The 72,089-nt window shown below is 43.3% G+C and overlaps 3 protein-coding genes across 4 annotated transcripts in view; 1 reads left to right on the top strand and 2 right to left on the bottom strand.

The window, feature by feature from the left end:
* Nucleotides 1–1,824: 1,824 nt before the first annotated feature.
* Nucleotides 1,825–55,785, top strand: LOC124272728 (glutaredoxin domain-containing cysteine-rich protein CG31559-like). Of its 2 annotated transcripts, XM_046707933.1 has the most exons (5): nucleotides 1,825–2,518; nucleotides 45,890–45,904; nucleotides 51,958–52,194; nucleotides 54,778–54,843; nucleotides 55,316–55,785. In XM_046707933.1, exons 1-5 carry the CDS (start codon nucleotides 2,291–2,293, stop codon nucleotides 55,502–55,504), a joined length of 735 nt encoding a protein of 244 aa, XP_046563889.1. In that variant the 5' UTR covers nucleotides 1,825–2,290; the 3' UTR covers nucleotides 55,505–55,785. The 2 variants fall into 2 exon arrangements, with proteins under 2 accessions (XP_046563889.1, XP_046563890.1); XM_046707934.1 differs by lacking the exon at nucleotides 45,890–45,904 and having other exon boundaries at nucleotides 1,831–2,518.
* A 7,323-nt stretch (nucleotides 55,786–63,108) lies between these two features.
* Nucleotides 63,109–72,089, bottom strand: part of LOC124272730 (mediator of DNA damage checkpoint protein 1-like) — a 12,472-nt gene continuing 3,491 nt past the window's right edge. The window contains exons 5-6 of the mRNA XM_046707935.1: nucleotides 68,516–70,661; nucleotides 63,109–68,039 (exon numbers count right to left, since the gene is read on the bottom strand). Of these exons, the coding sequence (XP_046563891.1) occupies nucleotides 69,225–70,661 (1,437 nt within the window). The 3' untranslated portion in view covers nucleotides 63,109–68,039; nucleotides 68,516–69,224. The remainder of the gene's footprint in view (nucleotides 68,040–68,515; nucleotides 70,662–72,089) is intronic.
* On the bottom strand, nucleotides 67,926–69,178 carry LOC124272700 (uncharacterized serine-rich protein C215.13-like). Its single transcript, XM_046707885.1, has 2 exons — nucleotides 68,516–69,178; nucleotides 67,926–68,039 (listed from the first exon to the last, which is right to left on the bottom strand). Exons 1-2 carry the CDS (start codon nucleotides 69,176–69,178, stop codon nucleotides 67,926–67,928), a joined length of 777 nt encoding a protein of 258 aa, XP_046563841.1.

Here is a 72,089-nt window from a genome sequence, read left to right on the forward strand (position 1 = left end):
AGTCTGTCCTTGTCATTGAAGGCAATCACCACGTGACAAGGATCTGAGGTACACGGAGAAAACAATCTACCACAACGTCATGGTTCCACGCTTCCATCTTACTAATATATTCCCCCTTGACTCATTTGACGAGTATGCCTTTACACGCTATATAATCTTTTGTGAGAACATCAACACAGATACACCTATAATCCGCAAAACAGTTGTCCCCAAAACAAGTTGAGGGGAGGGGGGTCATATTCTACATGTCCGCTCCCCAGTCCTGGGGGGGGGGGAGAGAATAGGTGGAGCCCTTGTGAAAAATGTTGTTCCAACATCAAGACATTGTTGCCGTAAGATGTTCGTTTTGCCCCGGGGGAAGGGATTAGTAGCGGATATCCCCTGGGGTAGAGAGGATAATAATAGCCATAGTTACCGACCCATTGTTTTGATACATTCAGATCTGGTCACAGTCAGGGAAATAACTTCCTATAATAGCCGAGTCTGTACAGGTATTTTTGTATATGGAATATTGAATTTACCTGAACTGTCTTCAGACACGCTGTATATATCTAGCAGGTGTTTTGGCATGTTGCTGGTCTCAAGTTTGCTGACGAAGTTTCATTGCATCGTTCTTAGCTGCCGTTTTTCGTGTTAAACATCACGTCACACTGTGAAAAGGTTTCAACAAGGCGACGGAATACAACCACACCCACACGTCATCTTTGACAATACAGGGGCGGAGGCAGGATTTTGGAGTAGGGGTGCACGTAAATGATGAAAAAAAACCAAACCCTTCCTCTCCCCCTTCCCCCCACACCACCCCACACACCCTTCCTGGATCCGCCCCTGAATAATGTGCTGAGCAGTAGTGAGTGTATATTGTTTTAGGCCGCTTCCAGCGTGTATTTACTTCCGACATTGTAAGAACAGGAATTGAAAAGGAACACGGGTTTGTCTTCAAGCTTGACAATAATGTAATGATGAGAAATGACATTGTTGTTAAAACATTGTTGTCTGTTTTTAAGCGCATTTTTGCACAGCAGTCGGGGGCATTTGTTACTTGGTGTGGTCAGTAGAAGTATAGGCTGTATCACAGTTGCTGCAGCATCCTCGTGTCTGGGTTTAGAATACAGACAATCACGGAACATCAAGAGGCATAAAATTTGAATATATGAATCGGATATTAAGTTTAACCGCCTGAAGCGGTCGTAACCGTCTCTTTCATTGACGTTTACCTGGCGTTTACCTGACATTACCTGTCCACTATATTGCATGGGTTTCTTTCATCTATCGCCGCCAGGTATAACAGTTTCAGCGATGCGGGATTCTGTCACAGTGAGGACTCGGCGGTGATAAAACATTCACAGACAGCAGTCGCCGACTTTTATATCATGTATTGTACGGGGGTGATGGTTAGGCCTTCAACATGGCTGAGGTCTGGCGCTCGGCCCCTCGCGACGGAAGGTAGTACGAATGCTACTATCACTGTTTTCGTTACTGAAAACACTACCTTTGAAGTATGAGACAATTTAAAAAAACCTTCCTACAACACGAACAACAAAAGAAATCCGAATTAATCCGTTTGCAGAGGGGATGGGAGTTGATTTAGAGGATGTAACGGTTTAAAGTTGGCAATGTCTGAAGCGCGGGCTTGTAGCAAGATAGCCATATCTTGAAAAATACGGTGGAATTTACTGAGGTCGCACATTCTGTCCCCCGGTATGCTGCAGAGAAAACGCAAATAATGAAAAAGTGCGATTGTTGCTCCGGGTTATTTGAGCAGTGTCGACGGTAAAATCGATAGGTGAGCGTTTGTTTCGCACCTGGGGATAGATACACCGTACTCGGCGATACACTGCTTGTTTTCATGACGTCAGTCACGTGACCCAGGTAGACTCGTGGCTCGTGAGTTGAATGTGTGTTGTGAGTGAAAGCTGCGGAGAGTCTGACAGTCGGGCAGACCACGCCCCTCCCAACAGCTGGGTGTCTTACCGTGACACCGGTGTGTGGTGTGTGACAGGGACAAGCACGTCGTCGTCGACACAGCGCTGCTGAGACAAGGGGACCGATTGTGTTGGATGTACCGGCAGTTTGGTGAGGTGTAATGAATCATTGATAATTCTCTTGGAATAAGATAATCCCTGTTTTACTGTGTGCGTTAATGGGCGATGTCCCGAGTGCTTAACCAACAGTCCGAGCAAGCCATGCGAGGGCCGCTGGAGATGTGTAACGGGGTGGAACCCCACCCCCTAGTTTAGGGCCCCGGGGGTTAGAGCAGCATCGACCACCACAGTTCCACTCGGAGATTATGGGCAAGGCAGCGTCCGCCATAGAAAGGAGACTGAATGATGGACAGTTTAGGTTGACAAATGGGAGAAAATTAGACTCGGATCCGATTTTCGCCGGGAGGAGGGATGTGAGGGACCCTTCCACCCTCCAGGAGCGCCAGATCGTCAGCCCCAGGGGCACCGTCAGAGGATACCGTAACCGGGTGAGGGCCGGGATTGCCACCTTCCTCGAACCCATCTGTGATAAGGTGAGCTAAAACTTGCTACTTTACGAGGAAGCCTTATTGTGGTGTCGGTCTACTACTAAAAGTACGTTCTCTTTTTCAGAGAATATTTGATTTCAGATTTTAACGTTTTGGATTGTTTTGCAGATACTCACAGTTTTCTTTTTGCCTTTATCATATTTGTTTTATGCGATGACTTATTCGTACATATCTTTTGAGTTACAGGTTGTTTCTAAACTTTAATTGACGTCAAACTGATTCGTTTAGTTCATCGATGTTTTTGCATAGGTAAGCGTCGTTAAAACAAAGTCGTATTATTGTCGAATTAAGTACTATTGTCGAATTTAAAACAGATGTTTAATTCTTTCACGTCAAAACAGATTCGGGTAGTTCAGCAACGTTAAGGATGTTTCGTATAGACCTTAGGTGTTATATTTGTGTCGTATGATCAATTGACGTTAAAATTGATTCCTATAACTTATTGATTTAAACTATCTTTTGTATAATTCACCGACGATTGTATAATTATGCGAAGTAATAATTTGAGTCGCGTAGATCATTTACAAACTGTATATATAGATTATCGAAGTTTGAAATGTTTAACATATATCACGGACGTTAAACATGTTGTAACAGTTCTATCACGACTGTTTGGTGAAGCTGATCCACGTTTGACTTCTGTTGTTGAGTTCCGGGGTCTGTATGTCTGACGGCAGTGTCGCCCCGAGGCCGACTGTGTTGGTTCTGTGTCTAGACCTCTTGGAAGGCATCCGTTTCACGTACAGGGTAAAACATTGCAGCATACCTCTAGGTGGCAAGAACTGATTTACAGGGCTGGAGTAACTCCACACAGTGTTCTCACTAAAACCTTAGAAAACAATATACATACCGACTATAGTAGATGGGTAGCTCATGCATCAGTGGCGTGGCGTGGTGGGTGTCGGGGTAGGAGGGTAACGGGTGGGATAGGGTGGGTGGTATTGTTATAGGAGACGTAAGGGTGGCCATTAACAAGCGATGTAAGGTCAGCGTTATTGCTGTGATGACAGTGATATTAACGCCAAGGTGGTGCCCGGGGGATGTGCTAGGGGCACCTGTGGACATTGATTAACACCGCAAGGCGTGGTGACCACGTGGTAATGTCCACCTACTGTTTCTACATCAGCTGGACTGGACTTGTATTTGCTGGCAGTTCAGGAGTTCCGTGGAATGTGATGTTTCTTTAGAGTGTGTTCCTATGGTTTAAACATAATCAACTCATCGCGTCTTGTCACATATGCCTGAATACTTACAGGGTGTCGTCCTATGTGTATGCCTGTACACCATAATATGTGAATACCTAGAAACTACCCCTGTATGTATACCTTCACCCCACCCCACCCTTGTCAATACCTACACACTACCCCCCTTGTCAATACCTACACACTACCCCAATACCTTCAGCCCAGTCCCCACCCTTGTCAATACCTACCCTCACCCCTGAATACCTGTCCTGACACCCCCACCCCTCACCCTTGTCAATACCTACACACTACCCCTGTATGTATACCTTCAGCCCAGTCCCCCACCCTTGTCAATACCTACACTCTACCCTCTGTGTGAATACCTTCACCCTGACACACCCCCCCCCACCCCACACCCTTGTCAATACCTACACACTACACCCTGTATGTATACCTCAGCCCAGCCCACCCTTGTCCCCACACTCTACCCTCTGTGTCAATACCTTCACACTGGACACCCTCTGTATGTATACCCTTGTCACACACCCTGTATGTATACCCCCACCCCACCCTTGTCAATACCTACACTCTACCCTCTGTGTGAATACCTTCACCCTGACACACCCCCACCCCACACCCTTGTCAATACCTACACACTACCCCTGTATGTATACCTTCACACACACACCCCACCCTTGTCAATACCTACACACTACCCCTGTATGTATACCTTCACCCCTCACCCTTGTCAATACCTACAGACTACCCCTGTATGTATACCGTCAGCCCAGTCCCCCACCCTTGTCAATACCTACCCTCTACCCTCTGTGTGAATACCTTCACCCTGACACCCCCACCCCCACCCCACACCCTTGTCAATACCTACACTCTACCCTCTGTGTGAATACCTTCACCCTGACACACACACACACCCCCACCCCACACCCTTGTCAATACCTACACACTACCCCTGTATGTATACCTTCACACACACCCCACCCTTGTCAATACCTACACTCTACCCTCTGTGTGAATACCTTCACCCTGACACACCCCCACCCCACACCCTTGTCAATACCTACACACTACCCCTGTATGTATACCTTCACACACACACCCCACCCTTGTCAATACCTACACTCTACCCTCTGTGTGAAGACCTCCCACCCTGACACCCCACCCCACCCCACACCCTTGTCAATACCTACACACTACCCCTGTATGTATACCTTCACACACACACCCCACCCTTGTCAATACCTACACTCTACCCTCTGTGTGAATACCTTCACCCTGACACCCCACCCCTATCAATACCTACGCTCTACCCTCTATGTGAAGACATCCACACTGCTCTCGGTTGAGTATACTCATCATATTTAGCTTGCAACACACTGAGTTCGCTGATTCTTCACCCTTGGGCAGATCAACACGAATATCACTTCTATTGATCACTAATCCATATGTCGCTGATTTATTGATTTATTGAACAGCGAGACCCGAAAGGTCGGCATTAAAATGAGACGCTCGTTTATGGGCACACCGTATGGTACTGACTCCAGGTGACACACATGCCATCTGACCACTGACCAAACAGTGTTTCTCTGTGTATATGGATTAAAGATGGTATATGCGCTTATAGAGTGTTACAAGGCATATGTCCGCGTCCACCAATGGACTCACATTGTTTGTGGCGATATACCAGTGTCTGACCGATGCTTTGTGAGTCGTGTATGAGGTGAGGTGAAATTGGGTTTAACGTCGTGCTTGAGAATATTTCGCTCATATGACGACGTGCATGCGTGTGTATGTGTATGTGTGGCTGCTTGTACTAGCCCAGACTGAAGCTGGTTTTATAGTGCTAGCCCACTGAGATACCATGCCGCAGCGAAGCATGAATACCCCACTCAGACACATTATACTGACCCCGAGCCGACCAGTCCTTGTTGTACCCATTAATGCCGACCAACAAGTACCATATTTTAACGTCTTTGGTATGACGCGGTCGGGGATCGAACCCGCGACCTTCCGCTCTTCGGGCGGACGCTCTAACCACTACACCACGGAGGCGGTCCCGTCCCTGGTGTACGTGTATGGTACCGTGCTTGGAAGTCACTGGCCAGCACCTATACTTCAGTCTCCACACAGAGGGACAACATCGTTGTACTTGTGGTTCTCTACAGAGGGACAACATCGTTGTATTTGTGGTTCACTACAGAGGGACAACATCGTTGTATTTGTGGTTCACTACAGAGGGACAACATCGTTGTACTTGTAGTTCACTACAGAGGGACAACATCGTTGTATTTGTGGTTCACTACAGAGGGACAACATCGTTGTACTTGTGGTTCACTACAGAAGGACAACATCGTTGTACTTGTGGTTGACTACAGAAATAAATAAATAAGGGAACAGCTGTGTGTGTGTGTGTGTGACGTACCCATATGTACCCCGAACATACCCGGGTGTATTTACGGCACGAAAGGACTCTACTGTTGTATCTTTGGTTCCTGTTCCACATGGCGACCTTAGTACAGGGGTCAAGGAGAAGTTGGACTTAGACCATCTTAGGACTGAGAGTGCTTAGTGAAGCTTGTCCCACAGTGCGATCTGAGAGTCACAACTATCCAGATATATGTTACAGCTGAGCTCGGGTCCAGGAAGCTATCCGTTCGACTAAGCGATCTTATTGTTACTACTATTGTAAGTGTAGCCAAGTCTACAATACGGAAGGAACTACTTCCTGGTCCCATTCACAGCCTACTGCACAATGGACAATGGACACGTCTCGGACAACTGCAGGGTCTCAGGGTAATAACATTAACGTGGCTTTGAAGATCACAGAAGCCAGCCTGTGCTGATCAATCTGCTCCATGTACGTGGTAATAACAGTAACGTGGCTTAGAAGATCACAGAAGCCAGCCTGTGCTGATCAATCTGCTCCATGTACGTGGTAATAACAGTAACGTGGCTTAGAAGATCACGGAACCCAGCCTGTGCTGATCAATCTGCTCCGTGTACGTGGTAATAACAGTAACGTGGCTTAGAAGATCACGGAACCCAGCCTGTGCTGATCAATCTGCTCCATGTACGTGGTAATAACAGTAACGTGGCTTAGAAGATCACAGAACCCAGCCTGTGCTGATCAATCTGCTCCATGTACGTGGTAATAACAGTAACGTGGCTTAGAAGATCACAGAACCCAGCCTGTGCTGATCAATCTGCTCCATGTACGTGGTAATAACAGTAACGTGGCTTAGAAGATCACAGAACCCAGCCTGTGCTGATCAATCTGCTCCATGTACGTGGCGATAGCATCATGTCAACCTTTGAGATTATCTGGGTTAATCTTAATCCCAAGGTCGGAACGTTGAAACGTGGTGCTCGAGTTGTACATTGCGATGTTTCATATTGTCGAAATATATATGGGGCGCTGTTCGTGTCTACCCCCAACAATGGCGCTGAGATTGGAGACTTGTTACTTCTGTCGGTGGGGCGATGTGCAATGTGGAACTTAGTTCACTCACTAACTCAGCCACTCAGTATCATACTGGACAGCGTATAAACACCGCACCTGTAACTCACTCACCCAACATCAACCCAACACACACTCGAAGGCAAGAATTGTATGGATGTCAACTTCTTTATTGTGAAGGGTCATGACGTTTCGAAGTATAATCTTCATCAGGTCTTCACTGCTGCACCTGATGAAGAAGTAAGAACATACTTCGAAACGTCGTGACCCTTCACAATAAAGAAGTTGACATCCATACAATTCTTGCCTTCATGCGTATCACTTCTAAATGCCCTTCAAAGACTCCAAAACACACTCACTAAACCACTCACTCACTAACTCACTCATAACACACTAACTCACCAACAAACCTAAATCACACTCACTCCCCAAAACACACTCACCAACTCACTCACTCACTCATATTGGTCTCATATGACGTGAAGAAGGCAAGATTCAACTGAAACGTTTGTTGAAAAGTCATTGTCATTCACCAGTCACACAATATATAATTGCAAAAATCGATTTCGTTTCAGTAATTTCAACATCAGAATGTCGCTTTGTAAAGAAACACAAATACTGTTTGAAAGAAACTGTTTTTATAATTATACCGTTGTCAGGACGGGATTATTTCCCCTGTGTATATGTTTTGGCCATTGTATATGTTGCAATATACGTCGCCGTTTAGTACAGAGCCAGTGGGCAGGAATCTGCTTATCGCTTTCACTGACGTCTCGCTGTATCATTGAGATCGCTAGCTGAGCGGGGAAAATCAATGGAATTTGTAGTGTTCATGTTGTTTGTATGGACAACTCTCTTAGGATTAGATAATATATGTAATTACCCGTAATGACACGTCGAATGTACACCCTAGTGTTTGTCCGGGGTATAGTCACCGCGCTGATACAAATCACATTCCCCAAGAGCGGAATACCTGCAGCCGTGTGGCAACTGCTGGCGACGTGGGTCGACACAACTAGACTTACCAATCATAGCGATTTCTCAGGATTTTAGATCCAGTCGTATTTCCGGAAGTTTAGAAACCAACGAAATCTACTTCATGAACTACTTCGGCTTTAACTACATGACATTGGCAACATCTACTTCAGTTGACCGTCTCCGTGGTGTGGCGGATAGCGTTTTCAAGAGAGTTCCTCGGACTTCAGTCCTGCCCCACAACGAAGCACATGTGATACATGTGGTCTCACCTTAGGCAAGTGAGTTTATTCAACAGTGCCTCTGTTCACCCAGCAGAAAATGGGTACCCGGTGGGATATAAGTCATGTGACTATATCACATGTAGCATGGGTTATCCGGGGTAATAATGAACTGTCTGCGTCATGAGCATGCTGTCTGTGTGGATTTAGCGCAATATAAATTATGATATTATTATTAAGAGATCGAAGGGTCGGTGGTTCGATCCCTGATCATACCAATTGACGTTAAAATATGTCATTTGTTGTTACCTGCATGTTACTGAGCATTTAGGGAATAAAACGCGGACAGGCCGGCTTGGAATCAGTATACACATGTACTGTGTTGAGTGGGGGTGTGCATGGTAAACTGAGGCATAGCATCCCAATGGACCGTCGCTGTGGAACCGACATCAGTCAGGGCTGGTCAAGGCAGTCACAGTCAGGGCTAGTCAAGGCAGTCACAGTCAGGGCTAGTCAAGGCAGTCAGATCAGGGCAGTCAGTCACAGTCAGGGCTAGTCAAGGCAGTCACACGCATGTATATGTGTCACCATAGAAATCGTGTTGTCATCATCGCGACGGTCGCCTCATTCCACATCACCGTCTCAACAGCGACAGCGGTAACTAAATTAATCACCTTTTGTAAAGAGGACGACCACTAAAAGAGCTGTGTTCGAATTACCATGATCAATAATCAATATATCGACACTGTAAGGCTTGTTACACACATAACTACATAACCAGACGTTGTTATCGGTTCATTGATTGGAGCTGGTTACAGACTCTGGAGAGTGGAGGGGAATCAGCGTTCTGGGGTATTTCATCTCGCCACACTTCCTCTGCATGCAAATTAATGACGTGTGTCGTGACGAGCGACGTAGTCACATTATGACGTGTCTTGTGACGGGTCGTGGCGTCACATTATGACGTGTGGTATAGTGAGTGACGTCAGATTATGACGTGTGGTATAGTGAGTGACGTCATATTATGGCGTGTGGTATAGCGAGTGACGTCATATTATGGCGTGTGATATAGCGAGTGACGTCATATTATGGCGTGTGGTATAGCGAGTGACGTCATATTATGGCGTGTGGTTATAGCGAGTGACGTCACTGACATTGGTATGTCCTGGTATGTCGTTGGTATACATGAGGTGAAGCCCAAAGGGACACTTATCGTCGACATTTGACAATTCGTCTAAACCCTCAACACCATACATAGTATAGCAAGGATCGAACCCAGGACTAGTTAATGCTTCCACAACGACCTTGACAACATGCCTCCTCAAACCCTGCTCTGAACGCAGTGTTTGGATGTATGATTACTTTGTACTTCACAATGGCGCTCACTGTTTCATTGAGATGCGGCCATGTTGACATGTACATCAGTCTGTCTCCACATCACTTTGTATAGTCCCAACACCTCGCCACGTTGTACCATTGTGGGATGTATTGACTGGAGATCTTTACGGCCAGAACATGGTACACGACACGGGACAATCTTTGTAACAATCGATATCCCATACTCGCAATAGATTTTACACTTACCATAACTATAGCTCAAGGATTTATGAAGGTGGGTTGGGAAGTCGTGGTGGGTATGTGATATATTTGTATCTCTCTACTTTCCTTGCGATAGGAAACGAAGGAGAATGGGTTGTGTTTAACAGCTTTGAAGTGTATTCCAGTTGTATAACGGCGGATCTGCTTAATGTGGGAGGAAAGACCGAAGTAATGCAGGTCGGCAACATCATTGGTGAAACACAGAGTCCCGGACACGGTGCTGATAGATCTAGAAATGTCGGGTCGAACCGGGATTCATACCTACAATCTGGCTCGGGTTCTGGTACGCCTAAGGGAGACGACTCTGCCTCCGACAAATGAGGCCCCCGTGCCCCCGATATGAAGCAATATATATTTTCACCTGAAATGACGTGTCTTTGATGTTTACGATGTTGATCAGAGCAGCTAGGGTAAGGGGGTAGGTTGTGAGTGTAGCCGGCGCTGACAAAGTGCTGCTGTACCGTCCATGACGTCTCCAACAGCACCTTGACCTCCTCCCGGATAATGACCCCGTATGTTTACCTGTAATCACACTGCGCCAGATTTAGACACTACCGCTCACTTGGTCAATGTAGAATATACTGTCTACCTGCTTAATATTGGCTGAAGTGATCACCTGGTCAATGTGGACTATACTGACCATCTATTGTGGACTATGTCCTATACTAACCAGCTGATCAATATGGACAATATTTTCCTCCCTCCGTCCAAGCAGCAGCGGTCAATACTGACGGACACTCAACCAACAGGGCCGCCATCACTGCCCATACGACCGAACACCCGAACAATTAGCAAAGAATTTACACATATTTGGTCCCCGTTCAATGATATTAGTGTTTGGCGGGAGCCAAGGAAATGGACTTGTCGTGTCAGATTGCCGTATATTACATGGCGGGTATGGGCCCAATCAGATTATGGCCGTCATTAACGGCTGAGATGGTCATAAATATACACTTTGAAATCACCCGGTAGATGGTCCTATTCACAGTATAAAAAGTCATGGACGGTATATGGTGGAAAAGCTAGTATCCAAATGACCTAAAATAGTTCAAGAGAAATTTGTTTTCTTTTACCATAGATCTGTTTGAAGTCTAAAGGATATACAGCATACTAGGTCAATAGCTAAACAATCAGTAGATATTTTGTTTATCGTCCCTACACATCGGCTGTGAACACCTAATGCACTGTAGACACGCACTGAAGCGAACCTGTCTGTTTATGCAGGAGTTCGGTTCAAAGACGTTCAAATTGTCAAAATGCCTGCACTTTTTCCTAAACCCAATACACCAGTATTCCATAGCCAAGTCATTGCATTCAACATATCGACAGTCGATAATATCTATATCTCGATTATCCTGCGTATATATTCATTACACTTGACTGGACCTATATAACTGCAGTTAAGCTAGTCTGGATAATCGAGGCTGGAAATACATAGAGCTATGGTATATCAAGAGTTGTAAAGGCTCCCTAAATATTTATGTGACACACTCGTCGTTAAGCTTTGCATGAAACTCGAGTTAAATCACATTTTAACATGTGCATGACGTCATTGGAGTGTTGCTGTTGTGTGGAAATTACCGTCAATAACTGAAGTACGTATCTGCCTGTCGGATTACGATCCCGTGCTTGTGTAAAAACACTGCCTCTGACGTCGAATTAAACCGCGAGACGTGAGTCAAAGTGCAGCATTTCCCAGAAAGGCGGAAACATCAAACCTCAAGAAACATCTTTCACAGGACATGACAAACATATGCAAAACAACAGGATTACGTGTGTATACACCGAGATGCCAGCGACTTTGGCCATTTATATCTCTCTTACACGGAAAGACGCCTCGGGGGAAACACGCCACCATTTTATACCTGTACATTCTGTCTCCTTTACGAAAATTGACGACTTTTTACGAGACGCCCCCGGAGATTCTCACGGCTATTTCCGACTGTTTACGCAGTTTTGTTTATATTAGTACATACTTTAAAGTGGCGAAACTTTAAAACCTGCAATGCTCGGTCAACAAACAGACTGTTGGCCAGTCACAGGCCTGAAAATCCCGCCATTCCTTCTCCCAAGCTGTTGTATGTTAAGGCTCAGCCATTGTTTCACAGCAATAAATAAGTAATAACCACGACCTTGGTCAAACTCTCGTCTGCACGGCTACACAACTAGGACTGTGTTGATGTATACTGGCCGACAGGGCGTAGTTAGTCGATTCTGTACGGGAGTTATGACAGTGTTGTATACAGATATACAGATGTTCTACACCAGTAATGATAGTGTTGTATATGCAGATGTTCTACACCAGTAATGATAGTGTTGTATACAGATGTTCTACACCAGTAATGATAGTGTTGTATACAGATGTTCTACACCAGTAATGATAGTGTTGTATACAGATGTTCTACACCAGTAATGATAGTGTTGTATACAGATGTTCTACACCAGTAATGATAGTGTTGTATACAGATGTTCTACACCAGTAATGATAGTGTTGTATACAGATGTTATACACCAGTAATGATAGTGTTGTATACAGATGTTCTACACCAGTAATGATAGTGTTGTATACAGATGTTCTACACCAGTAATGATAGTGTTGTATACAGATGTTATACACCAGTAATGATAGTGTTGTATACAGATGTTATACACCAGTAATGATAGTGTTGTATACAGATGTTATACACCAGTAATGATAGTGTTGTATACAGATGTTAATACACCAGTAATGATAGTGTTGTATACAGATGTTCTACACCATAAATGATAGTGTTGTATACAGATGTTCTACACCAGTAATGATAGTGTTGTATACAGATGTTCTACACCAGTAATGATAGTGTTGAATACAGATGTAATACACCAGTAATGATAGTGTTGTATACAGATGTTATACACCAGTAATGATAGTGTTGTAAACAGATGTTATACACCAGTAATGATAGTGTTGTAAACAGATGTTATACACCAGTAATGATAGTGTTGTATACAGATGTAATACACCAGTAATGATAGTGTTGTAAACAGATGTTATACACCAGTAATGATAGTGTTGTAAACAGATGTTCTACACCAGTAATGATAGTGTTGTATACAGATGTTCTACACCAGTAATGATAGTGTTGTATACAGATGTAATACACCAGTAATGATAGTGTTGTATACAGATGTTATACACCAGTAATGATAGTGTTGTATACAGATGTTCTACACCAGTAATGATAGTGTTGTATACAGATGTTCTACACCAGTAATGATAGTGTTGTAAACAGATGTTATACACCAGTAATGATAGTGTTGTATACAGATGTTCTACACCAGTAATGATAGTGTTGTATACAGATGTTCTACACCAGTAATGATAGTGTTGTATACAGATGTTCTACACCAGTAATGATAGTGTTGTAAACAGATGTTATACACCAGTAATGATAGTGTTGTATACAGATGTTCTACACCAGTTAAGATAGTGTTGTAAACAATTGTTATACACCAGTAATGATAGTGTTGTAAACATATGTAATACACCAGTAATGACAGTGTTGTATACAGATGTTCTACACCAGTAATGATAGTGTTGTATACAGATGTAATACACCAGTAATGATAGTGTTGTATACAGATGTTCTACACCAGTAATGATAGTGTTGTATACAGATGTTCTACACCAGTAATGATAGTGTTGTAAACAGATGTTATACACCAGTAATGATAGTGTTGTATACAGATGTTCTACACCAGTGATAAGACATTGTTGTAAACAATTGTTATACACCAGTAATGATAGTGTTGTATACAGATGTTCTACACCAGTAACGACAGTGTTGTATACAGATGTTATACACCAGTAATGATAATGTTGTATACAGATGTTCTACACCAGTAATGATAGTGTTGTATACAGATGTTCTACACCATAAATGACAGTGTTGTATACAGATGTTCTCCACCAGTAATGATAATGTTGAATACAGATGTTCAACACCAGTAATGATAGTGTTGTATACAGATGTTCTACACCAATGACAGTGTTGTATACAGATGTTATACACCAGTTATGACAGTGTTGTATACAGATGTTATACACCAGTAATGATAGTGTTGTATACAGATGTTCTACACCAGTAAAGATAGTGTTGTAAACAATTGTTATACACCAGTAATGATAGTGTTGCATACAGATGTTCTACACCAGTAATGATAGTGTTGTATACAGATGTTCTACACCAGTAATGATAGTGTTGTATACAGATGTTCTACACTAGTAATGATAGTGTTGTATACAGATGTTCTACATCAGTTATGATAGTGTTGTATACAGATGTAATACACCAGTAATGATAGTGTTGTATACAGATGTTATACACCAATAATGATAGTGTTGTATACAGATTTTCTACATCAGTTATGATAGTGTTGTATACAGATGTTCTACACCAGTAATGATAGTGTTGTATACAGATGTTCTACACCAGTAATGATACTGTTGTATACAGATGTTATTCACTAATTTGAACAGTTTTGTATACAGAAGTTACATACCATTTGGGATACTTTTATTTACAGATGTTAAATGCAATGTCGTAAGCGTATTTGATCATCGCCTGAAAGGACTTCCTCCAACTCTGACCTGAAAGGCCGTTAAATGATTAAATAATGTCAAGAGGTGCACGAACCCCAACTCACTCATTCACTCACTGCACGGTAGCAAAACCTCACAAATTACTACATATTTCCTACAGTGTATAATTCGCGACGTAATGCTGAACGTGCAGTATGTACCAGGGCGTGTCCCTAGACTGATATATCTGTATGTCATGGCGAGGACCGACTGGTGTGTACGTAATGGTCTATAGGGGCTGCATGTAACCCACAGAATCACATTGGGGTACTTGTGACACCGTAGGCAAAACGGTATCGTGTCAGTTTGATATACAACACATAAAACAGGTTATCATGACGCATTCTTTAAGATATTAAAATTGCAGTTGCGTTCACTGCACGTAGTTTAAATATATGTACATCTGAATTGCATGGTTCGAGTCAGTTTTCGTGTTTATAGGTGTTCCATTTAGAGTAGTAGCGTATGGCGGGATACAGGTGTTACGAGCGGCGTTGGATATCTCCAGATCCATTATAATGGGTATGCATCTTTTTCGAAATTTAGGATTTGGTATTTCTTCAGCTTACTTCTCTAATAAGTTCACTCTTTCACTCTATCAACTACCCAAACACCCACCCACTGACATCTCAAGTACCTGTAATTATCACCGGTGTTATTTATTCATTCCCTGCGTCACATCAGGTGAATGTTGCCGTTATTGCCGTTCCGGGTGGTGTCTGCCGTTACTGTACATACGTGTAACATCCATGGCATGTAGTAGTTTAGGCGTGTTGACAACTCGATGTCTCACAGGGGCTGACTCGGTCAATGATGTCTCACAGGGGCCGACTCGGTCAATGATGTCTCACAGTGGCCGACTCGGTCAATGATGTCTCACAGTGGCCGACTCGGTCAATGATGTCTCACAGGGAGAAGTAACTCGGTCAATGATGTCTCACAGTGGCCGACTCGGTCAATGATGTCTCACAGTGGCCGACTCGGTCAATGATGTCTCACAGTGGCCGACTCGGTCAATGATGTCTCACAGTGGCCGACTCGGTCAATGATGTCTCACAGTGGCCGACTCGGTCAATGATGTCTCACAGGGGCCGACTCGGTCAATGATGTCTCACAGTGGCCGACTCGGTCAATGATGTCTCACAGTGGCCGACTCGGTCAATGATGTCTCACAGGGGCTGACTCGGTCAATGATGTCTCACAGGGGCTGACTCGGTCAGTGATTTCGAACGAAAGATATATATGATTATTCAGGATCGTCGACCAAATGTCACATAGCCGAAACAGTTGGAATCTCTGGCATCGAGTCTGAACCAGACAATCCAGTGATTGACATCATGAGCATCGATCTACGCAGTTGGGATAAGTTGACCTGGGTCAATCGAGTCAGCGAGCCTGACCATCCGATTCCGTTAGTCGCCTTACAAGCATGGTTTGCTGGAGATCAGGTCTGTCTGGATCTTCACTGGTAGCTTAGCTTTGAAGACCCACATCAGTGTGTTGATCTGTAACCATAGGTCGACCGCTATCAGACAGAGTATAACAACGATAACGTCGCCTCCAGAGAAGGCAAAATGTGCTCTTTAATGTTGACCAATCCCAGAATGGCAGAACAATAATGGCCAATATTCTGCTGAAGCAGCTTTTGAGAATATAAAGACTAAACTTCGTGGAAACATCCTAAAAGTGTGCTGTTTCACACGGAATGTACCTGTGCAGGCCTGTTGTCGCCATGGCTGCCGTGCGTGACTCCTGGACTGAATATATGGGGCGGTGGGGTAGCCTTGTGGTTAAAGCGTTCGCTCGTCACGCCGAAGACCGGGTTCGATTCCCCACATGGGCACAATGTGTGAAGCCTATTTCTGGTGTCTCCGCCGTGATGTTGCTGGAATATTGCTTAAAGCGGCGTAAGGGTACTAAACCCATACTCACCCACTGACCCGTTAAGTCAGATTTGGCACCCTCTGATTTTGAAGGAAGAAATGTCTGGCAACCAATGCATGACAACATCATTGCAGCATCGTTGGCCAAAGTACGTGGACATTGTTGGAGGTACTGGGACATAATAATCAACTCCACCAACAACAACGTTCACCTCGATCCTTCGTATCAAACATCAGTTTGCCCGATTAGATGGCGAGTCACTGTGTTAAACGGTTCTTGAACCTCATAATATAGAGCGACGGTATCAGCTGACGGTAACGTGATCAAGGCGGGACTACAATTAGGAGTCTGTTCGTCGATTTAGTTAACCTATATCCGATGCCAAGCCAAATAAGATAAGCAAATATTTCCCCGTATTTCCAATGCGTATATTTGTTTTCAGTGGCTATTGGGGACATATTCTGTTTATTTGTAGGGAATAGTTGATTGGTGTAGGGATCACATTTTCTCAAACAGCTGAGACGTTCAGTAGCGATAATCTTAAGTATGGACAGATGCAAAAGTCTTGACTGCAACCACTTCCGTGTTTGATATAATCCATAGAGGGGTACTACGGTAGCCGTCTATCACGGGAATGAACTGCGCATTAGAAATGATTCTGTAGGCGGTCGGATTCCATGACTTTGGACTCGTAATACAGACTGTTCAGTGGCAACGCTGGCATTCATGGCTTCTGGAGTCCTGATACAGATAGAAGTGACGAGTCACGGTGACCAACAGGGCTCCATTGCCCCGAGGCCCTTGAAATTACAGACTGGAGAATTCTCTTACGTTAATTCGAGTTTTCATTTCCTTATAACATTCCTCTGGTTAGAGCAACTGCGTCAGCGATGGAGAAAGATTGTCTAGTCTGTCTCACAGCCCTGGACCGCATTATTTTCCTTCTGCCCAGCCCTTTCTGACCTAAAGCCCCAAATGAAGCAAGTCTAGATTTCCTCAGGTTCAGGTGCTGAATCTCCCATCTCACTGGGGCCCCTTTGCCATTTATATAGAATTATTTGTTTCTGTCAAAATTATTCAGAGAATCAGTCTAAAGGTCGTGTAGCGCATTGATCTGACCCGCTGTCGATGAAAAGGTATTTCACAAGCATTGCGCCATAATGTTATGACGTAATAACAGTAGAAAGTATTCAAGAAAAATATTTTAATGGCGTCGACGAAGGGGGCGTGTTAGGTGTCTACCCGTCATGTGTTTAGAGTATATTGTAGACAACCCACAATCTCTTTAAACATAACCACCAATGTGAATGATTGTTGAGTGTGCTTTCAATCCAAACAGCATCCATATCTTGTAAAGATAACAGACGATCGATTACAAACCTATCTGCCTCCACACACCCTTTAAATGTCATGGTATGTGTCTATATACATCGCTTACATACAGCGGGACAATCTCAAGACGGTTATCTGAAGGGCGTGGTCTGGGACGTCTTACTTCCTCATTCAGGAGCGTTGAGGTAATCAAGGTGGGTTGGGGTCGTGAGTGGGGTCCCAGTAGATATAGGGCTTATTGTTCAATGATGGCACGTGTTTAGACAGGTAGAACGTGATTGTGTGACATACAGCGACACAGGTATGTTACTGTCATCCTGTCGGTGTGTTATACGTCGTGCATTCAAGTGTTTAGCTCTACCTACAGCTGATCCCACGCATACTAATGAGGGTTGTTCGCGTGCGTGCGTGTGTGTGTGTTCGCGTGGGGTTGTTTATGTGAGGTTGTTCGCGTGGGGTTATTTATGTGAGGTTGTCGATGTCACTCTCAGGTCATAATACGTTACAGGTCGACCTGTAGCCACATGTCCTGTTGTATGGAGATTTACTGACCGTCAGAAGCCGTGTATCTGTGCTGGTTGTGTTAAACTAGGGTCATATTGGGTCAATCAGAGCGTCTCACCTTCGTGGGGAATTCCACAGACATGTTAATAATTTAAACACTCAAGAAACATCAGGTTCATGCAACCAACATGCAACATTTCGCGCTTACTCTCCAACAGCGGGCTTACGACGTCATACATGTTTAAGTGCGGCTGCACCAAGAATGCTACGTGCATGAGTGTTAAACCAGGCTACAGGAGCGATAGGACGGTTAAACATTTGTAGATCTGAATTGTATGGTTCAGTTCCCATTGTGGCGCTTTTATCTGTGTCCCATTTAGAGTGGTACTGTCTGTGTTAAACCTATGATATTGACATTCTCTCTAACGACGTCATTAACCCGGCAACGTTGTGTGATGGCGGCATTAAGCATCAGACAGCTGGGGCAGTACCTTCACTACTTCCCTTGGGGTAAACAACACAGTTCATGCAGGAATTGATTGTAGATGACTGCTAACCAGACAGCAAGAAGACACTATGAAAAGAACACGCCCTACAACGCCCTACCACGCCCTTTCCAATATGACACCATTACCCAATATTTCACTACGTAGTTTAATCTATGGTACTAAAGTCCGAGTCCTGAATGTATGTCAGTTGTTCGTGGTGGACGTCACGGGGGGAGGGGGGTGGGGGTGGAGAGAGAGAGAGAGAGAGGACGATACGGGTGTTGCCGAGATGGTCAAGATGGTGGGGTTACACGCGGGGTGAGGGCAGTGGTAGGTGGGGGTAGTGGATCTCGGAGGTCGGGGCACACCGTATGGTACTGACTCCAGGTGACACACATGCCATCTGACCACTGACCAAACAGTGTTTCTCTGTGTATATGGATTAAAGATGGTATATGCGCTTATAGAGTGTTACAAGGCATATGTCCGCGTCCACCAATGGACTCACATTGTTTGTGGCGATATACCAGTGTCTGACCGATGCTTTGTGAGTCGTGTATGAGGTGAGGTGAAATTGGGTTTAACGTCGTGCTTGAGAATATTTCGCTCATATGACGACGTGCATGCGTGTGTATGTGTATGTGTGGCTGCTTGTACTAGCCCAGACTGAAGCTGGTTTTATAGTGCTAGCCCACTGAGATACCATGCCGCAGCGAAGCATGAATACCCCACTCAGACACATTATACTGACCCCGAGCCGACCAGTCCTTGTTGTACCCATTACTGCCGACCAACAAGTACCATATTTTAACGTCTTTTGGTATGACGCGGTCGGGGATCGAACCCGCGACCTTCCGCTCTTCGGGCGGACGCTCTAACCACTACACCACGGAGGCGGTCCCGTCCCTGGTGTACGTGTATGGTACCGTGCTTGGAAGTCACTGGCCAGCACCTATACTTCAGTCTCCACACAGAGGGACAACATCGTTGTACTTGTGGTTCTCTACAGAGGGACAACATCGTTGTATTTGTGGTTCACTACAGAGGGACAACATCGTTGTATTTGTGGTTCACTACAGAGGGACAACATCGTTGTACTTGTAGTTCACTACAGAGGGACAACATCGTTGTATTTGTGGTTCACTACAGAGGGACAACATCGTTGTACTTGTGGTTCACTACAGAAGGACAACATCGTTGTACTTGTGGTTGACTACAGAAATAAATAAATAAGGGAACAGCTGTGTGTGTGTGTGTGTGTGACGTACCCATATGTACCCCGAACATACCCGGGTGTATTTACGGCACGAAAGGACTCTACTGTTGTATCTTTGGTTCCTGTTCCACATGGCGACCTTAGTACAGGGGTCAAGGAGAAGTTGGACTTAGACCATCTTAGGACTGAGAGTGCTTAGTGAAGCTTGTCCCACAGTGCGATCTGAGAGTCACAACTATCCAGATATATGTTACAGCTGAGCTCGGGTCCAGGAAGCTATCCGTTCGACTAAGCGATCTTATTGTTACTACTATTGTAAGTGTAGCCAAGTCTACAATACGGAAGGAACTACTTCCTGGTCCCATTCACAGCCTACTGCACAATGGACAATGGACACGTCTCTCGGACAACTGCAGGGTCTCAGGGTAATAACATTAACGTGGCTTTGAAGATCACAGAAGCCAGCCTGTGCTGATCAATCTGCTCCATGTACGTGGTAATAACAGTAACGTGGCTTAGAAGATCACAGAAGCCAGCCTGTGCTGATCAATCTGCTCCATGTACGTGGTAATAACAGTAACGTGGCTTAGAAGATCACGGAACCCAGCCTGTGCTGATCAATCTGCTCCGTGTACGTGGTAATAACAGTAACGTGGCTTAGAAGATCACGGAACCCAGCCTGTGCTGATCAATCTGCTCCGTGTACGTGGTAATAACAGTAACGTGGCTTAGAAGATCACAGAACCCAGCCTGTGCTGATCAATCTGCTCCATGTACGTGGTAATAACAGTAACGTGGCTTAGAAGATCACAGAACCCAGCCTGTGCTGATCAATCTGCTCCATGTACGTGGTAATAACAGTAACGTGGCTTAGAAGATCACAGAACCCAGCCTGTGCTGATCAATCTGCTCCATGTACGTGGCGATAGCATCATGTCAACCTTTGAGATTATCTGGGTTAATCTTAATCCCAAGGTCGGAACGTTGAAACGTGGTGCTCGAGTTGTACATTGCGATGTTTCATATTGTCGAAATATATATGGGGCGCTGTTCGTGTCTACCCCAACAATGGCGCTGAGATTGGAGACTTGTTACTTCTGTCGGTGGGGCGATGTGCAATGTGGAACTTAGTTCACTCACTAACTCAGCCACTCAGTATCATACTGGACAGCGTATAAACACCGCACCTGTAACTCACTCACCCAACATCAACCCAACACACACTCGAAGGCAAGAATTGTATGGATGTCAACTTCTTTATTGTGAAGTCACGACGTCATGACGTTTCGAAGTATAATCTTCATCAGGTCTTCACTGCTGCACCTGATGAAGAAGTAAGAACATACTTCGAAACGTCGTGACCCTTCACAATAAAGAAGTTGACATCCATACAATTCTTGCCTTCATGCGTATCACTTCTAAATGCCCTTCAAAGACTCCAAAACACACTCACTAAACCACTCACTCACTAACTCACTCATAACACACTAACTCTCACCAACAAACCTAAATCACACTCACTCCCCAAAACACACTCACCAACTCACTCACTCCTCATATTGGTCTCATATGACGTGAAGAAGGCAAGATTCAACTGAAACGTTTGTTGAAAAGTCATTGTCATTCACCAGTCACACAATATATAATTGCAAAAATCGATTTCGTTTCAGTAATTTCAACATCAGAATGTCGCTTTGTAAAGAAACACAAATACTGTTTGAAAGAAACTGTTTTATAATTATACCGTTGTCAGGACGGGATTATTTCACCTGTGTATATGTTTTGGCCATTGTATATGTTGCAATATACGTCGCCGTTTAGTACAGAGCCAGTGGGCTGGAATCTGCTTATCGCTTTCACTGACGTCTCGCTGTATCATTGAGATCGCTAGCTGAGCGGGGAAAATCAATGGAATTTGTAGTGTTCATGTTGTTTGTATGGACAACTCTCTTAGGATTAGATAATATATGTAATTACCCGTAATGACACGTCGAATGTACACCCTAGTGTTTGTCCGGGGTATAGTCACCGCGCTGATACAAATCACATTCCCCAAGAGCGGAATACCTGCAGCCGTGTGGCAACTGCTGGCGACGTGGGTCGACACAACTAGACTTACCAATCATAGCGATTTCTCAGGATTTTAGATCCAGTCGTATTTCCGGAAGTTTAGAAACCAACGAAATCTACTTCATGAACTACTTCGGCTTTAACTACATGACATTGGCAACATCTACTTCAGTTGACCGTCTCCGTGGTGTGGCGGATAGCGTTTTCCAAGAGAGTTCCTCGGACTTCAGTCCTGCCCCACAACGAAGCACATGTGATACATGTGGTCTCACCTTAGGCAAGTGAGTTTATTCAACAGTGCCTCTGTTCACCCAGCAGAAAATGGGTACCCGGTGGGATATAAGTCATGTGACTATATCACATGTAGCATGGGTTATCCGGGGTAATAATGAACTGTCTGCGTCATGAGCATGCTGTCTGTGTGGATTTAGCGCAATATAAATTATGATATTATTATTAAGAGATCGAAGGGTCGGTGGTTCGATCCCTGATCATACCAATTGACGTTAAAATATGTCATTTGTTGTTACCTGCATGTTACTGAGCATTTAGGGAATAAAACGCGGACAGGCCGGCTTGGAATCAGTATACACATGTACTGTGTTGAGTGGGGGTGTGCATGGTAAACTGAGGCATAGCATCCCAATGGACCGTCGCTGTGGAACCGACATCAGTCAGGGCTGGTCAAGGCAGTCACAGTCAGGGCTAGTCAAGGCAGTCACAGTCAGGGCTAGTCAAGGCAGTCACAGTCAGGGCTAGTCAAGGCAGTCACAGTCAGGGCTAGTCAAGGCAGTCACACGCATGTATATGTGTCACCATAGAAATCGTGTTGTCATCATCGCGACGGTCGCCTCATTCCACATCACCGTCTCAACAGCGACAGCGGTAACTAAATTAATCACCTTTTGTAAAGAGGACGACCACTAAAAGAGCTGTGTTCGAATTACCATGATCAATAATCAATATATCGACACTGTAAGGCTTGTTACACACATAACTACATAACCAGACGTTGTTATCGGTTCATTGATTGGAGCTGGTTACAGACTCTGGAGAGTGGAGGGGAATCAGCGTTCTGGGGTATTTCATCTCGCCACACTTCCTCTGCATGCAAATTAATGACGTGTGTCGTGACGAGCGACGTAGTCACATTATGACGTGTCTTGTGACGGGTCGTGGCGTCACATTATGACGTGTGGTATAGTGAGTGACGTCAGATTATGACGTGGTACGTGTGGTGAGTGACGTCATATTATGGCGTGTGGTATAGCGAGTGACGTCATATTATGGCGTGTGATATAGCGAGTGACGTCATATTATGGCGTGTGGTATAGCGAGTGACGTCATATTATGGCGTGTGGTTATAGCGAGTGACGTCACTGACATTGGTATGTCCTGGTATGTCGTTGGTATACATGAGGTGAAGCCCAAAGGGACACTTATCGTCGACATTTGACAATTCGTCTAAACCCTCAACACCATACATAGTATAGCAAGGATCGAACCCAGGACTAGTTAATGCTTCCACAACGACCTTGACAACATGCCTCCTCAAACCCTGCTCTGAACGCAGTGTTTGGATGTATGATTACTTTGTACTTCACAATGGCGCTCACTGTTTCATTGAGATGCGGCCATGTTGACATGTACATCAGTCTGTCTCCACATCACTTTGTATAGTCCCAACACCTCGCCACGTTGTACCATTGTGGGATGTATTGACTGGAGATCTTTACGGCCAGAACATGGTACACGACACGGGACAATCTTTGTAACAATCGATATCCCATACTCGCAATAGATTTTACACTTACCATAACTATAGCTCAAGGATTTATGAAGGTGGGTTGGGAAGTCGTGGTGGGTATGTGATATATTTGTATCTCTCTACTTTCCTTGCGATAGGAAACGAAGGAGAATGGGTTGTGTTTAACAGCTTTGAAGTGTATTCCAGTTGTATAACGGCGGATCTGCTTAATGTGGGAGGAAAGACCGAAGTAATGCAGGTCGGCAACATCATTGGTGAAACACAGAGTCCCGGACACGGACACGGTGCTGATAGATCTAGAAATGTCGGGTCGAACCGGGATTCATACCTACAATCTGGCTCGGGTTCTGGTACGCCTAAGGGAGACGACTCTGCCTCCGACAAATGAGGCCCCGTGCCCCGATATGAAGCAATATATATTTTCACCTGAAATGACGTGTCTTTGATGTTTACGATGTTGATCAGAGCAGCTAGGGTAAGGGGTAGGTTGTGAGTGTAGCCGGCGCTGACAAAGTGCTGCTGTACCGTCCATGACGTCTCCAACAGCACCTTGACCTCCTCCCGGATAATGACCCCGTATGTTTACCTGTAATCACACTGCGCCAGATTTAGACACTACCGCTCACTTGGTCAATGTAGAATATACTGTCTACCTGCTTAATATTGGCTGAAGTGATCACCTGGTCAATGTGGACTATACTGACCATCTATTGTGGACTATGTCCTATACTAACCAGCTGATCAATATGGACAATATTTTCCTCCCTCCGTCCAAGCAGCAGCGGTCAATACTGACGGACACTCAACCAACAGGGCCGCCATCACTGCCCATACGACCGAACACCCGAGCAATTAGCAAAGAATTTACACATATTTGGTCCCCATTCAATGATATTAGTGTTTGGCGGGAGCCAAGGAAATGGACTTGTCATGTCAGATTGCCGTATATTACATGGCGGGTATGGGCCCAATCAGATTATGGCCGTCATTAACGGCTGAGATAGTCATAAATATACACTTTGAAATCACCCGGTAGATGGTCCTATTCACAGTATAAAAGTCATGGACGGTATATGGTGGAAAAGCTAGTATCCAAATGACCTAAAAATAGTTCAAGAAATTTGTTTTCTTTTTACCATAGATCTGTTTGAAGTCTAAAGGATATACAGCATACTAGGTCAATAGCTAAACAATCAGTAGATATTTTGTTTATCGTCCCTACACATCGGCTGTGAACACCTAATGCACTGTAGACACGCACTGAAGCGAACCTGTCTGTTTATGCAGGAGTTCGGTTCAAAGACGTTCAAATTGTCAAAATGCCTGCACTTTTTCCTAAACCCAATACACCAGTATTCCATAGCCAAGTCATTGCATTCAACATATCGACAGTCGATAATATCTATATCTCGATTATCCTGCGTATATATTCATTACACTTGACTGGACCTATATAACTGCAGTTAAGCTAGTCTGGATAATCGAGGCTGGAAATACATAGAGCTATGGTATATCAAGAGTTGTAAAGACTCCCTAAATATTTATGTGACACTCTCGTCGTTAAGCTTTGCGTGAAACTCGAGTTTTAACATGTACATGACGTCATTGGAGTGTTGCTGTTTTCGTGGAAATTACCGTCAATAACTGAAGTACGTATCTGCCTGTCGGATTACGATCCCGTGTTTGTGTAAAAACACTGCCTCTGACGTCGAATTAAACCGCGAGACGTGAGTCAAAGTGCAGCATTTCCCAGAAAGGCGGAAACATCAAACCTCAAGAAACATCTTTCACAGGACATGACAAACATATGCAAAACAACAGGATTACGTGTGTATACACCGAGATGCCAGCGACTTTGGCCATTTATATCTCTCTTACACGGAAAGACGCCTCGGGGGAAACACGCCACCATTTATACCTGTACATTCTGTCTCCTTTACGAAAATTGACGACTTTTTACGAGACGCCCCCGGAGATTCTCACGGCTATTTCCGACTGTTTACGCAGTTTTGTTTATATTAGTACATACTTTAAAGTGGCGAAACTTTAAAACCTGCAATGCTCGGTCAACAAACAGACTGTTGGCCAGTCACAGGCCTGAAAATCCCGCCATTCCTTCTCCCAAGCTGTTGTATGTTAAGGCTCAGCCATTGTTTCACAGCAATAAATAAGTAATAACCACGACCTTGGTCAAACTCTCGTCTGCACGGCTACACAACTAGGACTGTGTTGATGTATACTGGCCGACAGGGCGTAGTTAGTCGATTCTGTACGGGAGTTATGACAGTGTTGTATACAGATGTTCTACACCAGTAATGATAGTGTTGTATACAGATGTTCTATACCAGTAATGATAGTGTTGTATACAGATGTTATACACCAGTAATGATAGTGTTGTATACAGATGTTCTACACCAGTAATGATAGTGTTGTATACAGATGTTCTACACCAGTAATGATAGTGTTGTATACAGATGTTCTACACCAGTAATGATAGTGTTGTATACAGATGTTCTACACCAGTAATGATAGTGTTGTAAACAGATGTTATACACCAGTAATGATAGTGTTGTATACAGATGTTCTACACCAGTAATGATAGTGTTGTATACAGATGTTCTACACCAATAATGATAGTGTTGTATACAGATGTAATACACCAGTAATGATAGTGTTGTAAACAGATGTTATACACCAGTAATGATAGTGTTGTATACAGATGTTATACACCAGTAATGATAGTGTTGTATACAGATGTAATACACCATAAATGACAGTGTTGTATACAGATGTTCTACACCATAAATGACAGTGTTGTATACAGATGTTCTACACCAATAATGATAGTGTTGTATACAGATGTTCTACACCAGTAATGATAATGTTGAATACAGATGTAATACACCAGTAATGATAGTGTTGTATACAGATGTTATACACCAGTAATGATAGTGTTGTAAACAGATGTTATACACCAGTAATGATAGTGTTGTAAACAGATGTTATACACCAGTAATGATAGTGTTGTATACAGATGTAATACACCAGTAATGATAGTGTTGTAAACAGATGTTATACACCAGTAATGATAGTGTTGTAAACAGATGTTATACACCAGTAATGATAGTGTTGTATACAGATGTAATACACCAGTAATGATAGTGTTGTATACAGATGTAATACACCAGTAATGACAGTGTTGTATACAGATGTTATACACCAGTAATGATAGTGTTGTATACAGATGTTATACACCAGTAATGATAGTGTTGTATACAGATGTTCTACACCAGTAATGATAGTGTTGTAAACAGATGTTATACACAAGTAATGATAGTGTTGTATACAGATGTTCTACACCAGTAATGATAGTGTTGTATACAGATGTTCTACACCAGTAATGATAGTGTTGTATACAGATGTTCTACACCAGTAATGATAGTGTTGTAAACAGATGTTATACACCAGTAATGATAGTGTTGTATACAGATGTTCTACACCAGTTAAGATAGTGTTGTAAACAATTGTTATACACCAGTAATGATAGTGTTGTAAACATATGTAATACACCAGTAATGACAGTGTTGTATACAGATGTTCTACACCAGTAATGATAGTGTTGTATACAGATGTAATACACCAGTAATGATAGTGTTGTATACAGATGTTCTACACCAGTAATGATAGTGTTGTATACAGATGTTCTACACCAGTAATGATAGTGTTGTAAACAGATGTTATACACCAGTAATGATAGTGTTGTATACAGATGTTCTACACCAGTTAAGATATTGTTGTAAACAATTGTTATACACCAGTAATGATAGTGTTGTATACAGATGTTCTACACCAGTAACGACAGTGTTGTATACAGATGTTATACACCAGTAATGATAATGTTGCATACAGATGTTCTACACCAGTAATGATAGTGTTGTATACAGATGTTCTACACCATAAATGACAGTGTTGTATACAGATGTTCTCCACCAGTAATGATAATGTTGAATACAGATGTTCAACACCAGTAATGATAGTGTTGTATACAGATGTTCTACACCAATGACAGTGTTGTATACAGATGTTATACACCAGTTATGACAGTGTTGTATACAGATGTTATACACCAGTAATGATAGTGTTGTATACAGATGTTCTACACCAGTAAAGATAGTGTTGTAAACAATTGTTATACACCAGTAATGATAGTGTTGCATACAGATGTTCTACACCAGTAATGATAGTGTTGTATACAGATGTTCTACACCAGTAATGATAGTGTTGTATACAGATGTTCTACACTAGTAATGATAGTGTTGTATACAGATGTTCTACATCAGTTATGATAGTGTTGTATACAGATGTAATACACCAGTAATGATAGTGTTGTATACAGATGTTATACACCAATAATGATAGTGTTGTATACAGATTTTCTACATCAGTTATGATAGTGTTGTATACAGATGTTCTACACCAGTAATGATAGTGTTGTATACAGATGTTCTACACCAGTAATGATACTGTTGTATACAGATGTTATTCACTAATTTGAACAGTTTTGTATACAGAAGTTACATACCATTTGGGATACTTTTATTTACAGATGTTAAATGCAATGTCGTAAGCGTATTTGATCATCGCCTGAAAGGACTTCCTCCAACTCTGACCTGAAAGGCCGTTAAATGATTAAATAATGTCAAGAGGTGCACGAACCCCCAACTCACTCATTCACTCACTGCACGGTAGCAAAACCTCACAAATTACTACATATTTCCTACAGTGTATAATTCGCGACGTAATGCTGAACGTGCAGTATGTACCAGGGCGTGTCCCTAGACTGATATATCTGTATGTCATGGCGAGGACCGACTGGTGTGTACGTGTGGTCTATAGGGGCTGCATGTAACCCACAGAATCACATTGGGGGTACTTGTGACACCGTAGGCAAAACGGTATCGTGTCAGTTTGATATACAACACATAAAACAGGTTATCATGACGCATTCTTTAAGATATTAAAATTGCAGTTGCGTTCACTGCACGTAGTTTAAATATATGTACATCTGAATTGCATGGTTCGAGTCCAGTTTTCGTGTTTATAGGTGTTCCATTTAGAGTAGTAGCGTATGGCGGGATACAGGTGTTACGAGCGGCGTTGGATATCTCCAGATCCATTATAATGGGTATGCATCTTTTTCGAAATTTAGGATTTGGTATTTCTTCAGCTTACTTCTCTAATAAGTTCACTCTTTCACTCTATCAACTACCCAAACACCCACCCACTGACATCTCAAGTACCTGTAATTATCACCGGTGTTATTTATTCATTCCCTGCGTCACATCAGGTGAATGTTGCCGTTATTGCCGTTCCGGGTGGTGTCTGCCGTTACTGTACATACATGTAACATCCATGGAAGGTAGTAGTTTAGAGGGGCGCGTGTTGACAACTCGATGTCTCACAGGGGCTGACTCGGTCAATGATGTCTCACAGGGGCCGACTCGGTCAATGATGTCTCACAGTGGCCGACTCGGTCAATGATGTCTCACAGTGGCCGACTCGGTCAATGATGTCTCACAGGGAGAAGTAACTCGGTCAATGATGTCTCACAGTGGCCGACTCGGTCAATGATGTCTCACAGTGGCCGACTCGGTCAATGATGTCTCACAGTGGCCGACTCGGTCAATGATGTCTCACAGTGGCCGACTCGGTCAATGATGTCTCACAGTGGCCGACTCGGTCAATGATGTCTCACAGGGGCCGACTCGGTCAATGATGTCTCACAGTGGCCGACTCGGTCAATGATGTCTCACAGTGGCCGACTCGGTCAATGATGTCTCACAGGGGCTGACTCGGTCAATGATGTCTCACAGGGGCTGACTCGGTCAGTGATTTCGAACGAAAGATATATATGATTATTCAGGATCGTCGACCAAATGTCACATAGCCGAAACAGTTGGAATCTCTGGCATCGAGTCTGAACCAGACAATCCAGTGATTGACATCATGAGCATCGATCTACGCAGTTGGGATAAGTTGACCTGGGTCAATCGAGTCAGCGAGCCTGACCATCCGATTCCGTTAGTCGCCTTACAAGCATGGTTTGCTGGAGATCAGGTCTGTCTGGATCTTCACTGGTAGCTTAGCTTTGAAGACCCACATCAATGTGTTGATCTGTAACCATAGGTCGACCGCTATCAGACAGAGTATAACAACGATAACGTCGCCTCCAGAGAAGGCAAAATGTGCTCTTTAATGTTGACCAATCCCAGAATGGCAGAACAATAATGGCCAATATTCTGCTGAAGCAGCTTTTGAGAATATAAAGACTAAACTTCGTGGAAACATCCTAAAAGTGTGCTGTTTCACACGGAATGTACCTGTGCAGGCCTGTTGTCGCCATGGCTGCCGTGCGTGACTCCTGGACTGAATATATGGGGCGGTGGGGTAGCCTTGTGGTTAAAGCGTTCGCTCGTCACGCCGAAGACCCGGGTTCGATTCCCCACATGGGCACAATGTGTGAAGCCTATTTCTGGTGTCTCCCGCCGTGATGTTGCTGGAATATTGCTTAAAGCGGCGTAAGGGTACTAAACCCATACTCACCCACTGACCCGTTAAGTCAGATTTGGCACCCTCTGATTTTGAAGGAAGAAATGTCTGGCAACCAATGCATGACAACATCATTGCAGCATCGTTGGCCAAAGTACGTGGACATTGTTGGAGGTACTGGGACATAATAATCAACTCCACCAACAACAACGTTCACCTCGATCCTTCGTATCAAACATCAGTTTGCCCGATTAGATGGCGAGTCACTGTGTTAAACGGTTCTTGAACCTCATAATATAGAGCGACGGTATCAGCTGACGGTAACGTGATCAAGGCGGGACTACAATTAGGAGTCTGTTCGTCGATTTAGTTAACCTATATCCGATGCCAAGCCAAATAAGATAAGCAAATATTTCCCCGTATTTCCAATGCGTATATTTGTTTTCAGTGGCTATTGGGGACATATTCTGTTTATTTGTAGGGAATAGTTGATTGGTGTAGGGATCACATTTTCTCAAACAGCTGAGACGTTCAGTAGCGATAATCTTAAGTATGGACAGATGCAAAAGTCTTGACTGCAACCACTTCCGTGTTTGATATAATCCATAGAGGCGTACTACGGTAGCCGTCTATCACAGGAATGAACTGCGCATTAGAAATGATTCTGTAGGCGGTCGGATTCCATGACTTTGGACTCGTAATACAGACTGTTCAGTGGCAACGCTGGCATTCATGGCTTCTGGAGTCCTGATACAGATAGAAGTGACGAGTCACGGTGACCAACAGGGCTCCATTGCCCCGAGGCCCTTGAAATTACAGACTGGAGAATTCTCTTACGTTAATTCGAGTTTTCATTTCCTTATAACATTCCTCTGGTTAGAGCAACTGCGTCAGCGATGGAGAAAGATTGTCTAGTCTGTCTCACAGCCCTGGACCGCATTATTTTCCTTCTGCCCAGCCCTTTCTGACCTAAAGCCCCAAATGAAGCAAGTCTAGATTTCCTCAGGTTCAGGTGCTGAATCTCCCATCTCACTGGGGCTCCTTTGCCATTTATATGGAATTATTTGTTTCTGTCAAAATTATTCAGAGAATCAGTCTAAAGGTCGTGTAGCGCATTGATCTGACCCGCTGTCGATGAAAAGGTATTTCACAAGCATTGCGCCATAATGTTATGACGTAATAACAGTAGAAAGTATTCAAGAAAAATATTTTAATGGCGTCGACGAAGGGGGCGTGTTAGGTGTCTACCCGTCATGTGTTTAGAGTATATTGTAGACAACCCACAATCTCTTTAAACATAACCACCAATGTGAATGATTGTTGAGTGTGCTTTCAATCCAAACAGCATCCATATCTTGTAAAAGATAACAGACGATCGATTACAAACCTATCTGCCTCCACACACCCTTTAAATGTCATGGTATGTGTCTATATACATCGCTTACATACAGCGGGACAATCTCAAGACGGTTATCTGAAGGGCGTGGTCTGGGACGTCTTACTTCCTCATTCAGGAGCGTTGAGGTAATCAAGGTGGGTTGGGGTCGTGAGTGGGGTCCCAGTAGATATAGGGCTTATTGTTCAATGATGGCACGTGTTTAGACAGGTAGAACGTGATTGTGTGACATACAGCGACACAGGTATGTTACTGTCATCCTGTCGGTGTGTTATACGTCGTGCATTCAAGTGTTTAGCTCTACCTACAGCTGATCCCACGCATACTAATGAGGGTTGTTCGCGTGCGTGCGTGTGTGTGTGTTCGCGTGGGGGTTGTTTATGTGAGGTTGTTCGCGTGGGGGTTATTTATGTGAGGTTGTCGATGTCACTCTCAGGTCATAATACGTTACAGGTCGACCTGTAGCCACACATGTCCTGTTGTATGGAGATTTACTGACCGTCAGAAGCCGTGTATCTGTGCTGGTTGTGTTAAACTAGGGTCATATTGGGTCAATCAGAGCGTCTCACCTTCGTGGGGAATTCCACAGACATGTTAATAATTTAAACACTCAAGAAACATCAGGTTCATGCAACCAACATGCAACATTTCGCGCTTACTCTCCAACAGCGGGCTTACGACGTCATACATGTTTAAGTGCGGCTGCACCAAGAATGCTACGTGCATGAGTGTTAAACCAGGCTACAGGAGCGATAGGACGGTTAAACATTTGTAGATCTGAATTGTATGGTTCAGTTCCCATTGTGGCGCTTTTATCTGTGTCCCATTTAGAGTGGTACTGTCTGTGTTAAACCTATGATATTGACATTCTCTCTAACGACGTCATTAACCCGGCAACGTTGTGTGATGGCGGCATTAAGCATCAGACAGCTGGGGCAGTACCTTCACTACTTCCCTGGGGGTAAACAACACAGTTCATGCAGGAATTGATTGTAGATGACTGCTAACCAGACAGCAAGAAGACACGAAGAAAAGAACACGCCCTACAACGCCCTACAACGTCCTACCACGCCCTTTCCAATATGACACCATTACCCAATATTTCACTACGTAGTTTAATCTATGGTACTAAAGTCCGAGTCCTGAATGTATGTCAGTTGTTCGTGGTGGACGTCACGGGGGGAGGGGGGTGGGGGTGGAGAGAGAGAGAGAGAGAGGACGATACGGGTGTTGCCGAGATGGTCAAGATGGTGGGGTTACACGCGGGGTGAGGGCAGTGGTAGGTGGGGGTAGTGGATCTCGGAGGTCGGGGTTAACACAGGCTGGGAGGGAGGTGTCTCATCTCGAAGATCGAGCCTAGAGCTGGATGGATTACGGCTCATCTCGGAGGTCGGGACTAACGCTGAATTGAGGGGGGTTCGGCCTAACGGTTCATGTGTGTGTAGGAGAGGAGGAGGGAGGGGGGTCGTCGTTAACTGGATACGGGTGGTGTACCAAACAGGCTGAATTTCGAAACTTCACACCCAATACGTTATTATAATTAACAGGTACATGTATTATATCACATGTATGAAAAGTATGTAGATAGGTCCTTTCGATCAAATGCTTCTACAGTATTATTACGCACGATGACTTTCACCCCGATGTCTCACTGTAAGCGCTGTACATGTGATGTTCCAATAGCCTAGTGCCCCGCTCTCTGCAACGTGACGGCAGCGCGGCGGCGGCAGTTAAATGTCTCGATCAACTTGTGCTCCGACGTCGACGACGAGTGATTGCATACGTGCTTACGACATTGTCTCACAGAAAACATATGGCGATTGCAATGGACATGTTTAAATCGTGATTGAGTTTAACTTACTTTAACCTCACACCCAGTGTTTGTACATGACCTGAAGACATCGAGGGCCTTCACACGTACCGCATCCGTTAGTCGCTCGGAATGCATGACGGCGGGTGCTTCGAGAGCTGAAAGATTCCCACAGGGATGTTCTCAATGTCACACGACAGTTGCCGACATACTCGCTCAGCAAGTCAGTTCACACTATTTAATGAGAATTTAAAAACTCGAATATCTGGAGGCACAGAACATTTAGCCATCAATGTTTAAAATATACGACATTCCTTCAAGGGTATGACGGACCAGAAGGTTGGGAAGTGTGAAAGTGTCGTGTCTTCGTCATCATTTAGACAGCAACTTGAAGAATTTTGTCACAGAAAAAGTCAAATAAACACGCCATGACAGTGTTGGGTAAAACCAGCTGGCCTCTGGGTCCTGTCGGACTACGTGTATTAGACAGGATACTCTTGGAATATTCTCGAGCACGTGTTTGTGTCCAGGCTTCAACAATGGCACAAACTACTGACCACTTGGTTTTATCGCTCTGTGGCCCGTCCTACAAAGCGATCGTAGCGCTAAGGCGATCGTAACCCCCATACTTTAACATAGACTTACGACTGTCGTAGCGCTAAGGTGATCGTAATTCCCATACTTCAACATAGACTTACGTCTGTCGTAGCGCTAAGGTGATCCTGACTCCCATACTTTAACATAGCCTTACGACTGTCGTAGCGCTAAGGTGATCGTAACCCCCATACTTTAACATAGACTTACGACTGTCGTAGCACTAAGGTGATCGTAACCCCCATACTTTAACATAGACTTACGACTGTCGTAGCACTAAGGTGATCGTAACCCCCATACTTTAACATAGACTTACGACTGTCGTAGCACTAAGGTGATCGTAACCCCCATACTTTAACATAGACTTACGACTGTCGTAACGACTACGATCGCTTTGTGAAACGTGTCCCAGGGCCTCATTCAGTTAATGAAGCGTTGTACGTTGTAGCTTCACTATTCTTTATGCCGACACTTCCCTTCTTTGTGGCTTCGAGATACGAAACATCGAACTCACGTTTTATAAGTTTAAGTTCGCTACTTTCTACGCACGTGTATACGTCCTGGACTCCTGCGCACGCCTGTAAGTTCATGCCTTTCTACGCACATGTATAAGTTCAAGTCTTTCTATGCAAGTGTATAAGTTCATGTCGTTCCTGGGGTTAGACCGCAGTGCATGGTTAGACCACAGTGCATGGTTAGACCCGACAGTGCATTGTTAGATCCGACAGTGCATGGTTAGACCACAGTGCATGGTTAGACCACAGTGCATGGTTAGACCACAGTGCATGGTTAGACCACAGTGCATGGTTAGACCACAGTGCATGGTGAGACCACAGTGCATGGTTAGACCACAGTGCATGGTTAAACCGCAGTGCATGGTTAGACCGCAGTGCATGGTTAGACCGCAGTGCATGGTTAGACCGCAGTGCATGGTTAGACCACAGTGCATGGTTATACCGCAGTGCATGGTTAGACCGCAGTGCATGGTTAGACCACAGTGCATGGTTAGACCGCAGTGCATGGTTAGACCACAGTGCATGGTTTGACCCGACAGTGCATGGTTAGACCGCAGTGCATGGTTAGACCGCAGTGCATGGTTAGACCGCAGTGCATGGTTAGACCACAGTGCAATGGTTAGACCACAGTGCATGGTTAGACCACTGTGGTGTATGTCCAGCACTCCATGTGACTGGTCAGTTGGTCCTCTGCTCCAAGGGTCAGTGTGGGATGCCTGGGTCATTATGACTGATATCAGCATGACATATATATCAAGCATGTCATGTTGTCATACTTATGTAGTGACACACAGGTCATACCTTACTGAATGTGTAACATGTGTGGTATATATAAACATGTTTACTCCACAAGTGTGGAGTGACATTGTAGACACTGAAACTTGTGTTCTGTGTAAACAGACAGGAATATCCACAATGACTTAAGACAAGCCAATCTGTTTTCTGACATGACTACCCTAGATTTAACAAAAGTAAATAAAACAAAAATGTTTTTATAAAACTGTTTATATTTGTATTTATTTTGTGTGAGGATAGTGAATTGTTGGGGCAACACATATTGACCTGGCACAACCTCCTGTTGATGTAAACAATGGAGACAGGTGTCATATAGTGGCTGTTGTAACAGGTAAGATGAGTAATTTCACCTGATACATGTTAATTTGTAAACCATTAAATCAGTGCTGACTGTAGCTACTGTAGCCAGATGGTAGGTTCACTTTCTACCTGTAATTCTACCTGTAATTATCTCCAACAGTGTAATCCACACGTCTTCAGAGCCTGGTTTCTGAGACTTGTCCAGGTATGGTGAATACACCTGGCTGCACCTGTCACCTGTGTACTTAATGAGGCTGCAAGGTGTGCAAGCATTGATCCTGAGCACCTGAGTGCAGCCAGGCCTACCTGATGCTGCTGTCTCACATGGACAGCCAATCAATACCTGTTGCTCTCCATGACAATCACCATTAACAGCCCACAAACCTGCTAACGAGAAAATATGTTTGCGATCTGTCTTTGGTCTATCGACTGGACATTATCTGTCATGCCTTTCATCAAGATAAATACTCAACAATACAACATCAGTGAGAGATGTTATCCTTGTAACTAGAAAATATGTATGAGAAGTAAATTATTGATGGTGTGTACTGTAATAAAAGAAGCCCAAATTTCTGTCACTGTGAATCTTGTAGTCTTAGTTTCAGTTGAGTGGAAGCATATGCCACATATCTGTCATGCTGAATACAACATGTTCAATATCCTGATTGTATCCTGGAACGTTGATAACACACACCGGTTTCCCTGCTCCAGGTTCAAACCCACACTACAAGGAGCCCTCGGTCACTCACTTTCATATGTTCACTATCAGCTTATACCTGTCATGCCTCTTTAAGACTAACAGCATCTGAAACATCTTTGCTTCATATAACAGTAAATAGCTAACTGTATGTATATAATATTGATGTCATAGTGAGGATAAGACCTTGATGTTTGACAGAGAGTGAGTTGCTTGTTTAATGACACATTCAGCCCTATTCCAGTCAGCATGAGGTATCACGGTGTCTTCAACACTGAGTTGGCTTCACCCAGTGAAATCATAGGGAGATTCAAACCCACTTTTCTGAAAGTGAGCACTGTAACCACTACACTACCTTCCTGTGGTCCAAACATTGTATTTCCAATATGCACTCATCATATCAAATAATATCCAGTTGTGATCCCCTGTACATCATCAATAACTATAGACTTCAGTACTGATATGAAGCACATGTACTTGAGATGTAGGTAATCCTGAATCAGTGAGTATCGTTTTATGTCGCATTTAGCAGTACTTCATCAATATCATAGTGTGGGACGTGAGTAATGTGCTTTACACGTTATACCCATGTGGAGAATCGAACCCGAGTTTCGAGTGAGCACTGTAACCACTAGGCTACCACACACCCCATGTAAAGATTTACCGATCCAACAATCTACTATGATCCCTTGAAGGCAGCCATCAGGACCTCTAGATGATCTGTATAGACAGACATATATGGTCGGCTATAATGTAATATCATTTAGGACTGGCTTATGATTGTTAAGTTGTCTACAAACGTCACTCACACCTGTATTCCTGCAGTAAATATTGTACAGCTTGTATAGACCATGTTTAATGAGCCACATATAACTCACTTCCAGCCACGTGGCTACTTGAAGTGAAAGATGGTAGATAAAACATGTGTCTGTCCTCACTAATACACAAAAAAAAATGAAGTGCGCTGTACACAGAAGTTTTCTTTTGATTTACAGCAGTAGTAATATACCTACCTGAACTTTTACCTGTAGCATTCTATTAAACTTTAAAAAAGTTGCATTTTTGGAAACTTTTAAAGGTAGCTTTCTAGGAAACTTTGACCAGTTTTACTAAAATTTCAAAAAGTTATTTGTTTAAGGTTTGAAACACTTTTCCAGGCGAACAAAATGTGTTTTGCATTTGGCATGAGATGAGAATTTATAATGTTATACAAAGCCATGAATAGATGATTAATAATGACAACTTTAGGTAGAGCTACTTACACGTACAGTTGCATGAAGAAAAAGAAAAAACCCATAAAATGTAGGCTGTAAAGGGGTAAGGCTTACGCTAGGATATTTACATGCTGCATATATTAATCTAATGTAAATAAACTCTGTCAAAAAAGAAACGCAACCCCTGTATTTTAGAGATGTTGATCTGAAGTTTTAGGACGACACGGCATTTTTATTATTTAAGACAGAAGTCTGAAATTTGGCAGAATAATAACCCAGATGGGCATGTTTAAAATTGTCATTTCAAAAGTCACCTCACAGACACCAGTTTGTCACCAGGGGGGGGGCGTCTTTCTCAGTATCTCGTATGAGCACCACGCGCTGCAATCACTGCACGGCATCTCCTTGGACAAGAACGGATAAGACGCCGGATTCTTTCCTGGGGAATGGCTCTCCACTCCTCCTGCAGTGCAACGGCGAGCTGTTGCAGCGTCTGTGGCGGCGGCTGACGTTGGCGTACGCGATCGATCCAGAGTATCCCACAGGTGTTCAATAGGGTTGAGGTCTGGTGATTTAGAGGGTCATGGCAAGACATTGACGTTGGAATTCTGCAGACAGTTCATTGTTGCGTGCAGTAGTATGAGGCCGGGCGTTGTCCCGTTGAAAAATCTGTGTCTGTTGGTCAATAATCGGGAGAAGGTGAAGCTCTAACACGTGGTTGATGTAACGTTGGGCTGTCAGGTTCCCTGGAACGATCACCAAGTCTGATTTCTGGTTGTATGAGATGGTTCCCCAAACCATGAAGGCTTTCTCCGCCAAATCTGTCCACCTGTCGGATGCAGATGGGCGCAAAACGTTTATGACGTCTCCTATACAGACGCTGTCTTCCGTCGTGACGTTGCAAAAGAAAACGTGATTCATCAGAAAACCAGATTCGCCTCCAGTTTTGTAAAGTCCATATCCTTACGTTGTTGCACCACCTGAGTCGTCGGCGTCGATGTAGGGGGCGTAGTACAGGTCCAACAACTGGTCTACAGGCACGTAAACCCGCTTCTTTCAGACGGTTCCTAATCGTTTGAGCTGACACTCTCCTCAAACCTGGTATTTGTGTGGCAGTCACGGTTGGTAGGGCATGCCGATTACGCAGGTGATGGACCGGATGTACCGATCTTGAAGGGGGTCGTGATTCTTGGCCTTCCACTTCTCGGGCGTCGTTGGTCAAATTGAAGTTGTTGTAGCGGCTCCAAAGTCGGGATATCGTTGTTTTGTGAACATTTAGGTGCCGTGCAACAGTTCCAAAACTTTCTCCGGCTTGAACACACGACCAATGGCGATATTTCGGTCGGCAGCACTCAATCGTGGCATTTTAACACAGCTTTTCGGCGACAAATGAATGAATATAATACGGAAGCACATGGGCTTTTATACACCCCTACATTAACTGCCATTTTCATGATTTGCATGTGTTTTTTTTGTGCGAAGTCACCATGAGGGTCATTTCATGCGTTGTGACGGAATAAGCAATAAAATACACTTATGCGTACAAATGCAGTTGTTTGGATGGTAATCTTCATTAATTACGTGTATCATTTCAATACATTCGAATAAAATTTAGTTTGGAAGCAATAACTTCATTCAAACGAATTTTTCATATCTGAGGACAGGGGTTGCGTTTCTTTTTTGACAGAGTTTATATAAACATGCTTCAGGAGAGTTGTATATCCTTTATTTGTAACACTTGAGTTTAAGGGGTGGAAGCAGTGAAACTGTACCCACAAATATATCGGTCAACATATTCAAGTAGGATGTTTCAGTCCCTAAAGGAATTATTAAAGTGTATATGAGGCGCTGAAGTGTTATGTTGGATCCCAAGTGTCTGACGGCCTGTGTAGTTCTTCATCAATTAGAACCGATAACACAGCAAACTGAGTTACTACCTCAATGAATGTCTCGCTTTTATTATTTTCCTCAAAATGTATACTATATCAAATATGATTAGTGATTATCTTATCTTGTTGTAATCATCCCAGGAACATACTCCTCTCTGTTTGTCTGTTGTAATCATGACAGCCCCCACCCTTCACACACAGGAGTGTCACAGTGATTTGTTGTCAATAAAATTCCACAAGTGATCTTCATATTACAACCATGTATTACTGTCAATTTTTTCATGGCAATAAAAATGTGTAATTTTTGCATAAGGATCAACTCCAGCCGCCATTCTGCTATCTCTTATGTACAAACCAACAGTAGCCCCCACCCTTCCCCAACCACCAACTGTACACATACCCACAATACCCACCCCCACAAACATACCCTCACTACCCAACCAACAAACTCCCCCTCAACTCCGTAACGCCTCGCCTCTCCATGAAATATGAGACAAGATGTCCCCTAACACCGATATCATCCCATTAGTGGAGAATGATCGTCACCGCCGGACCCAAAGTCATCCGACTATTGACAGGGTGAGCGTTGTTTGTCAGATCGCATGTACTGCCTGACTTACAAACACTTATACACAGTGATATTAAAGTTTACCCAGGAGTATGGGAACCATTATACAAACATGGCCCCACTTACTGCAACCAACTGGTGCATGCCTCGCCCTCATAGACCTAGAAACTGACTCAAGATTTAACTACAAGATCATTTCGTAACAGCGTCTAGATTAAATAAAACATCTGTCTGCATGACAAATACGTGTTTAAATAATCTGTTTTATGACATAACTCACTCTGACTTAATATCCGTTTGAATGCCAGGGAATAGATTTAAAGGGAATCGAGAAGTTCTGACTTCCCACCTATATTTAGATAACTTATTTTTTAAATGTTGGCTGCAGACGTGGAGGAAGACTGGGCTGTGTGGCTATAACATGTAAATACCTGCTTCCACAATCAATGACAGACACTGAGAGCTCTGAAAAAAATCATTATTAAGCCTGGATCTTACAATATTAAAAATCTCCAAACTTCCATGGCTGTCTGAACAGTGTTCAGGTGACCTTTACAAAATATGTTTTCCGAAAACTGACTTTAAATACAGGCCAGGGTTTGTCTCTTGTATTAACCGGTAAATCAAATCGCAGCCTCTTTTTAAGGTAATATGCTGAAACATCGTGTCATCCAGCTGTTAAGGCGTTGTTGTTACTTGTTTATGGATAATCTGAAAATTATAATCTGATAAATCATTATGGTCAGAAATATATTATACCAGAATCAGATTACCAGTTTGTGTGGGTGTGGGTGGGTGGGTGCGTGCGTGCGTGCGTGCGTGCGTGGGTGTGTTCGTGTGTGTGTGTTCATGTGTGTGCGTGTGTGTGTGTCAGAAATATATTATACCAGAATCAGATTACCAGTTTGTGTGGGTTGGTGGGTGGGTGGGTGTTCGCGTGCGCGCGTGCGTGTGTGTAGGATTGGGGTTGGTGAGAGAATGAGGATAGGGTTCAGGGGTTAAACTCACTGAGATAAAATTGAAATTATTGGATGTCTTTATGTTGGGAAATAACCTTCCAGGCCCAGGGGAAAGTGGGTCAGTTTTTTTTATTATAGATTTGGGCACCATTGATGTTTATTTGTCCATTCAAAAGCTTGTAGATGGTTGTATGTAGTGGAAGGGGGAGGGGCCTGTCCATGTGCCACGCCCTGCTTATCACCTGTCAACACCTGTCTGTAGTCGCTAGGTGTGTTAATATGAATATTGTGTCATCCGGCATGGTTCCTGTCACCACTGAAAATGATTGTGTCATCTAAGTATTGTGTAAGCTAACCATTGTGTCATCTGAGTATTGTGTCAGCTAACCATTGTTTCATCTGAGTAGTGTGTCAGCTAACCATTGTGTCATCTGAATATAGTGTCAACTAACCATTGTCATCTGAGTAGTGTGTCAGCTAACCATTATGTCATCTGAGTATTGTGTCAGCTAACCATTGTTTCATCTGAGTATTGTGTCAGCTAACCATTGTTTCATCTGAGTAGTGTGTCAGCTAACCATTGTGTCATCTGAGTATTGTGTCAGCTAACCATTGTGTCATCTGAGTATTGTGTCAGCTAACCACTGTGTCATCTGAGTATTGTGTCAGCTAACCATTGTGTCATCTGAGTATTGTGTCAGCTAACCATTGTGTCATCTGAGTATTGTGTCAGCTAACCATTGTGTCATATGAGTAGTGTGTCAGCTAACCATTGTGTCATCTGAGTATTGTGTCAGCTAACCACTGTGTCATCTGAGTAGTGTGTCAGCTAACCATTGTGTGAGTAGTGTGTCAGCTAACCATTGTGTCATCTGAGTATTGTGTCAGCTAACCATTGTGTCATCTGAGTATTGTGTCAGCTAACCATTGTGTCATCTGAGTAGTGTGTCAGCTAACCATTGTGTCATCTGAGTAGTGTGTCAGCTAACCATTGTGTCATCTGAGTATTGTGTCAGCTAACCATTGTGTCATCTGAGTATTGTGTCAGCTAACCATTGTGTCATATGAGTAGTGTGTCAGCTAACCATTGTGTCATCTGGTATTGTGTCAGCTAACCATTGTGTCATCTGAGTAGTGTGTCAGCTAACCATTGTGTCATCTGAGTATTGTGTCAGCTAACCATTGTGTCATCTGAGTATTGTGTCAGCTAACCATTGTGTCATATTGTGTCAGCTAAGTATTGTGTCAGCTAACCATTGTGTCATCTGAGTATTGTGTCAGCTAACCATTGTGTCATCTAAGTATTGTGTCAGCTAACCATTGTGTCATCTGAGTATTGTGTCAGCTAACCACTGTGTCATCTGAGTTTTTGTCCATCCACACAATACAGTGCCAGTCTTCCTTGTCAAGTGATACGAAGAATATTATCTTACCATCTTGTTATCACATTATCTACCAACTGTGTGGTTATGTCAGTATGAGGGACCGCAGTCCTAACACTCAGTCAGGCCAACATGTTGCCACATTTGCACAGTGATTAGTCAAGGACTCTTCTGAATATTGTACATCCTTGTATTGATAACAGTGATTATTTCACTGTAATGATGCTCAGTCCATGTCTCTTACTGGATGTAATTGCTGATTTTCTGTTTCTTGAAGAGAGAAGAAACATTCCTTCACTTGCGAACCACTGTCGATTACAAATTGTATATTTTCACAATTTGATGTTTGTTTCTAAACCAACGGGTGTTCTTTGTTAATATTTAGGAGTATTTGCAGCATGATGATCCAGGAAGTGTTATGTGAGGAGACACAGTTACTCAAGTATATCGTCTTACAGGATGTTAGATAAGACTGACTCAGATACATTACATACCAACAACAAGTCACGAGGTGATGCAGTAGACAGATGGGTAAAATATGTCACTGAGTCTATGATAGACAAAGTGGAAGGGGGAATGGTGGGGAGGGGCACAGTGGTGTTGGGCACAGGTGATGGGAATTCATTAGGGGAACAGGTAAGGAATACAGTGTAAGGGGAACTGTTATAGGGAATAAGTATTCAGGACACGGGTGAGGGGAACAGGTGTACGGGACACAGGTAAAGGGGACCGGTGTACAGGACACAGGTAAGGGGAACAGGTGTGCAGGACACAGGTGATGGGGACAGATGTAAGGGGAAACAGGTGTACAGGACACAGGTAAGGGGAACAGGTGTACAGGACACAGGTGAGGCGGACAGATGTAAGGGGAACAGGTGTACAGGACACAGGTGAGGGGGACAGATGTAAGGGGAACAGGTGCACAGGACACATGTAAGGGGAACATATGTAAGGGGAAACAGGTGTACAGGACACAGGTAAGGGGGACATATTTAAGGGGAAACAGGTGTACAGGACACAGGATATAAAGAGAACAGGTGTACAGGACACAGGTAAGGGGAACAGATGTAAGGGGAACAGGTGTACAGGACACAGGTGAGGGGAACAGATGTAAGGGGAACAGGACACAGGAGAGGGGAACAGATGTAAGGGGAACAGGTGTACAGGACACAGGTAAGGGGAACAGGTGCACAGGACACAGGTGAGGGGGGCAGATGTAAGGGGAACAGGACACAGGAGAGGGGAACAGATGTGAGGGGAACGGGTGTACAGGACACATGTAAGGGGAACAGATGTAAGGGGAACAGGTGCACAGGACACAGGTGAGGGGGACAGATGTAAGGGGAACAGGACACAGGAGAGGGGAACAGATGTGAGGGGAACGGGTGTACAGGACACATGTAAGGGGAACAGATGTAAGGGGAACAGGACACAGGAGAGGGGAACAGATGTAAGGGGAACAGGTGTACAGGACACAGGTAAGGAGAACAGGTGCACAGGACACAGGTAAGGGGAACAGATGTAAGGGGAACAGGTGTACAGGACACAGGTGAGGGGAACATTTAAGTCAAATAGGTAAAGGACACAGGTGTATGGGGAACAGATGAGGGTCAAGTGTATAAGTGACACAGACAGGTAAGCAGGTAAATTGAAGTGACAAGTCTCTGCGACAGAAAATAGGAATTGTTGAGGGGCACATGTAGGGGCACGGCATCAAGCTCATCTACCAAAGATGTACCACTCCTTGTAAATCACAGCCCATTCAACACAACCTCGAATCGGATATTAACTGCAATATCCCATCCTAAAACACCGAAGCCCAAAACTTATCACCAAACACCAACAAGATATTTTAAATATCAGCCTCTTTGAACTCTGTCTACCAATGACTATCGTTAGTTCCAGCACTGGGGTTCACAATGACCGACCCTTAGGTAATGTCACGCTGCCATCTCCAGGTGATCCATCTCTGACGTAATGTTTATCAATAAACATATCAATAAACATATTATTTATAAAATGTCAATGACAGTTATTTGAAGTTGCCTGACCAGGTTGTCTGCCCTTGGAGCGGTGTTTGAGGGACTTGTGTTTGACATGGAATATTTTTAGCTGATGCATCAAACTTGCCACACAATGTTTAGCGGCCTTTGTTGGAGCCTGAGAAGTTTTAGATCGCTGTGTAATGTTCTTGTTTAGCCACACAAGCTCCGTGGAGCTGGGGGATCGAGGCAGGAGAGTGTAGCTTTTGTTTCAGACCCTTCGGGAAGGATGGACGTTTGTCTATAGGGAGGTGGCTTATCTTGGAGAAACATTTGATGAATAAACGAGACATGTTTGTTGAGTTTGTATGAAGGACAAATAGACATACAAACCAATTTGGGTCAGTGTTAAACTCATTTACATCTAGTCGCCACTATCTGATCGTAATTAGCAGAGCTGCTCAAGACTCCTGGAGAACAAGTGTCCAACTGCTGTCAATTCTCAGTGTTTATTTTTAATCTTCGCATGAAATATACTCCTTACTTGCAGTTGGACACATTCTCTTGGCAGAGAACAAAACAAAGTATATCATTGTTTAGATTTAACTGAAATATTTAAGAAGAGGTCCAATCTCTAGGAATTTTGGAATTGGATGTTTATTTGAGGAGATTCTCCATAGTGATGTGATCATCCTCTATTGTGGTGTGATTATTTCTGTGTACCTGAGATGTGGGTATTTAATAATTATAGAACTAGGAATCATATTTGAAATACCAATTTTCAGAAGCCTGTTTATCATTGTCATTATAATTATTCTCATTAAACAGAGTTTTGAGGAACCGTTGAGCAGTATAATGCTTCAGTTCATTACCTCGTCCTTTCTTGACCAGCTCAGTGAATCGCGTCTCTGCCTGCTCTCAAGACGAGGACTCAACCACGAGACATGTTATAATTATTCATGAGCAAGTATGGTTGTGTATGCAACCATGTATACAACCCCTAACATTTTTCATATATTAATATTGTTAATATTCTGTTCATGTTAAGCACTTGTATTTCAGCAGCGATGTCGTAGATGTGACCTCTCGGCCCTTGTTACATGTTGTGAACAGCGAGGAGGTCATATCTTATTTATCTTTGGCAGATTGCCAACCCAATGAGCCTTAACCCATCCATGTTCTATAATTCATGTACATCCCACTAACAAAATGTTGATTGCAGATATTGCTTGACATGATTTGAGTGATTAGAAAATATATTTCTTCTTTTACAAGAAACAAAATGTGAAGATCATACACTCGTGAAGACCGAACAGTTTGATCATGTGTATTACCAAACAATTTATTTTCCCCTTGTTTCCTCCGCTAGACAGATGATGAGGAGGTAAGTCCCAGCATGCACTGCAGGAGCGTGGAGAGGAAGTAGATATACTCTGTATCCAACCCATACACATTGTCTATATCACACAGCACTCGACACTGTTTCTAACTCTTAACACGATGCATGTCTGTCAATACTTCAGTTTAACTTGTCGTAACACTTCACATGAGACTTTGTTGTCAAATATGAGACTTCAGACCGTGTTGTCTAACACAATCCATGAGACGTCAGGTGTTGTCTAACACAATCCATGAGACGTCAGGTGTTGTCTAACACAATCCATGAGACGTAATTTGTTGTCACAATTGTTATAGGTCTTTCTGAAATATATGGAAAATTGCTAAGTGCAAAATAGTAATGGAGTTCTGTTTGTCTTGTGTGTTGTTTAACACTGTAGCAATCTTCCACAACTATGACTGACTGACTGACTGAGTTTGCTTTTACGCCGCTTTTAGCAATTTCCCAGCAACATCACGGCGGGGGACACCAGAAATAGGCTTCACACATAATAAGTGTACCCATGTGGGGATTCGAACCCGGGTCTTCGGGGTGACTAGCCAACGATTTAACCACTAGGCTACCCCACCGCCCCCCAAAACTATGAAGGCAGCCTGTAAATAATAAAGTCATGCTCAGACAATCCAGTGATTGACGTTATGAGCATCGACCTAGACAACTGAGATAGAATGACATGTATCAACCAAGTGAGTGTGTCTGACCACACGACCCAGTAAGTCACAAGCATAGATGTTCAAGGGAGACAGGCAAGGCGTGTAGCCAGGTTTAATGAGTACTGAAGAAAGAGATGCATCACCTCCAGGCACTCAAACATTTAATGTAAAATGAGGGCCACAATTCGACAAGCTTGGGGGTAGTCAACATTTATACCTTGATTAAACCATTTATACATTTCACAAGCAGCTCAATTAATCATCAACTCCTTCTACAGAACTCGGAGAAACTCGGTTGTTATGACTATACATGTATCGTATACACCAGATTGTGGTTGTTATGTGTGTGAACGGAGTCTGTGATTGTCCGTGTCGTAATCAAATTCTATTCAATGATTGATGTCGAGTCATTTGTTTGGACTATATATAGCTTCCCAGTCGTCATGGTGGATTGTGATGTAGTGCAGATCAGAATCACTTATATAGAAAACACACTATGACTACTGCAGGTCACGAGGTGACTGAAATATTGATGATTTGCATAAATATTACAACATATCTGGTAATGTTATACACTGACACGCAATCAAGACTTGACCTAGAAATACTCCGCCGATGAGAGTACGAGCAACGTCATATACATGACCATTACGGCAGCAGCAACATCAGCATGTACAGCAGCAATGCAACAGCAACTTTAGCAGTGTTACCACAGCAACATTTTAACAACAGCGTGTACAACAACATTATGACAACAGCATTACAACATGGCAACAACAGCATGTACAACAACAGTATAACAACAGCGTGTACAACAACAGTATAACAACAGCGGCGTGTACAGCGTATACAACTACATCACAATATTAGTATGTACAGCAACATCAACAGCAACAACAGCAGCAACCAAGCTTCAGTAGTACTTAACCCTGCCTTGGAGTGATGAATGGTTGATCCTGGTTAGATACGTCCATTACATGCTTACAATGTCAGGCCTCTCTTGTCGACAACACACCAGAAACTGAAGTCCTTGTCTAGGGACCAACCACACCACATGGTGGTCAGTTCCAACTCTGGATGAGTAATCACACTCTGTATACAGATGTCTAAAAACTTATGAAACTTCACCTCTGCTACTGTAACAGTTTTATATTTGAATATTCACAAATAATGTCCCTGCAGTCTAAAGAAGTCTGGTGGACACCAGGTGTTGAGTCTTGACCCTGGTGTTGCAGTTTATCGTGTGTTGTTAACAAGAGAGACCACGAGGAGGGTCTGCAGTTGGATGTAACCAGGAGCATTACAGATTACGACAAGCTTTGAATGGCCTCTAGGTTAGTTTAGATTTAGACAGTAGGCTTACAGCTTGTCTGATGATGGCGACTTGGTCATAGCTTAGAGATGAAGATGGCTTGAGTAGCATCCAGACATGGGTTGACATAGCTTAGAGATGGAGAGGTTGTAGGAACACTCCAGTACGGTGCACGGAGTTACCGCATCAACATGTAGTGTCATATATTCTGTGTTGATGATTATTATTTTTATTATTTCATTATTGGTATGTATGGTAACATGAATATGTAATATTGTTTTCTTCTATTCCAAATAGACACAATTCCTGTTTGAAGAAATCTTTGATAAATGTTAAGACATATTTCTAGGTCTCATCCTCCCTAACCCACTCCTGCTCCACCCATTTCACATCACCCTGTCCCACCTCATCCCACCCCATCTCACCCCTACTCCACCCAGTTCACATCACCCTGCCCGACGCAATTCATCCCACCTCCCTACTCCATCCAGTTCACATCACCCTGCATCCCACCCCCATCTCACCCCCTACTCTACCCAGTTCACATCACTCCTCTGCCCCCCACTCATCCCACCCCATCCTCACCCCTACTTCACCCAGTTTCATCACCCTGTCTCATCTATCCCACCCCATCTCACCTCTACTACTCCACCCAGTTCACATCACCCCTGCCCCACCCCTCATCCCACCCCACTCCTCCTCACCCTACTTCACCCAGTTCACATCACCCTGCCCCACCTCATCCCACCCCATCTCACCCCTACTCCACCCAGTTCACATCACCCTGCCTCGACAATCCTCCCACCCCACCTCACCCCCCTACTCTACCCAGTTCACATCACACCCTGCCCGACGTCATCCCACCACCCATCTCACCCCTACTCCACCCAGTTCACATCACCCCTGCCCCCTCCCCATCCCACCCCATCTCACCCCCTACTCTACCCAGTTCACATCACCCTGCCTCATCTCATCCCACCCCATCTCACCCCCTACTCCACCCAGTTCACATCACCCTGCTCCCTCCCCATCCCACCCCATCTCACCCCTACTCCACCCAGTTCACATCACCCTGCCTCACCTCATCCCACCCCATCTCACCCCCTACTTCACCCAGTTTCATCACCCTGCCCCACCTCATCCCACCTCATTATCCACCCCATCTCACCCCTACTCCACCCAGTTCACATCACCCTGTCCCACCTCATCCCACCCCATCTCACCCCTACTCCACCCAGTTCACATCCCCTGCCTCCATCCCACCCTGCCTCACCTCATCCCACCCCATCTCACCCCTACTCCACCCAGTTCACATCACCCTGCCTCACCTCATCCCACCCCATCTCACCCCTACTCCACCCAGTTCACATCACCCTGCCCCACCTCATCCCACCTCATCTCACCCCTACTCCACCAAGTTCACATCACCCTGCTACATCCCACCCCATCTCACCCCTACACCACCCAGTTCACATCACCCTGCCCCCACCTCATCCCACCCCATCTCACCTCTACTACTCCACCCAGTTCACATCACCCTGCCCCACCTCATCCCACCCCACCTCACCCCTACTCCACCCAGTTCACATCACCCTGCCCCACCTCATCCCACCCCATCTCACCCCTACTCCACCCAGTTCACATCACCCTGCCCTCACCTCATCCCACCCCATCTCACCCCTACTCCACCCAGTTCATCACCCTGCCCCACCTCATCCCACCCCATCTCTCACCCCTACTCTACCCAGTTCACCACCCTGCCTCTCACCTCATCCCATCCCATCTCACCCCTACTCTACCCAGTTCACATCACCCTGCCTCATCTCATCCCACCCCATCTCACCCCTACTCTACCCAGTTCACATCACCCTGCCTCATCTCATCCCACCCCATCTCACCCCTACTCCACCCAGTTCACATCACCCTGCCTCACCTCATCCCACCCCATCTCACCCCCTACTCTACCCAGTTCACATCACCCTGCCTCATCTCATCCCACCCCATCTCACCCCTACTCCACCCAGTTCACATCACCCTGCCCCACCTCATCCCACCCCATCTCACCCCTACACCACCCAGTTCACATCACCCTGCCCCACCTCATCCCACCCTGAAATTTTGTTTCAAAGTTTGTCCAGTATATTTGATTTCAATGATGTAAAGAATACAAATTAAACTTACCTGGCAGAAGTTTACATTTCCTGGGTTAAAATGTCTGAATGGTGAAGCAAGAAACTCTCTTTTGTCTTGAAACACTTTCTTTAGTCAAATGAATTGTACAAATTGTGTATTTCTTGCTGTATTGTTCACCAACAACTGTGTATAGGGACAACAAACTGACTGAATACATTCGCTATATCAGGTTTCCGTCAGGAATTCTGTCTATTTGTAACTTGTTGAGCACCCTACTTACCTGGTGTTGATTTACCTGATAATACACCTGTATGCTCGTTAGTGTGATTTGATGTAATTAACCTGCATGGAGTGTTTCAAGGTCCCCTGGCTCTTTGACATCTGTTGACGTTTTATACTTGATGACATCTTGCTTGTCACACACTGATATATGAACAAATATGATTCATAAAATGATTTAAAATTTTTTGAAAAAAATGTAATCTGTGACATTCATTTTTATACACCATATGAACCTGCTACCTTAAACATGAGTACTGAAGAGATCATTGCCCCAGGGTCAGAAGTTTTAATCCTATAAGCATTTAATGGTTTGAAAGTGAAAAACTAAGTTTGATACTCCATGCCATGTTTGATGTATAATAGCTACAAGTATTCTCATTTAAAAAGGGACCTTAAACAATTGGCTGTAATACTGTCCTGTCAATATACGGTATAGATATGTAATAAATACAATAGTTCAGATGACAACAATCTCCTGTAACCATGGTGCCATCCTTGCAGCTCTGGCAAATATTAGATACAGATGTATCCATGACAACTGGCACAGTACTCCCCATCTGGTTGATACACATATTTAATATTGCATGGCATCCATCAGTAGCATGAGAGAATGGATCATCCTACCTGTCTGTGCTAATGTAACCTAATGGATGTGTCTCCATCTTCTGTTGTAGTGTCATGTCAGCACATAAGTCTGTCATCAGTCCAGATAAATTATTTCACATCAAATTGCAGGCTGTGGCTTTCAGATTTGATTGTACCATGTTAGCATTCAAAGAGATCAATTCCATGAAGTGTCCATGGATAATTTGGGCCATTCAATGATGCAGCTGTTTAAATGTTTTGTCAGTCAGTTACAAATATAGAAAAAAAATTGAAACTAAACAGCGTTGGAAAAGAGAGTGTACCCTTGAATGTTGGATTTAAAAAAATAATTACAAACATTATCTAAATGTTACAAGGCTGAAGAGAGTCACTGAAACAATGCCGATCTAAGGTCCAAAATACAATATTGATAACCGTATATCATATATAAGGGTTTCTTGTCTGTTTCAAGCATGGTTGTATCAGCACTTTAGTTATTGTGAGTATTACACTAACCATATGTCCCTGAACAAATGTATCTACAACACAAGGAACATGAATGGAATTTGGAATGTCCCCAACAAACAAATCTTTCTGGTTACTTTACAATAAATCAGAAAAATCAATACAAGTCAATAATAAACAACACGTAAAGGTGGACATTAATTATCATATAATGAGCCAGACTAGTATTTCATAACCATATTGTAGTGTAAAGTGATGGTATGGTGACTAAATGGGTGATGATGGTATGGTGTAAACAGGTGTGATGGTCAGGTAAGTGACTGAGTAAGGTACAGAAACATTATCACATGATAGTAATGATTAGCTCTGGCTGATGTCTCCAGAATGAACCAACCATTCTGTAGTCAGGGAAACACTATAGCATGTTTTAGAGAAAGAACTTTGTTGTTTCTTCAACAGTTTTTTACCAGAAAGAGCTACCTATATTCTAGGGTTCAATCACTACTCTTGTGCTAGGAGCATCACCACTCAATGACTTTGTCCTGTTTTTCCTTGATCCCCACATGGAATATTCTGCTATGATGTGTAATGGAAGGTGCTGGTTTCAGAGGAACTACCGTCAGCATGAGAAGGGAAAGATTGTCATCTATACAACCAGTATGTGCGTGGTGCGCGACACGTGGGAGAAGTGCAAGGTGGTGCGGAACATCCTGCAGACACACATGATGCGCTACGAGGAACGGGACCTCTATATGAGTCGGGACCACCAGAGGGAGCTGCAGGAAAGGCTCGGTACCGACCAAATCAATGTGCCGCATGTCTTCGCTGATGGGATTCACTTAGGTGTAAGTAGTTGAGAGGATAACACTGTAAAGCATATATGTATAACAATAAAGCATAGCATGGGACTGTCCAACATTTATTACAGCTGAAATTACATTATAAAATAATGTCAGCACAAAAGCATAAATGTAACAAAATAGATGTTGCAGGATGTTATGTAATTAGCATAGTTTAAGTAAAACCACAGCATTTGCGTTTACTACACCCGGAACCTTTAAGTGACATTACTATCTGAACCCTTGAGCACCATTCACTACTTGAAACCTTGGATGCCTGTTACAATCTGAATCCTTCAGTATCTGTGGGGCAACTTTAATTATATGGCATTATATTGACCACAATGATGGTTTTCTATGCAATGGCAGAAATACTACTGTACCATCTACAAATTGTGAGAGGACTGAAATGACCTTTTCTGTGCTGACCCAGTTTGAACAGCCAACTATTGAGTGAATGTCATATTGAACTACGCAGGTTGTATAATACATATACACATGCTGTGAGTGCTATTTTCTCATATTAGCTGCACAAAGATGGTATACAGTGAATTGTACGTACATCAACTGACATGGCAGTCTGTGTACCTTCTGTATATCTGTACTACTGCCGCTGTTCAGCAGCTCCTTGTCAGGCCGTCTTAACAACGTCACGATATAGATCCAGGTGCTGACAAGTCTGTGGCAGGACGAGCTACTGAATAGCTGCAGATAGTAAAGGTGGCTCACGTAGTAGTATCTTACATACTAAAGGGTTAAGGTTCAGATAGTGAAGGGTTGCAAGGGTTCAGATGGTAACAGGTGCTCAAGGGTTCAGATAGTGAAGGGTTGCAAGAGTTCAGATGGTAACGGGAGCTGAAGGGTTCAGATAGTGAAGTGTTGCAGGGTTCAGATGGTAACGGGTGCTCAAGGGTTCAGATAGTGAATGGTTGCAAGAGTTCAGATGGTAACAGGTGCTCAAAGGTTCGGATAGTGAAGGTTGCAAGAGTTCAGATCATAACGGGTGCTCAAGGGTTCAGATGGTAAAGGGTTGTTGCAAGAGTTCAGATGGTAACAGGTGCTCAAGGGTTCAGATAGTAAGGAGTTGCAAGAGTTCAGATTGTTACGGGTGCTCAAGGGTTCAGATGGTAAAGGGTTGTTGCAAGAGTTCAGATGGTAACAGGTGCTCAAGGGTTCAGATAGTGAAGAGTTGCAAGAGTTCAGATTGTAACGGGAGCTCAAGGGTTCAGATAGTGTGCAAGAGTTCAGATGGTAACAGGTGCTCAAAGGTTCAGATAAAGAAGGGCTCCCATGAATGAAGCTTCATCCTACACAGTTTACATAGGTACATCAGCTTATATATGTGTGAGAGATGTGTTTTGTAAGCGGAGGACCTGCCAGTGTTGGAGGAGTGCTTCTCCTGTATTTAAGATAGACTCCATGCAGATCTTAGATGGGAGGTCAAGTCCTGTATAAACACCTATCCTCAACTGTAGACATGCACTGTCATTAGGCTGACACCATCTCCTGGGTTTATACACTCATGAATGTTCATCTGCCGTCAATCAGCTGATCTGGGGTCAGTGCATGTCGTCACAGGTAACCAAGAGCTGATTGTTGAAGAAGGAAGTTAGACTGACGGATATGGGATGGTCGTGTATTATATCTTATACCAGCAGAAATAATAATTAGTAATAGAGAGTTGACATTTTAGGTTATAATGATGAAAGACAGGAATGAGAAAACTATCTGAAGTGAGAGAGATGGGAATGGGATGGGAGTCAGGTGAGAGAGGGAGGTGGGGTCAGGTTGTTGAGGTGGGAGTCAGGTGAGAGAGAGGGAGGTGGGGTCAGGTTGTTGAAGTGGGAGAGAGGGAGGTGGGGTCAGGTTGTTGAGGTGGGAGTCAGGTGAGAGAGAGGGAGGAGGGGGGTCAGGTTGTTTAGGTGGGGAGAGAGAGGGAGGTGGGGTCAGGTTGTTTAGGTGGGGTCAGGTGAGAGAGGGGGAGGTGGGGTCAGGTTGTTGAGGTGGGAGTCAGGTGGGAGAGAGGGAGGTGGGGTCAGGTTGTTGAGGTGGGAGAGGAGGAGTGGTGTCAGGTGGTTGAGGGTGGAAGGTGAGAGAAGGTAGGGTTGAATCCTTCCTAAAGTTCAAGCAAAATCTTTTACAGGTCTTTGGATTATGTATGAGTGAAATATGACTGTTTATTAATTTCTGCGAGCTTCTCCTTTGAGAAGACATTTTTTTATGTTGTGAACATCGGATCCGCCACATTGTCCTGTGTATGTCAGAGGTTGCCATGCCCTTGCTATGCCCTGCTATTCCCTGCTATGCCCTAGGTATGCCCTGTATGTTGACATAGCAGCTCCTGCAGCAACAAGCATGCATGTAGGGAATCCTTGAACATACAACATGCAGACATGGAATCCCGTTGTCGCTGTTCCTGATGCTGCCCTCAGGGACGCACACAGAAATACACATCTCAGAAATACAGATGTCCGTTAAGTTGATTTGTGGCTTTTGAAAAGAAATGAAAGAAGACAATAAACAAGCAATTGTTTTATTTTTGTTGAAATCGTATCTTTATTTTTAAATCTAATTATTCTGTTTCTCCAGGATTCAAACGAGTTCCAGACCCTGAACGAGACAGGGGAGCTGCGCGACATCTTTGAGAATTTTCCTGTGAGTGACACATTTCCGCTGTGACATGAGATCAGCAACAATTGCAATGAACATGACATCTCAAATAACAAAGAAAAGACAATAACATATTAACAAGTGCATAGATAAAATTCTCAACCCAAAATGGTTTAAATATTTATTGAAAATTTTGGAACTGGTTAAAGTCAAATTATTTTCTTGGTTCCATAAGTAAACACAATCTCATGCTGTTTTATTCATTTGGGTTTTGGGGTCATGATATGCCACCTCATCACAAAACTACTTTATCAAAAAACTACTTTATCATTGAAGGACTTCATCATTCAAAATACTGAAATGTTGAGGTGCAAAAAAGTATCCTCATTATCTGAATGAGCCATTTCACCAAGGTATTGTTTATATAGACGCATGTGCAATTTTTTGTTTAAGTTTTTTGACCAATTGAAAAAAAACCATTTCAACCTTGAATAATGATATACTTTTCTCCTCTCAGAAAATCAGTGTGAGATCGTCGTGTGGGAAGTGTGGAGGTTATCGCTTTGTTCCCTGTAGTCACTGTCATGGAAGTAAAAAGTCGCTACATCGGAATCACTTCACGGAAGAGTTCCATGCCCTTCGCTGTATGCAGTGTGATGAGAGTGGCTTGCAGAGGTGTGACATGTGCCTAGACCAACAAGAGTAGTCTCCCTTTACCTGACCCTTCATGAAACAAAGGTCTCACAGAACTGGAGAAATTGCCTCGGCACTCTGCTCAAGTCGGGGAATGTGCTGATTTACTGGACACTGAACATAAAACAATTGTTTGATCATCCATACTGGTACATTCCAAACTATGTTTAAAATTTGTTTGGGTGTATTTTTTCCATCTTCAGAATGTATTTTGTAGTCTTGCCACTGGACAATATAGGATCTAAAGAAGACTACAAAAAGCATCCTTAGTCAATACCATTACTTGTCTATATGTGATTTTGACATCAGTATGAGTTGAAAGTCCTTAGCTTTAAAAGAATATAATGTTTGTGACTGATGTGCCTTTGTTTCTGACTGAGAAATGTGATGGATTTAACTGTATTCTTGTAAGGCCACACCATGTATTTCATTTCCCTGCAGACAAATTCTTTTGTTTGGGATTGAACTGGTTACTATAGCTACTGAATTACCTCCCTTGCCTAAATAAGGATGAAATATTTGGGGGCTAATAGACTATGTTTATAGAGGATTGTTTGAAGTTAAAATGAAATTTTGTGGTACAATTTTTGTATGTTATTTTAGGTTTTCAACACAATGGTATTGCTTTGTAACATTTATACCACGTCATATCATGGATGCTAACAATATCAAGTGTCCATCAGAGGAATTCCTGGTCTGTCTGAAAGTCAGGTCACCTGTGAAATCTACTGATTCTGCCAAAAAAACTCCACAGAAAACAAAAATATTGAATATAATTGCCTCTAACCCAAGGAATTCTGCTGTCTCAGTGAGGGAGTATTAGGGTGGGAGTGAAGGGGTGGGGGTGAAGGGGTGGGGTGGGCTAGAGAGTGGAGGGGAGGGAGTTGGGGTTTGAATGATCAAAGTGATGAGTGGTTTGGTTCAATGTAAGAAGTGAGGGTATCAAAAGTGTTAGGGTGGGGGTGAAGGGGTTGGCGTGAAGGGGTGAAGGAGCGTTAGGGTGGGGGTGAAGGGGTGAAGGAGCGTTAGGGTTGGGGTGAAGGAGCGTTAGGGTGGGTGTGTAGTGGGGATGGAGTATTAGGGTTGGGGGAAGAGGTTAAGGAGGTATGGGTGAGTGAGTGAGTGATGAATGGTATGGGGAGAGTTTGAGGAATGGGGTGTAGGTGGGGTGGGATTAGAAGTGTAGGGGACGGGAGTATGGTGTCGAGGGGAGACAGTCAGAGAACCTCTAAGATCCTTGCACGGCAAGTCAATAGTACATACAGTATTTCTGTTCAAAACAGTGTTAAACCAAAGTGGCTCACTCACTCCTCTTGTGTCTCCTATTCCTGTCTGGTATTGCCAGACTCTCCAACATGGACCTGATGCTCTAATACTGACACTTCCTCATGTATGCACCCCGACTGTGACATCATGTTTTAATGATGACCCGGGACAAGTGACCTATCTGTGTACCTATCAGGGGGATATATAGCTATATATACCAGCTGTTATATTCCCTTAAATAACAACCACTTAAATCCCAACAGAGTGTCGAATATTGAGTTTATTTGGTAAGGTGTTAAAGATATCAGACAGTGTATCACACCTCCTTTGCCAAAACAAGACAAAGAATATCATCCCCATTCTGTGGGAGACGTCTGTGATCAGAGAGAGTCTTATTGCAATAGCCAAAGTATACTTTCATCCAATGTATTCCTCATTTATTGATGTGATGTATAAAATGTTATAAGGGACTGTTCATAATTTATGGCTAGGGGGTGATGATGGATTTTAAGGGGGGTCACCCATTTTGTTCTTGGGAGGTAGGGGGGTCATCAACTTTGTACACGTTTCTAGGGGGGTCAGCAATTTTCTTACTTTGTACATAAAGTTTAGGGGGGGTCATTCACATTGTACATGCTCCTCCATAAAATCATCATCAACAACCCCCCCGCCTTAAATTATGAACGGTCCCTGATGGGGGAGAAAGAAATTGATTGATCTGCCTGAAAGATGCTCACTCATGCTCACTTATCAATGTTGAACAATTTAGATTAGAAACTATATAAGTATTTCAGAAATCAAAACAGTTGTGTTTCCCCTCCTCCTTACCAACATTAACATATTTACATATGTGTAAATTCAGTTCAATGGTTAGTCTATTCTTGCCATTTTGTTTCAAGACATCAATTCAATGACACATAAATTTGTCTGGGCAGGGTATATTTTTCATCATATATATATATATGCATATACATTTTAATCAAGACAATAAATTTCATCAAAAACTTTCCATTCAAATTACTTCTGTCTACCTCCGTTCAGAATATTTAGAATATTATCCCCCCGCTTTTGATAAGATCTTTTCTCTTTCAAAAAGCGATACACAAAGATGACTGGCATCATGTGTCAAGTGTAAATATCTCACACAGCTGATAATCCCTATCAAAGTTGAGTAACATATGTACTGATCGAATTCTCTTCTTTACAATCCATGTGATATATGCTGATTGTGTCAAGAGTACAGTCAGTTTTCAATCATGTCCGTGAATCTCTCTGTCTGATAACAGTTTATTGCCATTGAAAACCAACATTCATACATTCCAGGAGCATGGTTTCACAGTGATATCTGCCTGCACCATTTTTCAATGTCTGGAGAATCGACAGTTTTGTTGTATTTTGTTTTGTCTTTATTTTCCTTAATCTTTTATTCATTTTTTTGTGGTCTAAATTTTTTGTGATGTTTTTGTTCAGCTTTGTTGTGTCTGATGGAACCTTATGTCTGCAGTTGTATCCCAGTTCCTGCCAGCGTTAGTTTGTAATAGTGTCTTTGTTTGTTGTTCAACACAACACTCAGCAACATTCCAGCTATATTACAGCAGCCTGTAAATAACCCTGAACCATACAATCCAGTGATCTGTATTGTGAGCAACAACCCATGTTGCCGAAGTACAAGGACACATTGTCCACCAAAACACTGAGTCTGGCCACCAAGTCAATGACCCAGGACATTGAGGGCAGTTTATTTGGGGGAATCTCTTCACCGAGTCTGTTAGAGACAGGTGGCACCAGTTCAACCATCACAGATGCACATTGGGATGTAATCAACTGGATTTATTTCAAAACATCTTCACTAGTTATACTCAAAAGAGTTTTTTTTAATTTAAAAAATAATAAAATATGTCCAATATCATGTTTCATTCATACTATTTTTAATATATTTTGGATGTCAAAAATATTTGTAATGAATTTGTGATTATTGAAACTAATATCCAGCAACACTGTTTCCATGGTGAATTGTATGACTTGCTTAACTACAGCTGTGCTGTGATGTGGCACCTGGTTTATGATTGTGGATATGTACATAAATGTCCATCATCATGCTATCAATGTCCATCATCATGCTATCAATGTCCATCAAGATGCTATCAATGTCCATCATCATGCTATCAATGTCCTTCAAGATGCTATCAATGTCCTTCAAGATGCTGTGAATGTTTGACAGATGAGTGAATGAAAGTATTCTCTTGTACATACCTGGTAATGATGAATTGTTCCCTCTGCCATTTATTGATGCCATGTTGCCATGGCAACACTATGGCGCTGCAAGCAGATATCTCTGGGGCGTTTCCCAGCTGGTTCAATATACATGATATCCTCCTGCTGCCCAGGGAATATTAATGTAAAACTGCAGACAGATCATGTGCATGGGTGTATTTATTGTGGAAATCGTTTTGTGCCAATTGTTGTCATAAATTGAACGTTATAATAAATTGCCTGTAAAGACACGAAGACACGTTTTATTCATTTTTTAATATATTTTATTAATATGACGACTGCTCGGAGACTGGAGAGCACCCGGACATTGTGAGACACAATACACCAACAAACAGCAACCCCAACTAATTTCATCCCATTACAAACTGCTTCTAATTTCATCCAATAACAAACTGCTTCCTGTTGCTATATATTGGGTTGGGTGTACTTGTCAATATGCCTCAAGTATTTCAGTAAAGTAACGGTATTTATTTCAGATTTGGGGTACTGAAGTCCAAACTTTTATTGTATTCTTTTTTTGTTTTCAAAATAGGGGACCCCATCCCCTGCAAAGTTTTATTCCCTCTAGAGAGCCCAATTTGAAATTAATGTAGGTCCTTAGGCCCAAAGCCGACTAAAACCACTCGGACCCACAGCTTTTATTTTCTGCAGGTCCTTATGGCCAACAGCTTTTTCATCCCCAATAACTACGAGTATTATTTCCATATTGAAATATAGGGCCTACACATTCTGATCAGGACCCACAACTTTTTATTGTTCTGGGTCCTTAGATCCTGAGGCTTTTCATGGTTTAGGGCAAACACTGCTTCCATCTGATAGACCCTGGGCATTGGCGATGGACTTCTCAGTGCTGAAGGTGGGCAAATGCGATTTTGTGTTTGTCACATGCATCCACTCCAGGTCATACAGGGCAATGTCAAGATCACACCAGCTCACTTCTTTCCTTATCATGTATCAAGTAGGCCTGCAACCAGTGCATGTACACGTACCTGATAGAGGAGGGGCTGAAGGTTGGGGAATTCACTCTTGACCGAAGAAAAAGGAAAAAATGTTTGTAATTGATCTACACAGAACTGTGTGAAAAAGTTATAACTTCACTTTGTTTTAATGTTTTTGCTTGTGTCGGTATTATTGCTGTGATTTACCGATCAATACATTGCTTTGAAGTCAACTCTGTGTGGAGCTGACATGCAATATATATGCTTATGTGACGTATTACTGTTAATGTAAGACGTGCATCGTATCAATCATTCTCGGGCGTTGGATTGTTGTACAACTTATTGTTTGATCTGTAAACAGTTTGACAGGAAAGGTTAGGTTATATATGACTCAACTATCAAAAGGGATATTTTTTTATCTTTTCATGTAACATTAGAGTAAATGTCACAATGAACATGAAATGTTGGCAACGTCGTAACTGGGTCGATATCGATGGTAGGTGGCAACACACACACAATGGAAGTACTTTAGGGACCGTTCATAACTTATGGCAAGGGAGGGGAAGGGGATGATGCTTATGGGGGTCACCCATTTTGGTCTATGGATGTAGGTGGGTCAGCAAATTTGTACATAAGAATATTAAACAATTATGGGCAGGGGGTTGGAGTGGGGGGAGCATTGATTTTATACATGCCATGCAGGGGGATGTAACTCACTTTGTACATAAATTTCCAGGGAAGTCATTCACATTGTACATGCTTCTCCATAACAATCATCATGAACTAAACCCCCCCAGCCATAAAATATGAACTGTCCCTTACGTTATTTATGGGAAACTAATAACATAAAACCAGGTGTGTATTTTCTTTTGTACATCAGTTTATTAGACATATATAACCCGAAGTGATTTTTTGATTTATGCATTTTAAATGAATCACTGATTTGAGTTCTATGGAGAAGATAAGAATTTCTACTGTATTTATGTAGATATGATGCGGAGAATTTATCATCTAGAACTTTTGCTCCTTGGTGTCTGGATTAACAGGGTGTGGGATGCCAAGGTTTAACTGTACACAGTTTAACTGTTCACATAACACTAATCTGTGATCAGATAAATGATCCAGGAGAGTGGGAATGTACAGGTGTGGTTGTACTGTGCGCTGTCAGCAGGACATTCATATGGTAAACAAACAGTCCTAGGATAGCAAAAGTTTGCAAGAGTTGTCTCCCTTATATCACATGCGCCTAGAGACTTGGGATTCCTTGTGATACGAAATAGACTGCAGCACGTGATGATGTACTGTTTGTACTATGTGTTTACAAACTGTGTTGCAATATTGTGTTGATGAAAGTTTCTCTTGCAGTCTTGTGTTGATAAAATGTGTTGCAATGTCGGTTGTGCCAACTCACTGTATTGTTGATGCAGTTGTTGTTGTTGATGTAGGTGTTGTGTTGTTGATGTAGGTGTTGTGTTGTTGATGAAGGTGTCGTGTTGTTGATGCAGGTGTCGTGTTGTTGATGCAGGTGTTGTGTTGTTGATGCAGGTGTTGTGTTGTTGATGCAGGTGTTGTGTTGTTGATGCAGGTGTTGTGTTGTTAATGCAGGTGTTGTGTTGTTGATGTAGGTGTGGTGTTGTTGATGCAGGTGTTGTGTTGTTGATGTAGGCGTCGTATTGTTGATGCAGGTGTTGTGTTGTTGATGCAGGTGTTGTGTTGTTGATGTAGGTGTTGTGTTGTTGATGCAGGTGTTGTGTTGTTGATGCAGGTGTTGTGTTGTTGATGGAGGTGTTGTGTTGTTGATGCAGGTGCTGTTTGGTGGTGGACGCTGTGTGTGAACGGTTATTGTTACTGTTTTCTAGCTTGTGCTCAATATTTTTCCAATAGACATTCCTTTTTTGTGTCACAGTTCCCAAGATTCTGTCTGATTTAGTCTGTGATACCAGTCACACTGAAACTATGGACACTCATGATCATTATTATGTTGGGATTCAAACCCAGGCCTTATACTGCACTTGCCTACACTCTCATCCATCTCACGTGAGGTAAGGTGAAATTGGGTTTAACGTCGTACTTGAGAATATTTCGCTCATATGACGACGTGCATGCGTGTGTATGTGGATGTGCGGCTGCTTGTACTAGCCAAGACTTAAGCTGGTTTAATAGTGCTAGCCCACTGAGATACCATGCCGCAGTGAAGCATGGATACCCCACTCAGACACATTATACTGACTCCGAGCCGACCAGTCCTTGTTGTACCCATTAATGCCGAACGCCAGGCAGGGACCAACAAGTACCATATTTTAACGTCTTTTGGTATGACGCGGTCGGGGATCGAACCCGCGACCTTCCGCTCTCCGGGTGGATGCTCTAACCACTACACCACGGAGGCGGTACGTGTCTGGAGTGAGTGAGTGAATTGGGTTTAACATCAGTTTTAACAGTATTCCCTTTATGTCATGCTGTGTCAGCACAATCCTTGAGGAATCCTGAAGTGATACAGGACCCTGGCGTTGATCAAACCTGGTGCAATCATGGGTCTGGTGCTGACACACCCGGACACAAACCAGGATTAACATCCACAAGCTTTGGTTTCTGCTATGTCCAAGGGATGCAACTCTGTATGGAAAATTGTGGCACTTCAGAAGACTGGGTTACTTTCTGTATATGCCCATGTGTTGCCGCCTCTTAATAGGATAGACTGGTAGTGAAACTAGACTTACACTGACACAACCAGCTGTACACTGGAGAAACTCTGTAACCTCAGTAACGAGGAGGTGGGGTAGCTGAGTGGTTAAGGTGTTTGCTCTTTAACTGGGTTCGATTCCCCACATGGGCACAATGTGTCAAGCCTATTTCTGGTGTCCCTGCTGTGATATTGCTGGAATATTGCTAAAAGCGGCGTAAAACTAAACTCACTCACTCACTCACCTCAGTAACAGATCCTTGTCATTTGAGAAACCTCTCATGCACTATTACTTCCCTATGTACACATAGGTTTACTTACCCTAGCTATTCCCATGACTGTTGATGGTCTGTGGAGTTGATCCCAAGACTATATATATCTCTCGCCTGATTATAGACATTGACTATGTAACACCATCATGGAAACAGTTCCACCAAATGATGACAAAACAAAACATTATCAATTGGTATTTATTATTGATTAAAAATGTTGTCTGAAGGCAGTACAGATGATCCGATACATCTGGGGCCTCCCCATGTGCCAGACTGTCTGTATGTGGTGATGGAGCGCCATCTGTAAACACCCTCTCCTGGATGGCATCGGCAGTGATGACAACATCATGCACACCTCACACACTCGAGACTTCTTCAGTGAGAGTCGCACTGTCCTCAACAGTTACCTATGTACAGTCAGGCTAAGAGTCTCCGTACTGGACTTCATTCACCATGATGTGAATGAAACGCAGGACTCGCGAGTCTCAGCTCCAACTCATTTACAATGGGATTAATTTGACAATGACATGATGTCCAAATATTTCAAGTTTTCAAACTTACAGTCCAGGAGTGGATGTTTACTTCAGGCTGTCACATGACAGTCACCATCAACAGTCACATCACCATATATAGAAGTCACATGATCATGCTGGTTACACAGTCACATGGCTGAACGAATGAACAACTGTTAGTCATGTAACTACAATTAGGTTAAAGGTCATACTACCACATTTGACCTAAGTAATAGTCATAAGGTTGATTGTATCACATGACTAAGTCAGGTGACACTATGACCATATTAGGCAGTCATGTGATCAGAATAAACAAGCATTAGCAACAACTATGAACAAGGTTAAAAGGAAGGGCTATGTACAAAGCTGTATGTTGCTACAAAGGCACCATATAGAGAGCTACTCTAGGGCATGTTGTAGGGGCACCTGCCATGCTTGTACACAACTGCTATACAGACAGACTCACAGATATACATACAGGAGACCATTACTGTATTGTTATTTTCAAGTTCTGTCTCCGCAGAACATAAGGCCAAATCCAAAATTAGTCAAAACATGGAACACTGGTCTTGACACAGATACATATGAATATTCATGAATCTAACGAGAAGATTGGTAACAGCAGGACAGAAATCAACAAAATAAATCAGAATATTAATTTAGCCAAAAGATCCAAACTTCAGAAGTTCAGGCAACCTGATGAAAGCACCACTCCTTGTTTGCTTGTGAGTGATGACACAATCTCCCAGTTCCATTAACCTCCTGTTATATTACATGGCTTCTGTAAAACACAACTCGGTTGTCTGACTAACAAGTGGGGATAACAATCGTGTGTATTTGCCAGACTGACAATGTTCAAACAACACTTATATAAAATACACCATAACATTGGTCCTTTGTCAAATAAAAACATACAACTGCTATGTACATTTGTACAGAGAATTCATATTTGTACAATAAGTCAATATGCAATGAGCAAAATGATTAAAAATTCAAAAGTTTTCAGCTAAAAATGATTTAATATAACAACTTAAAACTGATCTGCCACTTTCCTCAAAGTCAGAAGTTTTCTGCCATTGTCTTTCTGTAACAGGTGAAGAGAGATAGAAAGTACAGGTGTCTATGATGTGAGAACCATGGACAAGCTATGGCCTGTAACATGGAGTGGTATAGGCCTATGGCAGGACATATGAACACTTAGGACATGTGCAGGTACCGGGATGTATTGCTAGGACCTAGGACAATTTAGGCCATGAGTTGGTATGTGGACCTAGGATCAAGGACAATTTAGGCCATGAGTTGGTATGTGGACCTAGGACCTAGGACCTAGGATCGAGGACAATTTAGGCCATGAGTTGGTATGTGGACCTAGGATCGAGGACAATTTAGGCCATGAGTTGGTATGTGGACCTAGGATCGGGAACAATTTAGGCCATGAGTTGGTATGTGGACCTAGGATCGGGAACAATTTAGGCCATGAGTTGGTATGTGGGCCTAGGATCGGGAACAAGTTAGGCCCTGGACCTAGGACCAGGAACAAGTTAGGCCATGAGTTGGTATGTGGGCCTTGTCAGGTGATAGTTTAGGACATGTGCCAACCAGAGTCTGGTAAAAGACTGATATTCCTGTTTAACTCCCAAACATTTCCTATCTTTATGTGATACATTAGTGGTGATAAGTGGTGTTCACAGGATTGTTAGGGGCTGACAGTGGTTGGACATGACACCAGGTGTTCGGCTGATGCCATCCGTGAAGAGATATCCATCAATACATGCCCTGTGAATCATCAAAACAGCTTTACTACTCAGAGAAAGATACCCTGACACAGTACCTATAGTCAAGTGATAGAACTGGATAGCTGCTAAATATTTTGAGTGATGATATATAAATCATCTGAACATGACCCCAATCTTAGTTTTGGCATTGTGTGAAAATGAGTTATACATTGGTCATCCTGGTTCAAGCAGCACATTTAGAAAGGTGTTGGTGAAGATGATCACAGAGGAACCATTTGGGATGTGATAAAAATTGTCTACCGAAATCTCTCTTCCAGATTCACTCCTAGCCTTTCTTTTCTCAAATCCCTGAGAGGCACAGTTTAGAAACCACTCACTTCTATCAATAAACACTCACAGCATCATGAACAACACCATATACGACAACCACGTCACACTAGAAGGTGGAACATACGGGGATGTTGTGTTGATTAATCAGGTGGTGCCAGCTCTGGTACAGCTACCTCATGCTTCCTAGGGCTTGTAGCACTGTGGTTTCATGAAAACAAGAAAGAAATAGGACTCCCTTCAAAAGAACAATATTGTACACCTGACAAGAAAAAAAAGTTAAATATCTCAATGACTAAACCATGAGCTGTGCAAGTCCCTGTATACACTTCAACCTCTCTAATCCACACATCAGCAGTGATCTGTTCCATTAACTAAAAACCTGGTAAGATAATATAGAGAGAAAATATTGGAATGCTCATATCTTGTGAGCACTTACAGTTTTGTGATGCAATACAGGCAGATCTCAGGACACAGGGACTAGGATTCAATTCATACTTATCCCCATAACTAGCTATTGTGGCAGATTGTGACCCTGAACATCACCGCATAGTCCTATGGAATGTTTATAGAAATGGTGCCATGAGATACGAGTTGGTGCCATATGATCGTATGGTATATTATCATGTAGTAGAGTGAGTGAGTATGGTCAGTACTGAACCTGGGGTCCATGTGAGCAAACACTTTACAAGGTCACTACCCAAGCAGAACCACAAGTCTACAGTACGGAACTGAACCTGTCTCAGGTGCAGCAAGCTAACGCTTGCACTACTATGCTACCCACCAGTCCCCACAAGAGACGGGACATTGACAGCACTGAACCCTCAGGGCAGCATGGAAGCTATTTTGTACAACCTTGTTGCATTTGGCTTTACATCTTAACTACAGTGTTAAACATGCCATAGATATATATGTATATCTGATAAAGAGAACTAAACAGACAAGGTATAATATTATAGTACAATATGCAGGAAGTTGGCTCCAATGCTCTCAGTCCATGTAGCATGAAGATGGACACTGGCATTGTCATACCTTGTATTCATTCCTTATCAAGAGTAATACTTACAGTCTACATACATCTCATATCTGGAAATGCAAGTACAAAGCAGCAGAGAAAAGAATATAACAACATTTCAGCAATCTAACTCGGCAGTGATAAAACAGTGAGTACACAGATTAACATGCATGTCTTGTAGAAATCACCCCTCTATGCAATGTCTGGTGCTGTCTGGCTGGTAGTCCTCAAACACACTTGTCTCTCTTGCATTTATTCCTCAATGGAGTTGTCTCCCTTGTTCGTAATGCTTAATGCAGTTGTCTCCCTTGTTCATAATCTTTAATGCAGTCATCTCCTTGCCATTAATCCGTAACACAGTTGTCTCCCTTGGTCATAATTTCTAACACAGTTATCTCCCTTATTATTGATCCTTAGTTTTATCATTGTCTTTCAGCTCATTCTCATAGTCAGTGCAGTTATCAAGGACAGTTCACATTTAAGTGAAAACATTTTCAAATATTTTTCAATATCATTTCATTATTTATTAACTAATCACTATACCGATGCAGCAATTGACTATGACTAACTGAGTGTTTGTTTCACACGACTCTTGTTACATCAAAAATACAAAACTGAAATAACACAATGCTCCTAAAACAGCAACACAAACCCAACTTTGTCAAAACAATTACTGTAGCGCTAAACTTGAAACTAGGAAACAAATCATTTTGCTAACTTGACTTTTAGCCACACTTTCCATTCCATGCTTACAACCTAATACATATACCAGTTAAGGGCCTTATATGTACAACACATAGGCCCTCACCAGGATCCCCTGGAGATAGATACATGCATAACTTTGCAACCTGAATATCTACATTTTGTAAAGAATGTAAGATAAAAACTGAAACATAAAATAAAATCTGTCATTGGTATTTGTCTTGTAAACAAGAGATGCCATCAGTCAGCCTGAAGTCACCTACTGTCAGAATGTCTCTACACTATTGCCAACAGGATGGAGGGAAGTGAGGGAATATTGGAACGGAGGAATGTAGTGGTTGCCATTATTGTCATGGAAATAAATTACTACCAGAAACAAAGTAAATATAGTCACAGTATAAGAATTTCCACAAGATCAATTGGTCCATCATGGTCGTCTATTAAGAAGTATATTACAATCAGTTATGTATAAGTTGTACGCTATCTCACACCTTCTGCCAGTGGTGGTATGATATATCAGTGTTATACCACTATACCACCAGTGGTGGTATGATATATCAGCGTTATACCACCAGTGGAAGAATGGTATATCAACAGTACACCTGTATGTATTCACCAGCAGCAGAATATTAATATCCCAGAATATAGTCAGTATGGATGAACTCCTCATTTATCAGTTCTATAGAAAACAGTTGCCAGGCAACCTCAGTTAACTTGTAGTTTCTGGAAGCTCTTCACCATGTCCAGGACTTTGGGACGAGCGGTTGGAGGAGCTGTCTCGACACAAGTCTGCCTCGGGTGTTGAGGCAGCGGGCGGGCTCTTCTGCACAAACAGAACAAGAATATCACATAACCACACCAACATCAGCAGCAATATCACATATGATGACATTCAAAGATTATTTTGATTGGAACACGTTGCATCACCTGCTTCCTGGGGAGTATATAGTTATACATCAGTGATAACATTGCTTGCTGCTTTGATGTTTAACGCTCAACACTATTCCGCCTATAAGACTGGTGCCCTTAGGTAATCAAGTCTGGACCAGACAATCCTGTGATTGTTATTATGCTCCATGATGACAACCAGTTCACAAAGCCTGGCCACGCAGTCCATTATGTCATACGACCAGCATAGATTGATGTGGCCAATTGTAACTCTGAATCTAAACAGGTAACAATAATATAATATCTTTTAACAAAGTTGAAGGATCACTTCTATCAGACCATACTGTATTCTCTGTTTCTTGAGGAGCACACAATCACACATGAGTTAATATGAGAGGGGGATTTTCTCACCTTTCTCAAGACCACTTCTTGTTTGGGTTCCTTCTCGATGATCTCGATGGTAACCTTACTTGCAGGCTTGTTTATTCCACTCCGCCATGCTGGGACTGATTCCTTCTTATCACTGGAAGATTGGGCCGATTGCACAGGTGCCTTGTTTGCTGTCTTCACACTGGAAGACTTCCAGGCTGGGGTGGTGTCAGGTGTTGATGATGGGGTCTTCACTGACTGAACCCGACCGAAGTCTTTCTTGACTCCCTCAGTGGGAGAGACCTTAGAGTCTTTGCTCACCTCAGTCACACTTGAGCCTAGGTTCTTGATACTGTCTGGTTTGCTGGAAGAAGAAGGGGTCGTTGACGTGGCTGACCTACTCACAGAAGTTTGGGTCACACCTGGGGGCTTGGTCCAGCTGCTGCTAGACTGGGATATACTGTCCGACTTGCTGGAAGCCGTAGTGGTGACGCTACCAGACTTTACAGAAGTAGTGGAGGAGGTTGTAATGCTCCCAGTCTTGACACTCCCAAATCGTACAGGACCAGACTGAGGTTTAGAGTCAACCTTTGAAGGTATCTTAACACTCGCTGATCTGGAATTACTTATTGAAAATGACTCCTTCTTGTCTTCTGGTGATGTGGAAGAGTTGGATGCTGAGGAGAATGTAAGGGACTTGCTCATTTTGTCCCCACTCTTGTCATTGCCCTTTTCCTTGTTGTATCAATAGTTAGCACCTCCTTCTTCGGTTCAGTCTCATTAGTTTCTGTACTTTCAGCCGGCTTCCTGTTCCTAGCCAATGCCATCCATTCTGGCTGACCAGAAGGCTTTGTCTCATGCTGCTTTGGTTCAACCTTCCTGGACGATGGTGTGCCATATGTAGAATGCCTCTCTGGAGGACAATACCTGTTGCTGTGGGAACAACAGGTGCAGCATCTGCTCTCTGAGACTTTGCTCTTTGAACCTTAGATGAGAACTCATCCGGCAGTACTGGCTGCTCTGGCAGAGTCTTGCTCCTGCTCTGCCGCTTCTGTTTGTAGTCTTCCTTAGGTGATGGTGTCACACTTCCGACCTTGAACCCTACATCCTTCTTGAAACTCTCAGACTTCACTGAACTTGTGTCCGATTTATGATCATCCTCTTTATTTGAATCACCTGAAAGCTGTTTGGTGAGGGTGGGTTTGATTTCTCCACCAGCGGTCATGGCAGACTTCAATGGTGGTTTGTCTGCATTCACTGACCTCTGAACAGGCCTCACTTCCTCCACAGGTTTGCTCACAGCGGAGGGATCTTCATGTCTCTTTGCAACAGGTTTCAACTCCTCAACTTTAGATTGGTTTAAATGTTCCTGTTTGTGAACACTGTCTACACTTTCTGAAGCACTCCTATGACGTCCTGTCACAGTCACTGTCTTTGTCTCACTCAATTTCTCCTCCTTTTTCACAGAAAATGAAAACACTTCCGGTCCTGACTTCATGGCATCAGGTTTATCACCAGATTTTGGCAGTTCTTCAGATTCACTTTTCACAGGCTTACGCTTCAACTTATTGAAAGCATCCGACAATTCAGATTTCTTTTCAGCAGAAGGCTCCACCTTCTCCTTTATGTTAACAGAGGTGGACCTCCCTCGACTCACGTCCTGGTCGGAGGGTCGGACGGCAGAGGTCGGATCCTTCCTGACCTCCACCTTCACAGTCCCTGGTAGTGACTGTTTACGTACAGCATCACTCACTGGGCTGGTCACCCTAACAGTCGTAGCTGATGCATCACCAATAGGTTTGGTAGCTACAGATTTAGCTGATGCATCACCAGAAGGTTTGGTTGTTACAGCTTTAGCTGATGCATCAACAGAAGGTTTGGTCGTTACAGGTTTAGCTGATGCATCAACGGAAGGTTTGATAGCTACAGATTTAGCTGATGCATCACCAGGTTTGGTGGCGATAGGTTTAGCTGATGCATCAAATGAAGGTTTGGTAGCTACAGGCTTAGGAGGTAATTCTGTGGGCTTCAGTGATACAGTTGGTTTCTCTGAGGGCCCGGATGACACCTCCAATACAGTGGTGTCAGTTGGGATGTCAGCACCTTGTGTTGCAAATGCATTCTCCTCTGCCTGCAGCTTGGTAGGGGACTCTTCATTGAGACTTGGTAAACCCAGTGCTGACACAGCCTGGAATACAAACAAACATCATTAACATTGGACATCTAAATGTCACTGAGAGTCCAAAAGGTTTAAAAAAGTGAGGACAAATAACAAAGGACAACAGGGACATGTTACTGGGGACCATCTCTCAGCAGGACAAGTTACAAAGGACAATGGGGACACGTTACTGGGGACCATCTCTCAGCAGGACAAGTTACAAAGGACAATGGGGACACGTTACTGGGGACCATCTCTCAGCAGGACAAGTTACAAAGGACAATGGGGACACGTTACTGGGGACCATCTCTCAGCAGGACAAGTTACAAAGGACAATGGGGACACGCGTTACTGGGGACCATCTCTCAGCAGGACAAGTTACAAAGGACAATGGGGACACGTTACTGGGGACCATCTCTCAGCAGGACAAGTTACAAAGGACAATGGGGACACGTTACTGGGGACCATCTCTCAGCAGGACAAGTAACAAAGGACAATGGGGACACGTTACTGGGGACCATCACTCAGCAGGACAAGTTACAAAGGACAATGGGGACGTTACTGGGGACCATCTCTCAGCAGGACAAGTTACAAAGGACAATGGGGACACGTTACTGGGGACCATCACTCAGCAGGACAAGTTACAAAGGACAATGGGGACACGCTACTGGGGACCATCTCAGCAGGACAAGTTACAAAGGACAATGGGGACACGTTACTGGGGACCATCTCTCTCAGCAGGACAAGTTACAAAGGACAATGGGGACACGTTACTGGGGACCATCTCTCAGCAGGACAAGTTACAAAGGACAATGGGGACACGTTACTGGGGACCATCTCTCAGCAGGACAAGTAACAAAGGACAATGGGGACACGTTACTGGGGACCCATCTCAGCAGGACAAGTTACAAAGGACAATGGGGACACGTTACTGGGGACCATCTCAGCAGGACAAGTAACAAAGGACAATGGGGACACGTTACTGGGGACCATCTCTCAGCAGGACAAGTTACAAAGGACAATGGGGACACGTTACTGGGGACCATCTCTCAGCAGGACAAGTTACAAAGGACAATGGGGACACGTTACTGGGGACCATCTCTCAGCAGGACAAGTTACAAAGGACAATGGGGACACGTTACTGGGGACCATCTCTCAGCAGGACAAGTTACAAAGGACAATGGGGACACGTTACTGGGGACCATCTCTCAGCAGGACAAGTTACAAAGGACAATGGGGACACGTTACTGGGGACCATCTCTCAGCAGGACAAGTTACAAAGGACAATGGGGACACGTTACTGGGGACCATCTCTCAGCAGGACAAGTTACAAAGGACAATGGGGACACGTTACTGGGGACCATCTCTCAGCAGGACAAGTTACAAAAAGGACAATGGGGACACGTTACTGGGGACCATCTCTCAGCAGGACAAATAACAAAGGACAATGGGGACACG

Source organism: Haliotis rubra, unplaced genomic scaffold (genome assembly GCF_003918875.1).
Source record: "Haliotis rubra isolate DU_JTF1 unplaced genomic scaffold, ASM391887v1 Scf172, whole genome shotgun sequence".
Classification (NCBI taxonomy): domain Eukaryota; kingdom Metazoa; phylum Mollusca; class Gastropoda; order Lepetellida; family Haliotidae; genus Haliotis; species Haliotis rubra.

Excerpts from the sequence above, each read along its gene's own strand:
- LOC124272728 (XM_046707933.1), top strand. The coding sequence starts at position 2,291 with ATGGGCAAGGCAGCGTCCGCCATAGAAAGGAGACTGAATGATGGACAG. Across the intron at positions 52,195-54,777 it reads CTGATGGGATTCACTTAGGT|GATTCAAACGAGTTCCAGAC; the intron begins GTAAGTAGTTGA and ends CTGTTTCTCCAG. Across the intron at positions 54,844-55,315 it reads ACATCTTTGAGAATTTTCCT|AAAATCAGTGTGAGATCGTC; the intron begins GTGAGTGACACA and ends TTCTCCTCTCAG.
- LOC124272700 (XM_046707885.1), bottom strand. The coding sequence starts at position 69,178 with ATGAGCAAGTCCCTTACATTCTCCTCAGCATCCAACTCTTCCACATCA. Across the intron at positions 68,040-68,515 it reads AAGAAGTGGTCTTGAGAAAG|AAGAGCCCGCCCGCTGCCTC; the intron begins GTGAGAAAATCC and ends CTGTTTGTGCAG.